This window comes from Saccostrea cucullata, unplaced genomic scaffold, assembly GCF_032062105.1.
Source record: "Saccostrea cucullata isolate Sc308-1 unplaced genomic scaffold, CSIRO_AGI_Scuc_v1 ctg843, whole genome shotgun sequence".
NCBI lineage: Eukaryota > Metazoa > Mollusca > Bivalvia > Ostreida > Ostreidae > Saccostrea > Saccostrea cuccullata.
This window is the reverse complement of record NW_026924530.1, coordinates 154,049-226,137: the sequence shown is the minus strand read 5'-3', so window position 1 is coordinate 226,137 and position 72,089 is coordinate 154,049. Positions and strand designations below refer to the sequence as shown.

Below are 72,089 nucleotides of genomic sequence, written 5' to 3'. Positions count from 1 at the left end.
AATATATACGTTTGACAAAATTTTCATTTTGCGGTGGACAAAAATTTGTGAGTTTCATCATACCTTGAAAAAAAAGAAAATAAACCCCCACGAAAAACAGTGATTTCACAGTATGAGAAATCGACATTCTGTATCAAATGTGTGAAGATACATTAATAATATATTAAATGTATATTTGGTATATTTGCTTCACTTACCAAAGATCAAAATATTCAATAATAGGTTGATCGTTGTATTTGCTGACAAGGTCATCGTAGTGACCAAAAACTTGCAAAATGATAAACTCATACAAGACTGTTGATATCATTGGTTCCTCAACTCTTTGTCAATAGTTTGCCTCGTTTAAAAAGTTATTCATACGCCGAGAATACTCTTGCGTATCGAAGTATAAACCCTATATGCAGGTGATGGTTTAAAAGTACATATGTAAGGGGCGTCTTTTTTCTAAATATTCCAAATATGAAACGTATGTATTAGAATCTTTGGTATCTTCTCTCATTGTGATGCGTCCATTTTTCGCATACTCGACATATGAATGGAGATAATGTAGTGTCACGTATTCAAATCTTTTAAAATATATTTTTCTTCAATTCACGAATTTCTGTGAGTTTGCAGTATTATCATTACATCAACTTAACATAAATGCATCATAAGATATTAGTAAACAATTTAAAAGGTTTTCAGCGATATACCATCGAATTTTTAACGATAAATATCATTGGCAATTTAATCCAAATTGTTTAAAACTTACTACTGACTTTCATACTAGTATTTCTATGTATGTGTTGTATTTAATATCTGGAACCGACAGGAAGTTTTTACATTTAACCCTTCTTTCTTTTTACAAAAACAGAGTGTTCACTCTGATAAACTTCCACATATGTACAGATAGCGGTTAAGCTGTTCCGTATAATCAATACAAAGCGATGCATATTAAATCATTCAGTTACATGCTTAGGATTAAAAAAAATTATTATAGGATTAAACGTTCTTTTTGAAAAATTTATCGATGTGTAAACTCTTGACATTTTACTCACAAACTAAATAAAAGTGCGAAGCACTTTTATGTTAAGTTTGTGAGTAAAATGTCAAGAGTTTACACATCGATAAATTTTTCAAAAAGAACGTTTAATTCTTATAATTCCAATATCGAATTTTAAAAAAATATTTAAATTATTTCTCTTTGAGGCCTCCATACAATCCGTTATTTCTGGACGGCGTAGGAATACATTTTATCGCAAAGGAACGTAATCGAGATGAATTTCGATAGAGTTCATCTTTAAGTTGTCAAAACAATCGATAAAGCAACTTATAAAGACTTATCGAATATTGTTTAAGTCAACAAATATCGTAATTACGAGTTTACTTCAGAATAGTTCGTCCTTGACCATGGCCATGTTGACATGAACGACAACTCTCATAGCGAAAGTTGCAGACCGACGACGCCTTCGATTTGCACTTGTTTGTTAAAAGATTGCGGAACAATATAGAAAGTAAATATGAATTTGATGCTAATATGGCAAGAGTTTGAGGTACGTTTCGTTTCCCTGTCAAAACGATACAAACTGAGCTAATTTTCTTCGTATTATGAACGTCGAGACAGCGGTTTTTTTTTTTACAATTCACACTGCATGGTGATCGGACAGTGACATAAACATTTTCATGGCGTCCGGCAGCTGGGCAATCCAGTTTGTCGCCAGTTTAGTTTTAATTAATTAAATTTGAAGTTTTTTGTATTCATAATTTAGCCAAAACAGACCAGAAATAACTGCTTTCATCCAATCATTGTTTATACGATAACCTAGAAGCTTTATCAAGAAAGTAGTTCTGATTGAAAAATTTTATCGATGTGTAAATTTTTTCTTAAACGTGTTCTCGTCCAATCAAAACACAGGAAATCAATACATAAAATGAAGATTGGAATTATTATGGTTTGTAACTCAGGTCTCAAGTATATTTTCCATTTATCGTCTATAGATTTTATTTATCCAATAATGCGTTTAATTTTTTACTTAATTATGTTTTAATTTCTTTTAATAATTGGTGATGGAAGATCAACATTTATTATACTAGTATTCTGCAGGTGTTGTATATACACAGTTCATTCAAAAAGCTCGTACGGTTTTGTCATATTATATCAAAATTTGGTAAAAATATTTTAACAACAAATTCGAATAGTTTAAGTAAAAAAAATGAAAGATATCTCCATATTAATGAGAATTTATTTAGAACAGCAAAAATGGGGTAAAGGAGCTACGTCAAAATTGAGAAATTTACTTATTTTCACTTTATAGTATATATAGCCATACCTTTAATAAATGAAGCTGAAATGAAATAGAATTTACATTTACAAGTCTTTCTGTATTCCTTATAATGCTATCAGGTAATGTGATATATCGCTCCGTTTAAAAGATACCAGTTTCTAAATACATAAATACTTGATTTAAAAAAGGCAAAACACCATGACGTTGGAAAACACCTCGGAGCAGCTTGTAGGAATAAAATTTGGCTTTGCATTCGGGAAATTTATTTAATAAACTTTTTAAAAATCTGTATGAACCAGGCAATTTATGAAAAATAGCCATGTATTTGTATAAAATAGAAAAAAAAATTGGAGTGGTAGCGAGTTTGAATCGGATGATGGAACAGATTATAGTTTCAAATCTTGTCAAAAGAGTAAAGAACGTTATTAAACGTGATGAGTGCATCACTGTTGCGGAACCAATAGAGTTACGCAGTAAAGAATTTAAAAAAACACTGACAATCTAATTTAAGCTATTTCATGTATTTGCAAATTGTTAGCAAACTAGGTTTTAAATGTTATGGATACGTTTTTATGAATAGAGAAGACGCTACAAACCATGTATGAATTTGAAAAGCAGAGCAAATTTGAGAAACTTTCTCAAGGTTGTTTTTGATGTTACAATGTTGGTTAACCGTGCTTCGTGGTAAAAAACATGTTGCTTTAGAACTTGGCTAACGTGAGTTCTATTTAATAAAATCAAATGAAACTTCACACTTTGACAAATGTTTCATTTACGAAAATGTGTTGATGTATAATCTTGTAATAATATGACGATGAGGAGCATTGTCCAGAAGTACTTTTCGAATTACCCTCGTATGTAAGGGTGTACACAAGGGTGCGAGTGTGTAAGGTGGTTAAGGAGTGTGTAAGGTGGTTAAGAGTGTGTTTTAGTGGTTCGTATTTTACGCCCCCGTTACTGATTTTTATTGTTAATAAATGTATTTAGATCGAACACTGCACAGAAGTTTGCCCTTTTCATGGGAAATCATGAAATAAAATCGTGAAATTATCTTATATTTGTCCGTTCGTCTGTTTGTCCTACAGTCTTACCCAATATATTGAGAATTTTAATTTAGAAAAATTAATGGATTTGATATTTGGTGTCAAAACTAGAGCTTTAAACAAACCAAAAAGAGAGGTTTTAAGATAAATGACCATCAAGATTTAAAATGCGCATTACTGGTAATCTGCCTTTTAAAAAAAAAAAAATACAAAATACAATTCATTATTTTGAAGATCAGTAAAAGCTTTTTTTCTCTTACCGGAAAATGCAGTAATCCATACAATACAAAATAACAGTGTTTTTAAGGCCAGTGCCATTGTCTTTACTATTGTTCTTGTTCTTTGATTTCTAATAAAAAGTTTTTAAAAAACATTTCCCTATAGCAATCATTGCTTGAGCATGTGAAACCTCTGAACGAGTGGAGATTACGAGGATTACTTTATCAATTTTTATCTCTGCATATGCATTTAAAGTGGTTGAGCATTTTTTGAAAACACCTGCATTCCAAAAGTTTAAAAGGTGAATACAATATCTGTAAATACTCATATCTTTTCTTAAAGGAGGTCTTAAAAAATTGAGAGATATGTGACAGCAGTTATAATTTCCTTAATATATGTTTTCATAAGATATCATTAAGGTGCATATACAACAAGCCTTGTTGTAAATTTTTACCACATTGAGCATCACAAAAATTCGAAACATGAAATAAATGCTCGATAGCAGTGTAAGCCTTCTTTAGTCAGCAGTAATCCAACCGGTTTCGAATGTTAAAAGCAAAAAATAAAAAAATTAATTTTAAAAACAATCCTGGAAATCATTGTCGCAAGACATTAGCTGCAGAACTGTCGCTCTCCAAAAGAAAATATTTTGACAGAACAGAGAGCTCTAGTTCTGCAACTGCAAGACATAAGCAGGGTCTTCTAGCTGCAAGACATAAGCAGGGTCTCCTAGGTAAATATTAATCTAAATATTAAAAATGTATGATATTACCTTTTTATAAAAGAAATATCAAATTCATGACATCAAATGACACCTAGTTCTATCAAAATTGTTTAATATATATATTATATATATATATATATATATATATATATATATATATATATATATATATATATATATATATATATATATATATATATATATATGTGTGTGTGTGTGTGTGTGTGTGTGTGTGTGTGTGTGTGTGTGTGTGTGTGTGTGTGTGTGTGTGTGTGTGTGTGTGTGTGTGTGTGTGTACAAGCATACAAAAGCATTCGATCAAAAAAGTCAACTTTAAAGTATTATTTTGGCTACAAATTAATTTGAACAAAATGAACATGTATTTCCAATCATTTTTTCTCTCTTTTAGTTGTATGTCGTTATCAATTCTGATACCTTAAATTCGGCGGGATTACTTTTGATGCACTAAATAAATATTTACTTTAGAACAAGAACTATTTCAGTATTGATTTTTTTTATCATTACTGAGCATACAATTCTGTTGTCAATCATTTTAAGGGAGATAAGAGTACTAAAGTGTTACTATACACCCCCCACTGTCTGTGTCCAAATTATATATATTACAGGGCATGAAGAAAAAAAAAGATCTTTTGTTTTAATGTTTGCTTTGTAACGAAGTAAAAAGATCATCCTCTCATTTTATTAAACACACAGAAGAGAGAGAGAGAGAGATTACGAGCTGCTGAAATAAATGTGACAACTTGGATTTAAAATGTATTGGTTTAAGTAAGATCAAGCGTCCCAAGTAAATTACATTTGTTTAGCGCACCTACAGAGAGAACAGAAAAAAAGATTGTCATCATTCATGATCAATTTTGAATATTTTAGAAAATGTGCAAGAAAATTTTTTTAAAGAAAGAAACAAGCTTGATGTGATGGAAGTCCATGTTTTCCCCGCTCCAATTTTGGGTTTTTGAGCTTGTTGAATATTGTTCGTTATCTCCACATATTTCATTCCCAATAACATAAAACCTATGATAAAGCACCTCCACCGTATAAAGCTAAAGGACGTGAGAATTCTGTCACTTGCAATCAGAGGATTAACATATTAAGACAGAACTGTGAAGGATATGTTTATAAAACGTGTCCAACGGAATAAAAAATAGCTTTTGGGAAGACTTAGTGATTATTGTTTCATCAATGGAACGTATAGAAAATAAACAGCTATCAAGCTCAATTTTCTTATAAAACAATACAAATCGTGAGCAGAGCAATACCGACCAATGAAATAAATAGGTGGTCACGTGACAAATACGTGAAAATCTATCAACATCTCATATGGTGTCTGTTCACATTCACTTTGAACACCTTTATTGTCTTATATTAGTCATAAGTTAGACGTTATCCTACAGAAGCTATATTTGATTTACAATGAAAGTTGTAAAGTGTATTACAAAGAAAAAACTCGAAGGTGATTAAGAAGAAGAGAGTTAAGGTGTAATACAAGCCCGAAGGCAAATAGAAATAAATCAATGTGAAGTAGGGAGATATAAAGTTGACATATAAAAATGCTTGAGTTTTTGATTAACAATATCAAAGTGGCTCTTGAAGACCAGGTCTTCCAACAATCTACTGGAATTCCTGGGTACAAATTGAGTTCATTTTTAGCAGACCTGGTTTAATATTCATATAAAGCAGAATTTGTTCAAAAACTAGAAAATAAACCGGCTGTAGCCTTCACTCGACATAAAAATATATCGACGGCATATTGTCATTTCACATAGGTGATTTCCCATTCTTATTTCAATACGATACAGTCATTCAGGTGAGCTTGAGATAAAAGATACCACAAAGAATTCTACCATATCTGTTTCACACTTAGATATTTTTTCATTTGTAGGAGACGTTAATGGTAATCAAACAACCAAACTCTATGATAAACAGGGTGACTTCTTTTCAATCGCAAATGTCACTTACTTATCCAGTAATACATCTTTATCACCTGCATACGGAGTTTATATCTCTCAGTTGATTCGATACACAATAGCATGCTATATATATGTACTATTTCTAAAACGGTAAATTATTGACAAACAAGGTAGTGAAACAAGAATATTAGCAGTCTCGTTTAAGGTCATAATATCGTAAGTTTTATAGTCGATACAATGACCTTGTCAGCAATTTGTATTTGAATCAAATGCTGACCGACGTTTTTCATACAAATTGTTGTCCATTATTTACATGACAGGGAGCACACGGCGGAGGTTGCGTTTAGCCGAGGATAATCCCTCCTACATGGCACCTGATCCTACCTGATGTGTTTGAGATGTGTTTGAGATCCGTGTTCGCAATGCTCCTATTTTGTACTGTGAAATGGGCTGTTGAGCTTGAATAATGTTCGTTATCTCTACATGTATCTATTTCTTTTTCAACTTATTTTGAAACAAAAGCACTTGATATAAAAACTTAACAGATCTGATTATAGATCGATTTCAGAGTTTGAAGTTCATAGTTGTTATGATGAAAAGAATGTTTGAAATCGTGATTTTTTTTCTATATGAAGTATTGTTTTTTTTTCTCAACATTTGATAAGCAAATCGATTAATCTTTCTTCAAAAATAAGTGGGTTCCAAAAAATGTTCCTCCAAGCCTCTTTTTTACTCCTTTCTAAATAATTAACAGATTAATGAAGGAGAACATTTAGGAAGTTTTTCATTCTTGCAATTGCGAGTAAAATGACGATACTTGTGAAGGGGATTTGCTTTCGAACATTTCTACTCTAGATATAATTATTTTTCTAGATTAAAGTTTTAATATTTTTCATTGATACACAATACACAAAAATATTGTCAATTGTCGTACGTATAAAGAATAAAAGTAAAAAAAAACTGGTGAAAAGTGTAAGAATCTGTCAATCAAACAATCCAAAACTTTGAAGTTTCAATAACTTAAAATGATATAAAATTTTCAATATATTTTTGTGTGAAATGCTATTAATATATAATATAAATCGTGATACGTGTATTATACAGAAAATATTAACTTCAAATCTGTGTCCATGCACCTTTAAAAACGTAGTGCTTATCAGATTTTGAAATTTAAAAATCGAAAGAACTTTAAAATTTGAAATGATTAAATTATACCAGAATTAATAACATCATTTCTACTTCTCAACATTTTATTAAAATCAATCTTTATGACATCATAGACCGAATTTTTTTTTCAAAGAGAATGGAAGTACAGCATATTTCATATCAATTGGTAGCTAGGCCTTTGTTTTAATACTGAATTCGACTATGGAATGTTCTGTTTACCTGATGAATTGATAAGGTTCATAACAAGTGTAATTATCCTCTGAGTGTTACTAAAAAATTAAAAGAACTCTTCTATTAGTCATCTGGTATCTGATTATCAACTTGTGCATGAAGTAAAGATCCTTAGTATAAATTAAATGAATTTTAGTTTGTAACTTGCATAAATTTTGACAAATCTAATCAAATTTTCACGCAGTTTATTGTAATAATATTATCACATACATTTGTAAGTGTAAAGGTAAGGAAAATAAATATATCGAAGAAACCAAATGATGCAAAACATGGGAATCGTGTTAAATAATTACATGAATAAAATTGAGGATTTTATAATCTTAAAAATAAATATACTTTTACCACAGCAAAGATAACTTGTTCATGTTCCAGCATGATACATGTATTATATGCATTCGGTCTTCAATGTTGAACATTACATGCGTGAAAGAATGAACAGTTTTATAAACATGTGACCATAATCTAAATCATTATGAAGCGGGATGTCAACCAATAATAATCATTTTTCTGTACATGAACAGCAAAAAAAAAAAAAAAAAAAAAAAAACAGTATAACATCAAAAACATCGTTTTTCTAGACTTCACTACGTTCATATCCTCTTCTTTAAAAGAGTCCAAAATCACATATTAATTGATGATAATGCAAAAAGAGTATCAAAATGCATTATAAGAAATTTTAACATGGCGTCGATTTTCCCCATCGAACAGGGGTCTATGGAGAAAAGAAAAAAATATATGAACATATACAATCAAACTTACTTTAATTAAAATTTTATTTAATATGTTCAATTTAGTTCAGCGATTAATTAAGATATTTTTTTTTTATTAAATTCAAATGGTATTTTACTATCCTATATAAATTTGCATTTTTTAAAAACAATTTTAATAATGAAAGGGTCTAATTTTCTTGTCCAATTTTTCACATTTTACATACCGGTAATTTTATCCTTGGTATAATGGATCCCTCTGAGTGTTTTCGTATCTCTGTTATTTAATAGAAAAAATTTAGCAACAACAGAATTAAGTATAAAAACCAGAAGTCTCTGTCGAGACTGAAGCTCTACTGGTTTGTACTTATAGCAAAGGAAGAGAAAAGTACTTTTCAATAAGCAGTTGGGAATTGAAACTTTTCTACAGCAATAAATAGAATAATGATCCTTGATTAAGTCTCTTTATGTTCTTAGTGTAGTCTACTTGCATGCCACATTATATTATAATCACACTAAAACTGTATTTGGAGTAGCATTTTGAGAGTATTTAACAGAAATTTCTATTTTTAGTAACCACGGCAACACCGTTCATCGAAATCAAAAACCGATATACAGAATTATGTATCTTAGTGTAGTCTACTTGTGTGCCAAGTTATATTGAAATCAGACCAAACCTGTAGGAGGAGTAGCATTTTGAAAGAATTTCACAGAAATTTCTATTTATAGTAACCACGTCAACACCATTCATCGAAATAGAAAACCAATACACAGAATTATGTATCTTAGTGTAGTCTACTTGTGTGCCATGTTATATTGAAATCAGACCAAAACTGTACGAGGAGTAGCATTTTGAAAGAATTTCACAGAAATTTCTATTTTTAGTAACCACGGCAACACCGTTCATCGAAATCAAAAACCGATACACAGAATTATGTATCTTAGTGTAGTCTACTTGTGTGCCAAGTTATATTGAAATCAGACCAAAACTGTAGGAGGAGTAGCATTTTGAAAGAATTTCACAGAAAATTCTATTTTTAGTAACCATGGCAACACCGTTCATCGAAATCAAAAACCGATACACAGAATTATGTATCTTAGTGTACTCTACTTGTGTGCCAAGTTATATTGAAATCAGACCAAAACTGTACGAGGAGTAGCATTTTGAAAAATTGTTTACAGACGGACAGACAGACAGACGGACGGACGACGGACGCATTACTATCGCATAAGCTCTTCTGGTCTCTGACCAGTAGAGCTAAAAAATACTCGAAGTAAAAAAAAGAAGATATTTACCTTTGAATTCCTCTTCACTGTATAAGTCTTTAGAACTCGATTTTGAAACCTATATCAAATAAAAAAAAATAATAAATTAAATTTCGTATCTAGTTTTGTTTTTAATAATTCATTTCAAGATTACCATTCCAAGTAGAGATGGTGATTGAGCAGGAACTATTGAAAATTTATTAATTACCACTCCGAATTTATTTAGTTAAAGGTTTTTATACTTACTAATTTGTTCTTGGACGTTCGAGTCGTTAATGTTCTTGATTCATATTTTCTAATTTTTCTTGACATGGCTTGCCGAACCTATATAATATACGTATATACATGTACAGTGATTCTCTACAAACTGAGTGCTGTTTAATAGATTATAAAGAAAATCTCGTATAGTTATTATTAGTACATTTAATATACCAGGTACAAATCAGAATTTAAACAAAAAAATCTTAACTTTTAATTTGAAAAAAAAAATCCCCTTTTACTGAGCAAAGTAGGAATGACACTTTACTGATCTGAAAATTGACTTATTTTATTTTTTGTATTATTTACCGTTATGCTTATACACATACATGAATGCATACATGTACTATACCTGATTGTTCATTAATACATGAAATAGGAAAATAAAAAGGCCCTGAAAATCAAAAATACAGAATACCTTTTACTTAATATTTGAATGAAACAAACAAGTTTTCAAGGACAACTACATTTTACTTAGACACATTTTTTATGCTTGCTTTAAAATAATAGTGTGTAGGTAAGCAAACCATAAGGAAGGCATCAACTACAAATCATAAAATTAACAAAGCAAGTACATAAAATATAAGATTGATTAGTCATTTATGCCAAGAATAATTAATAGTGTGGTGACTTTAAATAGGAAAAAGAGTTCTATTGGTCAACTCATTCATCAGAACACACTGGCAAGGAAAAATCAGAAATCCGAAATGATGATTTTAAACGAGATTGTTGAAATTCTTGTTTCATTGACTCGTTTGTACATAATTAACCTTGTTTTAGAAATTGTTTATTTGTAGAGCATAGTCTTGCGTATCGAATCAACTGAGAGATTAAAACCCCGTAAGCAGGGAATGAAGGTATATTGCTGCACAAGTAAGGGAAGTTGACGATTGAAATGTTAAAGGCATCACGTTCATCATAAAGCTTGGTTGTTGAATCACAATTACCATCTAGCTACTGAATGCCTTGCTTATCCTAATCTTTGTCTTATATGCCCTTTGACTAGTACATTTTAAGAGTTGTGAGGTCATTCTACTCTTTGAAGTCTTCAATACGTTTCACGCAAATGATCTTACCGGCAATCAATATACCTTTATATTCATATGTAAATCTTTTACCAACTGTCATGACCCCACCCTACTGCAGGAGTCATGATTTGAACATTTTGAATCTTTGCTATCAAAGGATTCTTCTGTATAATATGACTAAGAATGGCTTAGCTGTTCTTGAGAAGACTTTTGTAAAATACAGTTTATATATTCCTCTGGAAAACTTCTGACCCAGGGTTTGTTGCGCTCAGCCCCCAGAAATAATGATTTAACTACTAAAAAAATATTCCATACTTTTTCATTAACTTTTGTTAACTGTATCATTGACTCTTTGTTCATACGATAGAAAAATATTTCTACGTTCAGGAACCTATAAAACCATTACAATTAACCCTCTTTCATTTGCAACTGTTCCATTTAACCTTCTTTCACTTGAATTGGTGATGTCATGAAGAAAAAGGGCCATTGTAAAACACATATAAAAACAAAGTGTGAAAACATATCAATTTTTAGTTTTTGTTGAAAGAAAGGAATAGAAAGAAGACTTACTTGTAAAGAGTTAAATATGGCAAATAAATATTTGAAAACAATTGTACTGCTATCTATCGATAAAATTCCAAAAACCCAAGTCAACCCAAGTACAGGTAACAATGCACTCATTCCTCGAACCCCGCTTCTGCAACATATAACAATGAAAACAATTGTACAGACAAGGAGTTAGATATTTTTATGGGGATTGCATTGATGCTTTCTTTTACATTTTTTTTTATCATGAAATGAAAGGTACAAAATGTATAAATGGTTTTATACATTTGAATATTATGAAATATATATGGCACGCCAAATTCACAAAAATGAGATAAACCTAGTTTCACAATTGATAAACTAGGTTAATCGACTGTAAACTATAGTTTACAAACCGTAAACTATAGTTAACGATTCGTTAAGTATAGTTTTCATCTGTAAAACTATATTTAACGGTCGTTAACTATAGTTTACGAATGCTAATCTAAGTTTATCTGTCTGAATAAAGCGTTAACAATAGATTTTGTTGATAAACATAAATTTACGTTTGTAAACTATAGTTTACAATCGTAAACTATAGTTAAGAGTTGTTAATCATAGTTTCACAAATCGTGAAACTATATTTATCAGATCGTTAACTATAGTTAACGGTTTGTAAACTATAGTTTACAAATCGTGAAACTGTATTTATCAGATAATCTATGTTTTGCGATCGCAAATGATCGTTTTCGATGTTAAGTATAGTTTACGGTTGTGAAACATAGATTATCGCATTAACTATGGTTTACAGATGCAAAATATAGATTAACGTTGTTAACTATAGTTTACAGTCCGTAAACTATAGTTTACAACCGATAAACCTAGTTTATCGACTGTGAAACTATGTTTTGCTCATTTTTGTGGATTTGGCGTGCCATAAATATATGTATAGCGAACAGTAATCAAGCTCAAATCTTAATTGTAGTTTTACTGTATTATAAAGAAGAAAACCCGTGAATACTTTATTCTACAAGAGGCCCAGGGGCCACAGCGCTCATCTGAGCACATCAGCTAGGAAAAAAAACACATATCAGATCAGAACTGTAAGTTAACTTAAGTGGGGGGGGGGGGGGGGGCTTGAATTTTAACCCCCAAGGGGATCATAATTTGAACAAACTAGAATCTACATTACCTGAGGATGATTACATATAAATATTACTAATCATGGCTTTGAAGTGCTTGAAAAGAAGATTTAAAAAGGTTTCCATATAGTTCTATGTAAAACTTTGGTCGGCCATTTTGGCCACACCCTTACCCCCCGGGGTCATGACTTGAACAAACTTGAATCTACATTACCTGAGGATAATTTCACATTACTTTCATCCTTCCTGATTCAATGTTTCTTGAGAAGAAGATTTTTTAAGATTTTTCCTACATATTCCTATGTAAAACTTGATCGGCCATTTTGGCCCCGCCCTACCCCCGGGGGTCATGACTTGAACAAACTTGAATCTACACTACCTGAGGATGATTCCACATGAGTTTCATCTTTCCTGGCCCAGTGGTTCTTGAGAAGAAGATTTTTAAAGATTTTTCCTTTATATTCCTATGTAAAACTTTGATCGGCCATTTTGGCCCCGCCCTACCCCCGGGGGTCATGACTTGAACAACCTTGAATTTACACTACCTGAGGATGATTCCACATGAGTTTCATCTTTCCTGGCCCAGTGGTTCTTGAGAAGAAGATTTTTTAAAAATGCCAATAATTTTTCTCTTATTCATGATTATCTCCCCTTGGAAAAGGGCATGGCCCTTCATTTGAACAAACTTGAATCCCCTTTATCCAAGGATACTTTGTGGCAAGTTTGGTTGAAATTGGCCCAGTGGTTCTTGAGAAGAAGATGAAAATGTGAAAAGTTTACAACGACAACAACGACTACGACGACAACGACGACAACGACTACGACGACAGACAACGGACAAATTTTGATCAGAAAAGCTCACTTGAGCCTTCGGGTCAGGTGAGCTAATAATAGCATGTAGCTGTAAATAAATACTGTCTACAGCTTTTTTACCATACAAATAAAAGATTTTCTGATTGTTTAAATTTTTCAGTGCGAATTACTTGATACTAAAACTACAAAAATTCATATTACATTCGGATAGAAATATGTACACAAAACAAGTACTCACGAAATAAGACTTACATTGCCTTTTCTTTCACAGACTTTTTCACCATAAAAGAGGAGGAGAACATTGTTTTCATTACCATGACAACGATGACAAAATTTACCTGAAAAATTTCACGAACAGTGTGTTAGAATTTATCGATTAATGAAATTACAGGCCTAGGTCAGTCAAATTAAAAATTAAATGAAAATAACAAAACTTATGTGTAATTGAGATTTAAAAAATACTAAAATGATCCTCGAAACTCCTTATGCACCTATGGATTCATTTAGTAGTGATTATGGACAGGTACAGTAAAAATTTGCTTTAACGAAGTCAATAGGACCTATGAAATTACTTCACTATATCCGTACTTCTTTAATCCATATAAGGAATTCATAAATCTTGTATAGCTGGGGATATAAGAAAACTTCGTTATATTCTCAATATCCATGTTTGCACTAAACGAGTTTTACTGTATTTACAAGAAAAATGTCAGACCGAGGATCGAGCTCACTATATAGTGATATTATTCTCGCGAAAAACATTACAAAATAAAACATCCTCACAACAGAAAGAGTCCATGATTGCTTTAATTTATTATATTGTCAGGGTTTGAAGAAATAAAACATTGAAGGTTGCATGACTCTTAAATTTTCATTAGGTAGCAAACTTCTGTTGTAGAAAATAAAATATGTCTGGATTACAAGTTATAACCATCTGATTTCCTGTCGTGATGTGAACGATGTTTTGTGTTTGGAAAATAATCCCGGAATAAACTTATTTTATATCTATCCTTCCAATTTCAAGCATTGTTTTCAACCTTGTTTGTAGTATTGATTATGACGTCACAATGCCACTTCACGCGCTTCAAATCATGTGAGCGTATAAAATTATGACTTGCATTTGTACATGTATAAATTGTAAAAAGACTATTTATTATTATATATGAAAATGAACTGTAAATCAGAGTCAGATCCATAGCACTTTGTAATTTGAAAGGAATTAATACATGTAATCGGGTTTTTTCCTTAGCTAGTATTAGATGTGAAGGCATGATTTTCAGCACGTATTTAAATTATTTCTTAACTTCAATTAGAAAATAATACAAGTATAAAATGCATTATATTATTTTTTCATTACCAAAATAATTATCATGGCAGGGACAATAAATCCATAAAGAGCACTGTTCCTCAGCCAGCAACTAAAATAATTAAAGAAGGTTTGTTATACATATAATTTGACAATAAATAATATCAAAGACAATTGTGGCAAAATTAATTGAATAAAAGTAGTCTATAAAGGGGTATAATTGAGATTGTTCAAATCAAACATTTTAGGCCTTTATATTGTATTTTGTATATATATATGTATATAAATATGCTCCTAGTACCTCATATATCATTGTATGGACTTGTGAATAGATAAACAAACAATTTCAAACCATGAAATTATTGTATCTCAATCAATTAAGTGCATAAGATTCCTTAAAGGTACTTGTACACAGATTTGAAGTTAATATTTTCTGTATAATATCACGAATTATATATTTTAATAGCATTTCACACAAAAAATTATTAAAAATCTTATTTGATTTAAAAGTTATTAAAACTTTCAAAAAATTTTGCGGGTTTGATTGACACATCCTTACACATTCACAAATTTTAACTTTACTCTTAATCCTTAGGAAAAGTGGCTATCTTGTTGTGTTTTTATGAGAAATATTAAAACTTTTTAAAAAGTTTTAATAACTTTTAAATAAAATAAGATTTTAAATTAATTTTTGTGTGAAATGCTATTAAAATATTATATAAGTCGTAATATTATAGAGAAAATATTAACTTCAAATCTGTGTCCAAGTACCTTTAAAAACATTTGACAAATCCGGAACTTAAAAATAGTGAAAAAACGTGATATGCATATCAATGTTATGCATTAGAAATATCTTTCATTGTGATTTAATTAAAATAAAAACATGGACATTTCGTCTTCACGTCAATATAATTTCCCTTGAATTCACAATAAGGGACAGGAAGAATTACAACTTGGAAAGAACAATAATGGTAAGCTAATCATAAGACACATGATGTACTCACAACGTTTCATTTCCTATGTCATGTAGTTCTGTTGCTCCGAGAGTGATTCCCACGATAGCAGCTGGTAGTCCTAATGTAATGGAACAATTACAGTCACGTAAAAAAAAATAATAAACCTAATTGTTAGGATTCAAAAATTTACATTTGATCAATTTCTTACACAATTTTTATACCTAATCAAATGCTTAAAATTTATTAATTTAAAATTTGTTTTGATGGGAATAACATTACTCGAAATTTATACTCGTCAATGATTAAGAAATACTATGTCAGGGTGTTTAAAAAAACTTGGACTAATTTTTAAGTATATATATAACTATAAACTTCCTGTAATTAATTACCCCAGCCCAGTAGTAGTAAAAGAGCAGAACTAGATCTGCTACTGAAAACATCAAGTATGGCAACTGCCAGATCAATGCCCAGGGCAAACATCATACAAAACATGGCAAGGAAAAAGTACTGGAGAAGAGCCGCAATGATAGTACACACGGTCTGGAACGAAACGTAAACGTGTGTCTTAAGTTACAAATCATATCTTATTATCATTTAATTTGTCGAACAGAGGTTTTTACTGTACACATTTTAATTGTGCTTGTATCAAGAGAACACATTCATACTTTATTCATGAAAATAAAGGATCTGCAAAAATCAGAAGTGAAAAAAGAGTTCGCATTATGAGGTAATTTAAAATCATTTAATTTCTATGAAATACTTGCTTCTGATTGGTTGAAAAATTCTTTTGATACCTGCATCAATAAAATCTAGAGTTCGCTTGCACTAAGCAGCCGGAACTACTTGGCAGTCTCTGCATGTATATTTCCCGCTTCCAGGTTACTTACTTCTTGAAGGAATAATTAAATAATTTTACTTTAATAAATATTTTCCTGAATTTCGAAATCTGTCCGTTATGTTCCTGACTTATTTTCTACTTTCGTTTCTTGTTGAATTATCGCCCTTTGCTAAATAAATCAAATCGTCTGCATAACAACAGTACAGTTTTGGGAAAGAAGGAGAGAAATCGACATAATTTTGTTAAATGTTTGGCTTTGAGATGTCTGGTATGAACAATAGAATTCTGAATTAACGTTTTTTTATGCTACCAAAGTGAGGAAAACCGTTAATCTGTTAAATTTTGGGAAACGAATGATAGAGAAAAACGACACTGCATGAATGAGGACATATTCTTTTAATCTTACACAGTCGACAGCAGACTCTTTCAGGTTTTACAGCATTGACAGGTTGTGATACGTATTTATAATATATTCAGATGAAAAGATGTGCAAATAGAAATCCAAAATTTCTGTGACCTAACGTTAATGTTCGAACTGTTAGGATATTTGAGTAGCTTCCCTTTACATTTACGAACTTAGATAACTTACCGGGGAAAATATACCGATTGGGATAACACAACAGGTAAGTTTTTTGTGTTAAAGAACTGTAAATTGTTTCAGAGAATGTTGGTAATGCCACGACAATATTTGAGAACGTTTCCTCGTTTGAGCCATTTTGAATTTCAGCAACGTTAACGTTGTTGTGATGCATTCGTGCGCACTGTTTTTGATGCGTAAATTCAATAGAAAGGTGAAAGAAAGTTTCGTTTTATTTTTTTTAAATCATAATTAAATGATAAGAAATGAATGTAATATTTTTTCCTTTGATCGATGTATCAAAGAAAAATTTGGACGGAAAACTTTTTCATCAATGCGCTACGCGCATTGATGAAGTTTTCCGTCCAAATTTTTCTTTGATACATCGATCAAAGGAAAAAATATTACATTCATTTCTTAAAACTAAACGACACTAGTCATTTTATTAAAATGTTGTATCAACTATATTACATTAACTTTTATCAAATAGAAGTAAATTATAATTGTATAAGCATTTACCTCATTGTTAGTTTGGTTTCCAGCTGTTAGGAACAACAAGTAGGCAACGGACAAAGACACACAGAGGTTGATAATCAGTACAGATCGTCGTGATTTAATGTATCTGTAATGGCGGAGAGAAAATGAATAAATTGTAAAATCTTACTGGACAAAACATTATGTTTCATAAGGGCTATCAAATAAGCAGTGAAATCAGTAATTCACCTCCAGAAGTACAGATATATGACAATCGTTGCCATTGCTCCAACAATAGAAAAACTGCATCCAATAATGGAAATCATTGTCAACCATTTCTTATCCTCTTCTGATAGCTGATAAAATAGATAAATGTTGTAGTCAGAGGGATTACATGGTTTTATAACTGCATTATCATAAGAATGTAATAATTCTAGATGGTAGAATGCTTAAATTGACGTAATTTAAAATAATTGTTTTACCGAATAATCTGTTGCATAATTACAGCATTTTATCGAACTGTCTTCCAAGTAAAGTAATTACTTACTTTAGTATTCGGAAAAGTGTATGAAAAAAATAATGAGTTATAATTAGATAAATATTATCATGAATTATCAGATATTAGGCATAATTGTGCATAATTTATACCTTATTTTCCCCACTATCATCCAAACTCATCAATATAGCAAAGTTGGTCAAGTGATTACACTCACACACGGTCTGTGAACTATTGGAGAGGGAAGTGTTAACACTACAACCCGATTTCTTCCATAAGCTTCAAATAAAAAAAAATGTAGAATTAAATTTTTAACAAACAACAAAAATTTTTGAACACATATTTTTCTTTAAAAAGGACTAGTTTCTGAAAGTATGCAGTACAGTAATTGTCGATTTGTCTGTTTGTTTACGTATTTTCTTAATCTCTAAATCTGTTGTCAAATAAATTGCTTGGCACAAAAGTAAAAAAAAATTAAAGAAATTGGTTTTCGGCAGGAAAGGTAAATTAAACGTCTAATAGTACAATATTTTTAAAAAGATGCATGAAATTTAATCTTGAAATTATTTAATTTGGTTTGGCATATGTTAAAAATGACAGATGGTGTCATCGGGTTTATAGCGAAACCAATTGCATTAATTAATTAACTAAACTTTATATTCAGGTCTATTAAACTTATTGTCCTGCATCTTTTACATTTGCACCCATATATTGTGCTATAATGACTGCTTTCTCTTCCTTTGCAGAAATCTAATTTCAAAACAGAATTCATGGAAAATGATTTAAAACATAAGCCAGAAAGTTTCAAAAAGCACTTGCGGAAGTTTTCCTTTGTGCGGTTTTAAGATTTTTGTTTGCATCGATCATTTTGGCAAGTATTTTACATCGGTATATTTTCCACAATAAAATTATATAAAAGGTAAGTTTTAAGTAACACAACAACTTAAACACAACTTTTCCACAACAAAATTATATAAAAGGTAAGTTTTAAGGAACGCACAAGAACTTAAACACAGGCGACTAATTACCTTGCTTCATATAGAAAGACACATTCTGCATTGGTGTTGTTGGCTGAGACCTAAAAATAACAAGAGGCCCACGGGCCTTATAGGTCACCTGAGGATCATGTAACAACTTTTGACAATTGAACTGTTTCGTGTTTTAAACCACAGGCCATGAAATTCATAATTTTGAAAGAGGCAGTATTGCTTATCATAATTATACACTTAGCATGCTTACTCTAGATCTACCGGTAGTTACTTAATACCCAGAAGTAGATCAGAGTAACAAAGAGAAAATACACTTCCACTTTATAACCAGTTATGCACCTCACTCCAAAGGAACCACTAACCCTGGGGCCATTTATTTCAAAATTTTGGAAACTTTATCATAAATTTTATTTGATCATAAATGGTTGATTAATACCAAAATGAAGATTTCAAAGCATTAATTTATTTTCAGACTAAGTAACCCCCCACTCCTACCCCTGACCCAGGGGCATTAAAAATTCAACGTATATTGCTAGATGCACCTTTTTTCATCATAAATATATATAAACTTAGATAATTGGCATAAATACCCTGGAGCAAAGGAAAAGATTTTCAAAGAATTAATGTATTTTCACTAAATAATCAAAAGAGCCCCTCCTCCCTAAAGCAAATGGCAGAACCCCTGATACAGGGGACATAAAAAAACCACAAATTTGGTTAAGGTGTCATTCTTGATCATTAACTATTTACTTTGTTTATTTAATACCCAGAAGCAGAGAAGAAGATTTTTAAATAATAAATGCATTTTCACGATATAACCAATAGAGCCCAGCCTTAACACCAGAACCCCTGACCCTAGGGCCATAAAATTAAAAATTTTGAAAGAAGCACTCTTGGTCATGACATAACAATGTACTTAGTTTGTTTATTTGATACCCAGGAGCAGAGAAGAAGATTTTCAAAGAATTTATGCATTTTCACTATATAATCAATAGAGCCCCGCCCTTACACCAGAACCCCTGATCCTGGGGCCATAAAATTCACAAATCTGAATGAGGCAAACTTGCTCATCATAACTTTGTACTTAGTTTGTTTATTTGATACCCAGGAGCAGAGAAGAAGATTTTCAAAGAATTTATGCATTTTCACTATATAATCAATAGAGCCCCACCCTAGCACTTAAGAACCCCTGACCCTGGGGGCCAATGAATTTCACAATTTTGGTAGAGGACTCAATGCTGATTACCAACAGTTTGACTGCCTGATGTCCAGGAGAAAAGAAGAAGATTTTTAAAGATTGCACTAATTTTAGTGGTTTTGGCCCCACTCCCAAGGCCCCAGGGGGGCAGGGACCATGAAATTCACAATTTTTGTTCCCCTTCACCCATAGATGCTGTATGCCAAAATTGGTTGAAATTGGTTCAGTGGTTTCAGAGAAGAAGATGAAAATGTTCAAATGTTAGCACACGACGCACGACGCACGACACACGACGACGGACGAAACGGATAGCAATAGGTAACCTGAGTTTACTCAGGTGACCTAAAAAGATGATACTGAGTGATGAAAGATTTTATAACAAAAGGATCATGGGCTAAATTGCTCACTTGAATCAATAGGGACATTGTATTCCTTATTTGAATTTTAAAAGCTCATTTCCTTAGCCTCTTTGTTCGAATGATTGAATACCATTATAACTGGCGTACCCTTGGTTATGTTGTTGAAAAGAAATATTTTGTTCTTTAAAAATACTACAGTATATTAAACGCATTATATAAAATTTTATTTCCATTGTAATATTTCCTTCCAAAATAGTCACAAGTAAATTTTAAATCCAGAAAAAGTTCAGTGTCCTTTCTTTCTCATCCCTCTTCCCCACTCTTCTCCCCTTCTCCATCTTTCCTTAATTTCTTAAATATTCTATCACATATTTTTGCATTTATGTAACGAGATTGTTTGCATTCAAAATTTGATTGATTGAGGAATAAAAAAAAGTAAATCAATAATTCTGGCCTCATTATAGCCCCAAATTGTCATCACGAGTATGTGAGCAACATAACATATAAATATTTAATTCCTTATCATTTATTGTCCCCACCTTACCCTGGGAACTATTTAAGAAATAATATACACTTCTCCAATGGTTGTGAGTGGGATAGCTCTTTTATCAAACCCGCGACAGGGAACTATTCCCCGAGGGCTTGCCCGAGGGGAATAGTTCCTGTCAAGGGTTTGATAAAAGAGCTATCTCACTCACAGCCAGTGGATAAGTGTTTTATTATACTGATGTATATTATAATTTCTTAGGTTTGAATTTACTTTGGTGTTAGATAATACTGCGAGAATAAGCTGAAATCCTGATGACGTCACAATGCTACATAAGTCATTATGACATCATCAGGCTACGGATTTAACGCTGGAAATTAAACTTGGCGTCAAAAATTGCATGAAAATTTTCCGAGGTGTGGGTAGCAAAAACTATACCCCGGGGGTATAGCTTTCTATGGGGGAAAATTTTCAGACTATGAGGAATAGTTATTTTACCCTCTGAACTTTATATAGGAAACATTTTAACAGAAGTATAATAAACAACGTTATTCAGTGAACATGGCATTATGAATAGCAATTGCTCTGCTGGCATATTCCATGATGCGCGCTAGCGCATCATGGAAAATATGCCAGCAGAGCTATTGCTATTCATAATGCCATGTTCACTGAATAATCGTTGTTTATTACTTATATTTGCATTCTTTGATTTTTTTTTTCAAGAATATCAGAGGAAATCCTGACTTACATAAGGACGCGGCTTCTTGTCTTCGGTAAAGAAAAACATATGGCTTTAAATTCAGTACACCTGATCAATGCTCCTTTTATCTAATAAATCACAAATAATTTATAAAGTATTTCCCTCTCAAACACAGTTATCTGGATACAAGCAGCGCCATCATCACATTCCCTTAATTTTTGTTTTGATGCGTGACGTCATCGATCAACGTTATTAAAAACCGCTGACAAAAATCAATAATTTAACACTATGATTAAAAATGAGAATGCTTTTATAATGTTTATAACTCCAGAATGCTTTTCTATGATTTTTTTTTAGTTTTTCTATTTATTTTTAATAGCTGAAATCGTTCTTGAAATAAGATATACTAGTAATTTTTTTTCTTTCTGAATGTTAGTACCCAAGTGTGAAGAGTTATCGTTCTTTGTACAAATATGCATGAAACGAAAAAATAAAAATATGCAGTTTTTTTTACAATTTTTTAAAAGTTTTATTATACAATTAAATACATTGACCAAAATTGAATTTTTAAGGATATAAATCAGCAATTTTAAATATTCTGAATTTCTTTTTTTTCCAACGAATATTATTACAAACTTATTTTAATTCCTCTTTCGAAACATTTCATATATATACTTCTCAACACGGAATATAAGTGTAGTGGAGCTTGTTCTAGACGAGTGAAATAGAGCACTTGCACTCATAGCAGAAGCAGTTGCGTCTATAGTGCTATGAATGCAGTTAATGTCTACATGTTCATAGTGGGAGAGAGCAGTGGATATGCAAATATAACATATATATGTAAACAATTAACAATCTAAGGCATATCAGAAAGATTACATGCCGGTGGTTATAAAGAAGGAGATTTTGAGAGATAATTCCTATAAATTCTCATTTAAAACTCTTTCGTCACCCTAACAACATGTTTTAACTTTTCTGGCAGTGTTTTCTTGAAAGATTTTAGAATTTTACCTGCTCTTAGTAATCCCTTTGTCAAAAGTCCTTTAATTGATTCTTTTTTTGCATTCAAATGATGCTTTAGTTAGACTTACCTGTCAGTGAGTGGTTTTTGAGTCAAAAATTTTTGTATATCTTACACACAGACGGACAGAATAGACAGACGGAAAAAAGATCGGAAAAGCTCAGCTACGATAAGCGTGTATTTTTAAAATGGTGATAACTATATCTTCGGACGTACGTTTCTTGAATTTCGTTGGAAGGTAAGTGTGATGTTACCCGTTAGGTTTCCATTCAAATTGTCCACTGTAAGCGATAATACACTGGAGTCGATTGTTGAGGTCCTTCATGAAAAAAAATCAGAGTCGTGTTATTAAATTTCATAGATTTAAAATACCACATTATCAAACATAACTACATGTACACAGAACTGCATTACTATGTTATGATGATGTTTGTGGAAAAGGAGCATTCTGATATTTTCCCATCTAATTGTCTTTACCTGGAAATACGTATTACTAGTATACTAAGTGTATAAAAGAATAACAAAAAAATTAATCCGTTCCTTCGGATGAGACAGTATAAACCGAGGTCCCGAGTCACAGTAGATGCTTGCACTAAAGAGATCCCTCACTGCTTAATGGCCTTGCGTGTGGAGCATTGTTCAACATTTTCAGCTCTCCACCGGCAAGTGGTGACAACCCAATATGAGTGAAAAATTCTCTGGAGGAACGTTAAACAAAAAAAACCCCAAACAAACAAAGTTTTTTTGCTATTAATTTTACATACAACTCATGAATCAACAAATAATGTGCTGTTTATAAACAAATTTGTCTTTATTGATTGTCTTCTATGTTTAAAATGAAACATATGGCGATAACGAACAGCATTTAAAAGTCCTTTAAACAATACAGAATAGGAACATCACTAAAAATGAAGATAAGGAACAGAAATAATACACGAAAGTCTATAAATTTATAGCAACAATACAAATCAGGATCAGAGTAACAGGAACCTCAAAGCCATCAGTGATTGGATATTGGATATTGTCGTCATGCAAAGGCAAGCATCGCCTGTCGACAGGGAATATCCGCTATTTGTGCTTCTTGTCAAAATGAGTTGACGAAAAACTCGATTCAGTTTAAAAGTAATGGTCTAACAATTTGAACATGCACGTAGCAACAGGCGGGGGGGGGGGGGGGCGGGAGGGCCTAGCCCCCCCCCCCCCCCCCCCCACTTTTTTTTTCAATTGATGTAAGGGAAATGTAGTATTGAGTGCAGAAAAATAGGTACTGAAAGCAGTTGGCATTGCAAAAAAGTTGTCCTCTAACCCACCCACCCCCACCCCCCGGCCACGGAATAGGATTTTCGAGTTTGGGCAATTTTCTCCTTTTTCTTCCTTTTTTTTTTTTTTTTTTTTTTTTTGCTTGTCAACTTTTAAGTAAGTAAAAAACTATCAGACAATATTTAACAAAATGAAAGATTGTATATGGTGCAAATATCTTATATAACAAAATGTTCACCATAGATAGAGTATAGTTAAATTATATTCTTTTTTCATAAACTTAATTTTAAGTAACATTTTTTAGAATAATTAAGGAGGTTTTTCTAATAAGTCGATGACATACTTGATGGTGTTTTCGGTATCAAAGTTCGACCTAAGATTATCGTATTTTACTGCTGTAAATGCAACATCACTACCTGAAATTCAAAAAAAAGTGACTATATAATAAACATATTAAAAATGAAGTAATTAGCACCTATTTAAAAATAGAAGTAAAATCATCTCATAATTTTGATACCTGCAATACTTTGTAATGCTGATTCGGGTAACTTGAACCCTGTTATAGAGTCATTTAAATTTTCGATCTCCTTTGGGAAAACAATCTCCTGTTTTGGAATTTTCTCAATACTCAATACTGCAATTGTAAATTAAAACTCAATCATTAAATTTAAAAAAAGTGATAGTTCTCTTTATCCCCAGTTAGATAAAATAGTCTTACAGATATGTTGTTTCTTAACTGTGACTGTCTCGTTGACTTCTAGAGATTTCGTTACAGATTTTGCAAATCCGTCCACAGAGGCTAATATTGTACCAGTGACCTTTTATGAAAATAAGAAAATTGTATTTCTGGACGTTCAATCATTCTGGTTCTTTAAAAAAGGATAATATTAGTTGAAAATATGGTTTCAAATCATCTATTTCCTATCACTTCTCTTTTCTTTGTCTGTCCGTCAAGCTGGTAACTTTAAAAAAATATTTTCCCTCTTTTTATAAGAATTTCAGGCAAATTTAAACTAAACTTGCAACAAAATATCGTTGGGTAAAGGGATAACAGGTTTTTAAAAGAAAGACAGTACTGTCATTCATAGGGAGATAAAACAAGAAAAACACAAAAAAGATTGGGTGTCATCTTCTCCTGAACCATATGGGTAGAAAAGAAGACTGAACTTATTACTTGAAAGCTTCCTGAAATTGCTTGGGTTCTTCTCAAATCTCAACACCCCCCCCCCCAAGGTAAAAAGGAGGGAACATACTCGTATATAGAAATAAAATTTTAAATTATTTTCTTAAAATCAAGAAGGTCATGATGTGTGATGTTATTATGTACGTATCCTAAAGTCCTGTAAAATTATGTTTTCATGACCCCAGACTTATGAAAATCAAAGAAAAACTTAAAATGTTTTTTTTTTCTGTTAAAGACATTGCGGTCATTCTTTGTCATATTCATAGCTGAGTTGAGCAGTTGAGCATTATGACCACGAGCCTCTTGTTAAATATAATTATACCAAACATATTAGAAGGGAAAAATATACCTCTTTTTCATCAGTAGTATTTTTCACGTGTTCTGTTCCCGTGTCCAAAAGATTACTGACAACTCCCATGAATGTCTGAATGATAAAGGTTCTATTTCAATTTTCCATATTATTTTACAAGCATTGCACATTATGAACAGTGGTATGCTTCACAGTCAAACGATATACAATGTATTAACATAAAAATGTTCTGAAAATGTTAAGTTAATTTGAACGTATCTTATTATGTAATAATATTTAAACGGGTTGCGCAAAAGGCATATCCTATATCAGCATTCTCCACAAAATGTTAATTAGTAAGTGCAAATGATGCATTCGTTAACAAAATGATTTGAATTGTTAAACAGTAAAGATTAATGTCAAAAATACAAATTCGTACTTCTGTTGTTTTCTCTGCAGCTTTTTGATCCGTGAAACTAATATTTTTATTAGATATCTTCGATATGAGCTGGACACTGTGTATGATGTTCACGTGAGCTATACTGGCCTCTTTATCTGCGGTTGGAGTTTCGCTAACAATGGTGGATATAGCAGATAATGATGACTCAATAATATCTCCAGAAATCTCCTCTGTGTCATTTATTGTGTTGAGCACCTAAGAAAATCAGAGTGGGAAATTTTTACTGAGTATATATTATACATGTAGCATTTTCGAAGACTATAGATGTATATATAATAACAAAGAAGTCCTTACTGAAAATGAAAAGAACAAAACTTTACAATATTATATAATGAAATTTTCCAACGTCCAATTAAACAATAAAATTATGAACAGAGTTTGCACATATCTCTGAAAACAAAGATTTGATAAGATTTCATAGAAGAGAGAGAGCATCTCCTGTCATATGCCCGGACAAACGAAATCAGTGAGTAAATATTTGCTAAATAATTAATCTGAAAAATATCAAAAAAGATTCAACCGAACAAAAACTGGCCATATTTTAATGTTCGTATCATTAAATTGGTTTCATTGTCTCATCAACTTATTTGTCAAAAGTATATTTTGATTTACATAGGATGAAACATGTGTAGATAACAATTGAAACAGTATTCAACATTAAAAATCCATAAAACAAAACAAAATAGGAGCAGAGCAAGCAGGACCTCCAAAACATCAGAGGTGTCTTCCTCTAATAAAACACAAATAAGAAACAAATGTGTTAAAATCAGACTATGTGATGCTTTTTATTTTGAGTGCAAAAGGATATACTAGTATCAAATCGAACTTAAAACTACATGTATAATGAAACAAAGAAAGAAACGGATATCATAAAATCGAGTCAACAAATTATTGTTAATTGTCATTTCAATTTTGAACCCAGCTTAAATTTTGAAAAATCTTTTGATACCTTGGTAATTCGCAAAAAGTCGTTCGTGTTTCCTTAAAAGTTTTTTTTTTTTTTTTGAAAAAAAAAGAAAGAAACGAGGTATCTAATTCCTTACATTTTCAACTTTCTCTAGTTCTGCCCGCTTACATTCATCTACATTTGGTTCTTCCCACTGACCAGCGCTGTTACATTTCCTTTTTTGGGTACCTAAAGATAAAAACTCTTAAATCTATTTCAATTGTACGTTGAACAGATATTCCTTATAAATTTGAGGAAATTATAATCATCAGAGTAAATACCGGTGTAGTTTTGTGGACAAGGAGCTGTGGCATTATTTCCTGCCTTTGTGGTAGGCCATTCTTCCTCACTTTCGCAAATGATAACATCTGTAATTCAAAGGGACACATTTTTACAATTATTCACGTAGACATGTTTACTTATATAAAAAATTTCCTCGGAACAAGGCATTCACGTGCTGAGCGGGGGTGAGGAGTATTTTTATGAAGTTTAATAATTTACAAAATGTGCTGTTTTCTTGAGTCTAGTGCCTAATATTCGCAGATGGCAATTAAATTTCAAAATTATACTTCCTACGAAATTGCAAAAAAAATAATTAAAGAAAATATCACAGAAGGCCATAAGACCGGGAAGATTTTAAAAACTAATTCGTTTAAAGAAAAACTGACAGTATAATTTTATTTTCCACGCTCCAGGAACATGAAACAGACTTGAACTTAAGTCAAATTTTCAACCACCTGTAAAATGTTAATCAATTCTTGGATTTGTCTCTAAATTTGCAAATAATAACACTTAAAAAAACAACCCTGTTGAGAAATATTTTGATTAATGGTGCATAGCTTCTACATCGATTAAATGCAACATAAAAACTTTGCCTTAATCTTAAGATATTTTACGATCCCAGGGCCAGATATGATGATATTGATATAATTTTGAAATCAGTATCAAATTGATTTATAATGATCAATACCTAGTGCTCGAATTTAACGAAATAATGTCATAATTAATTATTATAGGTAATTTTTATACTATCCGATCAGTGAGATATATATTAAAGCAAAAAAAAAGTGTTTTACAATTGGATTAAATATAAGCAATGAATTAATTCTCTCGACTTAACCTTACCTGGCTTTACAACTGTAATTGAAGATTTTTTCCCTAAATATGTACAGTTTCCGAGTCCACAGGTTATAATGTACTCTGTTGAATGTCTAAAAGCAGTTAATACGTAAGTTTGGTTGTATTCGTTTCCGGTAGAATTAGTGATTTCAGTATTGTTTAAACACATCGTTAAGCTGACATTTGATTCAATGAATGCTTTGTCTTTGTTTCTTATATAGCAATCAATATCAATAACGTGATGTTCCTTAATCGAAGATCGAATTGGGCGCATCACTAAGAAAGGTATTTGCTTCATTTCTATATTTGTTTTCGCTGTTCCGTTTAAGTATCCTCCTGTTCCATTTACTCCTACCTGGCAAGTATACAGTCCTAAAAAGAAATTCAATTTTTAAGACGTCTCAGTGCCTGTACTGGAAGCTTCAAGTGAAATCTAATTTTAGTTTTGTTACTACGTCTACTTTTAACTAGTCAATTGAAATAACAGTTAAAAGGAATGATTTACATACCTTCTACTAGAATGCTTATTTGGAGAAAAATAAGTCTTGAATAACAGGTATAATAATAACAATAGATATCAACCCTGATAAATGTTGAACTTTGAATTATTAATCCGTTTTTCAGCCAAGTGACTTTTACATCGTCGCTCATATTATACACCGGAAAAATACATTCAATCAAAGGACTATTCTCTTTTCCCTCAATGACGTCAAATGAACGTATTAAAACCGTCAGATTTGTTATATCTGTGAGGAAAAAGATATTTTTTAAATATGATTCTTCGAAGTTTTCTCATACAAATAAAAGTTGTATAAAACTTTTCACTGTTAAAAAAAAGAAAAAGATATAACGAAATATAGAATTAAAAAAATATTAAAAAAACTTTCAAAAATTGGGATTTATAAAATGGATTTTTTTCAGCTATCCTAGTTTGAGCAAATCCATCAAGCCAAATTTTGTCATTTCCAAATAATTACAGTTCATAAATTTCTAATAATAGGATGAATTTTTTTATCCTGTTTATTACAAAATTACCTGGCAGCGTTGATAGTAATTGTGTTGTTGCTGCTTCAGATATTGTTGTTGGTACCATCGTTGAGGTCATTTCTGTTGATGTTCTTAGAATTGCTGTTACAATCTCCATTGTTTCCGTTGTTTCCTCTGTAGATGTTGTTATATCTTGTGCTGTTGATGCTGACTCAGAACTTATTGGTGGTGTTAGTGTTGATGTCGTTTCTGTCGATGTTGGGAGTTCGGTTGTTGTTGTTTTAACTGTTGTACTTATTGGTGCGTATGAGGATGGCTCTTCTTCAGATGATACATGTAATGAACTTGATGTTTCTGCTTGTGTCGTTGATGTCATTGATGTTGAATATTCTTGCGTTGATGATTGAGTAGTTGGAAATGCTGTGCTTTGTGTTGTTGTTGTTGTTGTTGTCGTCGTCGTCGTTGTTGGCAATAATGTTGGAGTCATTGTAGTTGTTGATTTCATAGTCGTTGTCGTTTGTAATGTTGGTGTTGATGTTGAACCTCTTAGTGAGGTTGTCGGTGTTGAAGATTCAGCACTAGTCGTTGGTTCTGTATTTGTAGTTATAGGAGTTGACGCCTCCGTTGTTTGTGTGTCTGATGTTTGTGTTTTATACGTAGATGTCCGAGAAACCGTTGTTTCTGAAGTTGTCTGTTCTTTGGTTTCTACTGATACAGCAGCAGTCGATGATTCTTCTGAAAATGTTGTAGTAACTGGTACAATGGGAGTTGCATTTTCCAGTGTTGTGGTGTCTGTTGTCGTAGTTGTCAATTCTGTAACTTGTTCCGTTGATTTTATACTTGTTTCTATTTCAGATATAGTGGCGTCGCTTGTCGATATCACAGCTGTATTGGTTGTTACGGTTGTTGGTGTTTCAGTATCATTTCTCATTATTGCTGTCGTTGGTGAAGTTGTTGATCCTGTCGTTAATGTTTCTGTTGATATGTTCTCTTGTGTTGGCATTGTGGTATCTGATGTAATTGTGGACATCGTAGTCGGTTCCAGTGTTCCTGACAAATCTGTTGTTGTTATGGTTGATTGTTGTGGGGACGATATACTTTGTGTTGAGTTTGATGAAGATTCAAACGTAGATGTTTCTGCGTTTGTTGATTCAATCACTATCGTTGTGTCCCGTTTTGTCGTTAAGTGTGAAGTTGATGGAGATGTTATATTAATCGGGGATAAAGAAGGAAGTGTTGCAGTATTTGGCTCTGATGAAATTGTCTCGGTTATTGTTTCGTTCGGGGTAGAAAATGATGCTGTTGATATTATTGTAGAATGTGACGTTGGAATTACAGATGTTTTTAAAGTTGTTTCTCTATCTAAAGAAACAGTACTTGTTTCTGCTTCTACAGTACTTGTTTCTACTTCTACTGATGCTATAATCGATGTAACTGAATGCGGTGTTATCGACTGTGATACTGTTGAATTTATTGATGTTCTGGAAAGTGTTGAATATGTCGATTCTATCACTGTTGATGCGTTTTGTGATGTTATAGTATTCATAAGAGTTACCGACGAATTTGATGTAGTTGAAGATATTTGTGTGGTAGTTGACGTTACTTCACTTATTGCTAAAACAAAAAAAGTGTAATTACATCTACTCCTTTATCGCTATATTTTGAGATATCTTAAGGTTCTATGATTTGTTCCCTTGAGGAGAGGGGCCGGTCTTGTTATGTTGTCGAATTCATCTTAGTTATTCAGACAAAACTAATCTCATCTTGTATCCCATAGTTGTATTACAAATGGAATTTTATATATACATCTCTTAAGGTCTTAACTTTGATAACTCTTGCAATATATAATACCAGGTATCAATCTAGTTTATGATGCTAAATTTAACCCCGTCCCTATTTTTGCTTTTCTGCTCTAGGTCAAAACTAGAATTTCAGCTTTAACGAGTCTTTCGTTTTCTGAAGTACTACAGCACGCGACTATTATGTCCGTTCAAGTGAAGATGTCACATGTCTCAAACGACTAAAGGGTCTGTTGTCCTTCTTTTAAAGTAAACAGAACATTTTAGAATATTCTCTGATTGCTACTCAAATGATTAAAGTATACCTTAGAGAACAGGGCAAATTTTAAGTGAGTATGTTTTGAAATGACCAAACTCGTATACACAATCTACTTGTAATTAAACTCAGACTTCTAAGATCCGCGCGGTATAAAATTCTGTGGAAGCACCTGTGGATTCCCTTTTTTCTTTCAAATTAGGACCCCAATTGGTAGGTTTGGACTTCAATGTGTGATCAAAGTTTTATATAACTAAACATAGAAACATAGGGAATCTTTAAAAAATTAATAATTTCTCAGGAACAGCAAAGCCATGATTTGCCATATTTATGTGGAGCATCCTCAGGTAGTGTAAACTCATATTTGTTCAAATCCAGATGGGAAGGAAGGGGTCGCGATTGGCGATCAATGTTTTACAAGGCACTCATGAAAACCAGACTGGTTTGTTTAATCACCAACCCACCCACCCCTTTTCGGTGGGAGAAGGCTGCGCCACAAAGGTCCATCAAAGTTATACAAAGATAAATATTTGTGAAAAAATATTAAACATATTTTTATGAACAGCAAGGACGTACATATACATATACTGGTATAGCATGTTCAATGAAGAAATACCGGTATTGTCAACAATTCATATTTTTCTGTCAAGAATGAACTATCCTGAATGTTAATTTGTTTTTATTTGTTTTTTATGTAATATTCTATATGATTATTATTTTTCATCATTCATCATTCAAGCTTATAAATTTTCGAATCAAAGTCTTTTTTGGGTGAAAATTCCCGAAAGTCACATTCTTTAATAAAGATGCACAAATATGAAATAGCTATAACACAGTTTTTTTCTTTTCTTTTATATTCCATTGAGGATAGAAACGGTGATATCGTAGAAATTTAATGATTTGGTTCATCAATGGAATCGAATTTCATTTATTTTTATGTGTCCAATTTAACCTTCAAACTTGATATTTGAATCCTACACATTACGACAAAGTGAATTCTTAAGCATATGATTACAAGTATATATGAATTTTGTTATAGCTAAACCTGTAAATGGTGAAATAAATATTCAATTTTTTCGCTAAACAAAGGTTTCTTCGTGATCTGCGACTCTTCTCAAAAACCCTCATAAACCAGAAAAAAATTCTGTAAATTAATTGATACAAAATTACCTTGATTTTTTCAAATATTATATCATTTTTTTATATTGTTAAAAGCTTGCAGTCTTTTTTCTCCTAATCAAAGACGTAAATACAAATCAAAGACGTGAATGTACAAGCCAAATCTAGGTTGCAAATTTAAAGGGTGTTTAATAAAAGGAGTATCTTATTTTATACATGAACATTTAGATAGTATTGCAATAAATCACTGTCTTTTTTTCTAATTTGAACAATCGATTTCTTTTTAATCAATATAATATTATTATCTTTCTAAAACATTGTAAAGTCTGTTTTTTTTCCAGATTTCTACCTATACAGCAAGAACGCGCGCGGCACATTTTTCACTACTTGACATAAAGGTCATTTATAGGGGTAATAGTCTTCAGGACTGTCTGTTATTTGGATATTTACAGTTAGATTTTTCTTCCTGTGTTCTTATCTTTTATACATTCACTGCGCAACAAATCTTTCGATCAATATTTCCTGAATATTTGTTTTTCTTTCCCAATGACATTTTTTAGGAATTTAATCTCAACACTTTAAAAAAAATCAATAGTCCTCTTAGAACTAGATGAAGTACTGTAGAGTAAGGGGGTGAAATTCAGTTTTTGTGTAAACTTAGAGTGAAAAAAATACCCCCCCTTCCCCTTTCCCGCGCAATAGCACAAGAAAATGGAATATCTTGATAAACTAGTACAAACAATCATTTTTTTTTTGTACAGGATTCTAAAAAATTATAATTATAATCTCCTTATGTTATTTTGAGGTTATAACCGGTTTTTTTAAACTTTAACTGTATCTTATGCGGCGGAATGTGCCTTTAGATTTAAACAATTTTTTAGTCTTTCTTAAAACTTTCAGATTTCATGCTTGTCCGCCGTTTACTTTCAAAGCATATTCTTTTAAGACACATATTGACTAATTCTCTGATATATAGAAGCATTTTTACTGGGAAGGGGGTGTGACTCTGTGACAATTTCAGACTGACTTGTACATATAACTAGTATACATCTGTACATCTTCCAGATACACCCGGTTCTTTCTCTTTAATTTATAATTTCCTTTCTTTAAACATTTATACCAGATTGAAGATTTGTTGTGAGTGAGAAATTGACTATAATTGCATTTACCTCTCAAGAAGCAGAGAATATATCCCAGAGCAAACATTTTTTGTACAAAATTCCCTGATTACTCCAAAGGTGTAAACCATTAACTCAATGGTATTGCAAGCCACATGACATCACGTGATATTTATCGTTTACCACAGCCGGGCTTTTAATATACAGTATACCTTAAAATGTTTAAATCAAAGTAACCAAGCCAGGTGCTGCTTAATATTTTTCGTTAAAATATGTTTGCTTTACATATATATTTTATACAGAATATATCAGTATTTTCTTAAGTTTTGTAACATTTTACTGGTTAACACAATTATGTGCATACTTTATTTATAAACAGAGAGAGAGAGAGAGAGAGAGAGAGAGAGAGAGAGAGAGAGAGGCTTGGAGTATAAAACCCCATATGCAGGTTAAACTGTGTGCCCTCAAGGATTACATGATTCAAGTTATATAATGGCCCTGTATCCAGGATAATTTAAATAACTTTCACAATTTATCATTTTACTGCTCGGAAGCTAAACGGTATTATCGTGTTTGCAGGATTTTTAAAGTTTACATTAAATACAAGACTGTATGATAGTGGCTCTCAATGATGTCATCAGATTTTATAAATCACCTACTCCAGGGCTTCATTGCTATATTTTTTCTTCAAGTATCAAAAACTACATAAACGTCGGAACGGGTTGGGGGGGGGGGGGGGTTAAGCTAAGTTAAGTAATTTTTTGTTTTGTTTTTAAATGAACCGCCTAGTGTCAGCACCTCTAACCATATAAAGGCCCTAGCTTGTGTTAGTAATTGTTGATTATATCTCAAATATTAACAGTTAGGGCGTTTCCATTCGTTTTATAAATTTAAACGATTTTAGGTGTCGAGAGCTTTTCATCATTTATTTTTTTAAAATAATTTTATTCATTAATTCATTTATTATTATTATTTTTTTTTTTTTTTTAGTTTTGTTAAATGTCTTTAATTTTGTATTTTTCTATTAACTAATTAATTGATTTATTTACTTGTCTATCTATCTATATATCTATTTATAAAATATAGTTATTTTATTTTATTTTATTCATTTATTTAAAATATCTTATACTTTGACCACGAGTTATCTCCCTCACGTTGGAGCTCTTTAGTGTCTAAGAGGTCACAATGGCCGCTGTAGGCCTTGGACGAGTTTTTCGTCGATTTCAGCCTCTTTCTGTTATTAACAGATGTATTTCCACCACTCCTAAGGTTCGAGGTAATTGTTGTTGTTTTTTTTCCTGTGTTAATTTTCCAGCCGTGGTATGAAAAGTCTTCTCCATCTAATTTACAGTTCGAGTTTTCTCTGCTGATATCATATTGATTCAACAAATTTATTAGCTACAGAACTGTATTGTTGTGGTTTTATTTAATTTTAAACATTATTCCTTGACAATATGTAGTGCACAGATCCCGTAATGCAAAAAATGTGCAATTTACGGCGCAAAATTTATTGTGCACTGTTCAGGTCCAGGAAAATCACTATATTTAGCTATATAGGTAGATCTACCTATATAGCTTTATTTACTCATAAAATATAGCTATGTTTAGCTATTTTGGAATAAGTTTCTGTTTTATGAAAAGCAGACAAAAAGTCGCATGTAAATTATGGCTGATATATTTTTTAAAAGGTTTGATAAAAACAACCTAGGGCATAGACAGCAAAAACATTGCCTCTTATAAACACTTTTTAACCAAAAAATGTATCTCTATTGTTTGGATAGCTGAAGTGCGGTGAGGCATGACTAAGTGTGATTGCCTTGCATTGTGCTCAATTATTACCAATCAATTATCTTGTTGACCAAAACTGCTTTTCTTTGTTAAAGTAGCTGCTTACTCACAGATTAACTGTTATACATAGCCCCAAAACTTTAAGATCTTTGATTGCAATTACACAAAAGGAGAAACATTCTTGTAAGTGGGTTTTTGGTGAATTGTTTTCAGTCCATTTCAAAGTTGAAAACTAATACTGCTTCATTATGCGACTTTTTGTCTGCTTTTCATAAAACAGAAATTTACTCTGAAATAGCTAAATATAGTATATTATAGTGTAAAGCTATATAGTATTTTATATAGCTAAATATAGTGATTTTCCTGGACCTGCTGTTGGGGAGAATTTCTCCACTTTCCAATCAACTATCTATCACTCTTTATACCTGGACAAATTCTTGACTAATGTGTATAGTTTATCCACCTTCCAACATTTTATACATGTTGTCATCAAACTTGCATGATTTGAATTTTCTGCAATCCAACAGACAATTCAAATCAAATGAGTTTATCGCTTGTAGAGACCATAGGCACTTGGTTTCAGGATGGTGTATTTTGTGCATTATGTATTTTTCTATATGTGTCTGAATACTCACATTAAAATAATATGTTTTACGGTGTGACCGTTGGGGTGAGCACAGTTGTACCTTCAAAAATACAACTGAAACGTTGATCCGCACGAGACGTCTAGACTGTGACGTCACACAAGAGCTCTTCAGGGTTTACAGAATCAGCTGAGCATCTAGTTGAAACTATAGACCTAGTACAATTTTTGTCCAAAGATATTGCAGAGTTATTTTTTTGTTTCTTTTAAAGATTTATACAAACTGAAAGCCTTTTTTGCTCTACGTTATTATTTATTTATTTATTCGCGCAAAGGGTATTGGGTAGCAAAGGAATTCTGGGAAGGTTTCACACAAATATTTGCATGACATATGTACAGATTTAATTCCCAATTTCCTCTGTTCTTACACGTTGGTCTATTGAGCTAGCTTCACGAGCAGTGCTCTGTGCACACTTTTTTAATTTATTATTTACGTAGATATAATTTCCTGAAACTTGTGATACACAGTAATACATGTGAAAGAAAATGTTTTCTAGACTGTAGTGGTGTATAATTTTGACACTTATTAGTTAATCATGTTACAAAATTAAACACTGTATAAAATATCCTTTACCATTTAAATAGTAAGATACTGTAAAACTGACATTAAGAAAATGTCTTTATCCTGTTAAATTTCTTTTTTTTATAGCTGTCCATTGGGAGAAGGACTTCTTGCCTGGTCCCTACCCTAAAACAGAGGAGGAGAGGAGAGCCGCTGCTAAGAAGTATGGTATGCAGCCCGAGGATTATGAACCATATGACCCAGAACTAGGGTGGGGAACGGGGGATTACCCCAATGTTGAACCAATAGGAAAAGATCTGAGGTCGGACTATGATCAATACGATAATTACAGATTAAAGAAGAACTTCAATGAACCGGTAATGATATATGCCAACTGCTATAATGGGTATACTATGTTGATGGCACAAATGTTGAGGAGAACGCAGTTGCCTCTTGCTTATTATTTAATGCAGGACACCTTTATAATTTTAAGTTTTGATCCACTTAGCACTTCACACTATACTAGATATATTGCATGTTTTGAAGGTTTTCACTGTAACTTCACATATGCAAGTGTCTGTTACTGTTAGATGCATTTCAATAATGTAGCCTAATTTTTTTTTTATAACCAAGAGCATTTAATCCGCTATATGTGTGCAATCTTCATTAAAGCAAAGGGTTTTTCTTTTATATCACTGAACTTTGTTTGGTATTGCAAGTGACTGAGCAAATGATTATGAGCAGTCCATTGTTTATGGTATCACTGGGTTCACAGGTGCATGTAAGTCAGTCAATATGTCGGGTCTCAATGGCTCAGTGGTTAGAGCACTGGCACAGTATGCCAGAGGCCCTGGGTTCGAGTCCTGGTTGAGGCTTGACTTTTCACCACCTGTGACAATGATAAAATGTGTATTTGTGTTACATTATTAGTACTTACTTGTAGTCAGATAGGTTTACTGCAGAAAAAATAATTATTTATTATGCCCCCCTTCGAAGAAGGGAGGGCATATTGCTTTGCTGCTGTCTGTAGGTCGGTCTGTCGCTATGTCTGTCTGTCGGTCCATTTAGTTTCCGTTCATTTTCTTCACAACCGTTGCACAAACTGAAATGAAATTTGTTATATAAGATACATCAGGTGAATATCTAAGCTAAGTTCTGTTTTGGGTACGATCGCGCCATATTTGACAGAGTTATGCCCCTTGGACTTGGAAAAATTCCACTTATTTGCAGTTTCCGTTCATTTTCTTCACAGAGATTGCACATACTGAAATGAAATTTGGTATACAGATTTATCAGCTGAATATCTTGGTCAAGTTCTGTTTTGGGTATGATCACTCCGTTGTTGTCAGAGTTATGCCCCTTGTACTTAGAAAAATTCCACTTATTTGCAGTTTCCGTTCATTTTCTTTGCAGAAGTTGCACGTATTGAAATGAAATTTAGTAGGCCTGTACAGATTTATCAGCTGAATATCTAGGTCAAGTTCTGTTTTGGGTATGATCGTGCCATTTTTTATTGCTATTACTTTTCGTCCTTCGTCGTTCGTCGTGCGTCGTGCGTTAACATTTGACTATTTTCAGCTTCTTCTCTGAAACCACTGAACCAATTTCAACCAAATTTGGCATAAAGCATCTATGGGTAAAGGGGAACAAAAATTGTGAATTTCATGGTCCCTGCCCCCCTGGGGCCTGGAGGGTGGGGCAAAAACCACTAAAATTAGTGCAATCTTTAAAAATCTTCTTCTTTACTCCTGGACATCAAGCAGTCAAACTGTTTGCATGATTGTAATCAGCATTGAGTCCTCTACCAAAATTGTGAAATTCATGGCCCCAGGGTCAGGGGTTCTAGTGCTAGGGCTGGCCTAAATAAGTAGGTAGTGAAAATGCATTATTTCTTTGTAAATCTTCTTCTCTGCTCCTGGGTATTAAATAAACTAACTAAGTGCATAGTTATGATGAGCAAGAGTGCCTCTACCAAAATTTTGAATTTTATGGCCCCAGGGTCAGGGGTTCTGGTGTTAGGGTGGGGCTCTATAGATTATATAGTGAAATTACATGAATTCTTTGAAAATTTTCTTCTCTGCTCCTGGGTATTAAATAAACTAACTAAGTGCATAGTTATGATGAGCAAGAGTGCCTCTACCAAAATTGTGAATTTTATGGCCCCAGGGTCAGGGATTCTGGTGTAAGGGGGGGGGGGGGGGCTCAATAGATTATATAGTGAAAATACATGAATTCTTTGAAAATCTTCTTCTCTGCTCCTGGGTATTAAATAAACTAACTAAGTGCATAGTTATGATGAGCAAGAGTGCCTCTACCAAAATTGTGAATTTTATGGCCCCAGGGTTAGGGGTTCTGGTGTTAGGGTGGGGCTCTATAGATTATAATAGTGAAATTACATGAATTCTTTGAAAATCTTCTTCTCTGCTCCTGGGTATTAAATAAACTAACTAAGTGTATAGTTATGATGCACAAGAGTGCCTCTACCAAAATTGTGAATTTTATGGCCCCAGGGTCAGGGGTTCTGGTGTTGGGTAGGTCTCTATAGATTATATAGTGAAATTACATGAATTCTTTGAAAATCTTCTTCTCTGCTCCTGGGTATTAAATATACTAACTAAGTGCATAGTTATGATGAGCAAGAGTGCCTCTACCAAAATTGTGAATTTTATGGCCCCAGGGTCAGGGGTTCTGGTGTAAGGGGGGGGGGCTCTATCGATTATATAGTGAAATTACATGAATTCTTTGAAAATCTTCTTCTCTGCTCCTGGGTTTTAAATAAACTAACTAAGTGCATAGTTATGATGAGCAAGAGTGCCTCTACCAAAATTGTGAATTTTATGGCCCCAGGGTCAGGGGTTCTGGTGTTAGGGCAGGGCTCTATTGATTATATATTGAAAATACATGAATTCTTTGAAAAAAATTCTTTTCTGCTCCTAGGAATGAAATAAACTAATTACATAGTTATGATGAGCAAGAATACCTCTTCCAAAATTTTGAATTTTATGGCCCTAGGGTCAGGGGTTCTAGAGATAGGGCGGGGCTCTATTGATTATATAGTGAAAATACATTAAATCTTTGAAAGTTTTCTTCTCTGCTCCTTGGTATTAAGCAGATGAACTACCTATATAGTTATGATGAGCAAGGGTCATAATCTTCCAGAATTGTGAATTTCAAGGCCCCAGGGTCAGGGGTACCATAAAGAATGGGGGGGGGCTGTACTTATATACTGAAACTGGATGAATTGTTTGAAATCTGCTCCTTGGTATTAATCAAATATTTTTGAAAAGCAAGGGTGCCTTTTCAAAAATTGTGCAATGTGTGGATCTAGGCCTAAGAGTCAGGGGTTCATGTGTGATTGGGGCATTACTGATCATGCTGAATATTACTGATTACTTGAAATGCATTTTTTCCCCCTACCCTGCCTGAGGATATTAAGTAAACAAACTAAGCAACTGCTAAGTGTATTGTTATGATGATCAATGGTGCCTCTTTCAAAATTGTGAATGCCATAGTATCTGGATTAAAACATGAATCAAATTCAATCACTGGAAAGTTGTTGCATAATGCTCAGGTGACCTATAAGGCCCATGGGCCTCTTGTTGATAGAGTTATGCCCCTTGGACTTGGAAAAATTCCAATTTGGGGGAGGGGGGCATAAGTGTTTTACAAACAGCTCTTGTTCCTACAAAGTGTTGTCAGTAGAGCTTGCAGTGTGAACTGTTCTTCACATCTCTTGCTGAGTCACTGTTCTTTCTTTTCTATAGCCACTTAAACTGCTCATAATATATCAAACTGTTCAATTTCTAAAACTTTTTTATCATAAAATGCTTCATTGAAACAAATATTGCTATAGCTAAATTGAACATGTAATGAATATGTATGTGCATCTTAAATCCCCATTTAAGTAATAATAAATATTCCATTTTCTTTTAGTGTAAATGATTTTAATAATGGTTGCATTATTAGCCTTACAATATAATACATCTAAGTAATTTTGATGTCAGTCTGTCAATTTTTACATTCTCTTTGTTTCAGCTCCCTTATGACTTTGACTGGGTGGATAAAGTAGACTATGGCTGTAGTTATCATCCTCACACAGAGTAAGAGAGGTTTTTATTCAGGAAATAAGGGTAGATATGATAAGCATGTATAAGATATAAAATAAATTCTGCAATGCCCATCAAGGTAGGCGGAGGTATGCAGTAATCAAGGTACCATGGATAGCTCAGTTTGTAGAGGACTTGACTAGTGATGCTGGGGTCCTAGTTACATTTCCCTCCTCTGAGAAGTGGAGTCTTGTTTTTTTAAGTAAAAGTCTAACTGAAGTGGTTAAATGTAGATTTGAAGGGAATAACAGTTAATACTTTCTCCTGGTGGGGATTCTTAGGAAAGGTTTAAAATCCCTTCATGTGTGGATATTGACAGTTCAGTATGAGTGAGAAATTCTTGTTGTATATTTCAAATTTTATTGATTTTCATGATTTTGATTTGATTCCTTAGATCATTTATATTCAAATACAGTAAGACATGCTTATTGCAAACACCCTCATAACACATTTGCCCTTAGTGAGGTAATTGTCATTCTCCATAAGTTGAAATTTAAACTTATCGGATATAATGCATAAAGCTTTAAAGTAGTGAATTCTTTTGTCGCATTATAAGAGTTTTTACTGCTTTACTGTATACTAATATTTACATTTTTGTTTCTAGGCGTGAAATTGTCATGTTCCTGTTCTCTTTGGTGGGATTTTTTATTCTTGGAGAGTATCTATGTAACAAATATTTACCACGGCACGTTGAGGCGGTATGTATGATAAATCTGTAGATTCTTAATATGGCACAATGAAAGAAAATACTGGTACAATATTCATCTCAACTTAAAAGTTGCGATGAGTTTATCATTGAACTCTAGCATTCACGTTGGTGTAATTTTTGCAAGTAATAGATCATTCCTTAGTAGCTGATGTGTTAAATTTGGGACCAAGTTAACGCACTTTGAAAAAATAATTTTTATTTTCTACTTCACTCTGTTCATCCGCAAATAAAACATTTCTTTTCTAATCCATAATAAAATTCAAGAACATTTTATACTTTACAGTGTTTATTAGATATGAGTCGGGTACTCAGCTGGATTAACATAATAGTTCTCGTAATCTTCCCTCTGATTTACAATACTCAAGTATTTAAATAAAGTCTTCTTGGTCTCTCCGCATTATAAAGTTATTTCTCTTTAATATCGATATACATGAAAAGTATTGTTACAAATTTAGTTACCTATAATATACAATGCAATCGTTTTATGCCCTTAGAATTTCTTTAAAACAAATTGTACTGCAAAATCTGGACATTCAAAAACTGCAATAGAAAATATATTGTAAACGACTTAAAAATAAACTCCCTTAAACAAAAAATTGTGTTCGACATCAATATTCATGGTATTATATGCTATTTATAGCTGAGTACAAACTCGAATGACCAAAACGGCCTGAGACCGGATTTAAATACCTTGACCAAATCACGCAAAAATAAATGCGCAAAACTTTACGCTTAACATAAGCAATATTATGAAAACGAAAAGAAATTTAAATATTTTCAAAGTGTCTTAATATCGATCATATTGATGCACTTTGAAAAAATGTGCACAACTTAAAGTAGTCATTATACATGTAGAAAAAATTTTTAGATATGATAAAAAATTATTTGAACCCTGTTGAATAACTTTTTATTAATGACGTCACTTCAGGATCTGAGATATAGACACTTTACATATGACCCTTAGGGGTACAGGAAATGCAACAAAATGGAGTCTCAGTTTGTATCCTGATTAAAAATAAATTTCCAACACAACATAATGGTCTTTTTATAGTTATTTGATAAGTTTTTAGAAGTATTTTTTTTTTCTAATTTCTTTGCAAGATGATGGCCTTTATTTTACACTAATTACAGTCATTTAAATAGATTAATCTGAAGTTGTATGAAAAAAAAATTATATTTATGCATTTTATATTTATATTTTTGATTTGTATTAGAATATGTAATTACTTTGGCCAAAGTTTAGTCAATTGGCTATTATTGCTTAGATCAGCAATATTGCTCCTGAGCCTCTCTTTTGCAGAACAAAAGCTTAGTGTGATATATGTACATGTATTACCAGTATTATATTTTAAAGAAAATAATATCAATTATTTCATTTTATACTTTAGCTCAAATTTATGGAGAGAATTATGTATACATATATTTGGTAAGGAAAGATAAAGAAATTGCTTGAGGGTCCTTCTACCTTCGTTTTCCTCTTTCTTGATGAGAATAGATCAATTCATCTGGTTTTTGAATGAAATATAAGGAAAAAAATTTGTCTATTACTAAAGTCTAAGTCTGGAAATTTTATTTTTTCAAAGTGCGTTAACGTTGTCTCAAATTTGACACACTTTGAAAATTTTTTTCAAAGTGCGTTGATTTTGTCCAAATTTTAACGCACCATGAAAATTTTTTTTCAAAGTACATTGCCACAAAGCACACTCTGGACAAAAGTTCAAGTAATTTTAAAAATTGACATGGAAAGGAAGTCTTGTTTATGTTTAGGTACTTTTTTTTTATCAGATAAACAAAACTTCCTTCCTAGGAATATGAAATGTTTAGATTTATATCTTTATAATGACTCACATGGAATTTTTTTTTTTCATCTAGAAATAGAAATTAGACAAATTAAGCACAAGTCATGTATATGTAAACCAAAAGAATAGATCATTGTTGTTTTTATTTGCAATGCGTAAGTGTATCAACTAAGTCACTACATTACATATACGTGTATGTTCATGTTGACAAAATATCATCCCTTGTTGAATTGCTACATTTAATATTTTTCTGAAGTACTTTAAGTGACATGTATATCTATATCAGTAACCACTATTTGGAAATGAATTATTCCACATCAGATGCAACAGTCAAGCAAAAATTTAGGCTTTAGTATTGTAGTTTACATATTAGATAGTAAGCATAGAAGCAAATATTTTTTATAAAAGGATGGATCAAGCACAGGAAACCACAGGCATAGTGCACTTATTACTGAAATAATTTTATTGATAACATGTCATAATAATACTTTGGGTTAAAAAAAATTGTTACAGAAACAAGTGCTTGTGCAGGAAAGAAAGGCTTTATTCATATCTCCTTGAATCAGAACTGGAGGGGATACAGTACTTTGTGTTTGTGTGTGTGTGTGAATCAGTGTGATATATATATATAAAATACATGGTTACTATTTTGAAAGAGAAACAAGCCCTCGATCACATTTTCAACCTTAGCCCAAATATTGCTTATACTTCAAGGCAGAACTTTACCATTATGTTTGTCATGTGAAATAATTTTACATCTGACCCCAAAACAAGCTAAGCAACTGAATTCAGGCACAACTTTGCAGTTGAAACTTAAACACCCTAAAATAAACATTGCAATATACATGACATCACTATGCTTTAAGAACGTCATAATACATGCACAAGGCTTTATTAGTGCATAGAGCAAATTAAGCTTTGATGTATTAGGTTACCTGTTAAAGCAAGGGGTAGTTGCAGGATATATTGGGATTCGTGTTGAACTCTCTTTTTTAAGGGAATGCTTGGCTAATATATGATGCCTTTCTTTTGATTAATTAAGATTATAAGTGCAAATACATTAACTTCTAGATAAATTAAAACCTATTTTTAAGTCACGATTTGAAGTCCTCTTATAGCTTCCTCCTCCAGAATGGGAGAGGATCGTACATTTTGGCCGTGGTTTGCAACGATGAGATAAAGAGAACACCCCATATTCTGTACTTAAATTTTTTAGCCCTATGCATCCAACACTTAAACATTTTGTACAAGTTATATAGTTTGATTTATTTAAGAAATGAATTTAATTTTTGAAGATTCATGAGGTTATGAACTACAACGCTTCACGCCGGAATATTTCATGAAGCACGTTAGCGCTTCATGATAAATATGCCGGCGTGAAGTGTTGTAGTTCATATACCTCATGAATCTTCAAAAATTAAATTAATTTTTTATATTTACATTATTTTTCTGATGACTTGCTATAAATTTACGCCATTCAACTGTCATTTTTAAAGCAAAACAGTTTGCACTATATTTTTTGACGTCAAGTGACTTAACAATGGAGATACATGTATTCACGCTTATTCGTGGTACATATGTAATATAGTTCATGAGAAATTGAACTGTATTTTATTTTGTAAAGAATCATAGGGAAAATTTATTGGAAATGTAAATGTTGTCTTTTGTAGCTGCCTAAACAATTCCCCTACACCTACTCTCAGGTGGTGATGTACAGAGATCCATCAGAGATACAGAGGACTGTCCATTACACGTTTGAACCAGCAGATAGTAAGGAGTGAAGAAATGTGACAAAAATAGACACTAATATGGCTTAATGTGAAGATTTGAACATGTGTAAAAGTTATGTGTTACTAAATAATAAATTAAGAAAAGTTAAATTTTTTTATGTCTTATTATTTGCAGTAAATCCCATTCAAAAGAACATAATTGTGCAACACTGATGCTCCCATGGGGCAGCTTAATGCCAAGCCTGAGGATTCTCAAATGCTAGTCAAACTCCATGGTTAGGGCCAATAGATCAAAAATGATCGATATAACTTAAAGAAGGGACTTGTTTTCTAAAATATGCAAGTGAAATATGAAAGCCCAAGAACCATTGAGTCAAATACAGGAAAGATTAATTTTATAACTAGATGCTGTCATGAGACAGTAATACCCGCACTAAGGTGTTTGCCTCTAAATGCACACTCCTTCATATTGGGCTTTACCAAGGAAAAAGTCAATATAATTCAATAATTTACATAATACATGTTTTATCAAATTGAGCATAATATGCTCAGGTGACCATGTGACCCATGGGCCTCCATCTAATAGGTATTTCATATCCTTAATTCATTACCAGTCTGAGATTAAACAACAGAATTAAATTAATGATGTAAATTAGGTTTGATTAAAGGGGGGGGGGTTATAAATTTTTGACACATAATTGGAACTTTTTAAATCTATTTTCTCATATCTATAGATCAACAACAAATAATATTATTCAAATTAGTGTAAAGAGTTTTTGATGAATTTTTCAAAATGTGCAAAGTTTATTTATATTTGATAAGGCGGTTCTAAACTTTTTTAAAGCTGCCATATACACAATTTAGTCAACCCCCACCCCTCTTCCATCAACACACACACACAAACACACCTTATTTGCCTGTTTTTGGAAATAGGCCTAGATGGCAAAGTTAAGATAAAACATCTTTCGTAAATGATAATTTTCAATTTGTTCTTGCACTATACATGTATTTGAACACCTGCATCACATTGGGCTTGCGTCACGTACCCAACTAAGTACTAGTTTTACCATTGGCACTATCATTTTTAGCTCTACTGGTCAGAGACCAGAAGAGCTTATGCGATAGTAATGCGTCCGTCGTCCGTCTGTCTGTCTGTCTGTCTGTAAACAATTTTTCAAAATGCTACTCCTCCTACAGTTTTGGTCTGATTTCAATATAACTTGGCACACAAGTAGACTACACTAAGATACATAATTCTGTGTATCGGTTTTTGATTTCGATGAACGGTGTTGCCGTGGTTACTAAAAATAGAAATTTCTGTGAAATTCTTTCAAAATGCTACTCCTCCTACAGTTTTAGTCTGATTTCAATATAACTTGGCACAAAAGCAGACTACACTAAGATACATAATTCTGTTTATCGGTTTTTGATTTCGATGAACGGTGTTGCCGTGGTTACTAAAAATAGAAATTTCTGTGAAATTCGTTCAAAATGCTACTCCTCCTACAGTTTTAGTCTGATTTCAGTATAACTTGGCACACAAGTAGACTACACTAAGATACACAATTCTGTGTATCGGTTTTTGATTTCGTTGAACGGTGTTGCCGTGGTTACTAAAAATAGAAATTTCTGTGAAATTCTTTCAAAATGCTACTCCTCCTACAGTTTTAGTCTGATTTCAATATAAATTGGCACACAAGTAGACTACACTAAGATACGTAATTCTGCGTATCGGTTTTTGATTTCGATGAACGGTGTTGCCGTGGTTACTAAAAATAGAAATTTCTGTGAAATTCTTTCAAAATGCTACTCCTCCTACAGTTTTAGTCTGATTTCAATATAACTTGGCACAAAAGTAGACTACACTAAGATACACAATTCTGTGTATCGGTTTTTGATTTCATTGAACGGTGTTGCAGTGGTTACTAAAAATAGAAATTTCTGTGAAATTCGTTCAAAATGCTACTCCTCCTACAGTTTTAGTCTGATTTCAATATAACTTGGCACACAAGTAGACTACACTAAGATACACAATTCTGTGTATCGGTTTTTGATTTCGTTGAACGGTGTTGCAGTGGTTACTAAAAATAGAAATTACTGTGAAATTCGTTCAAAATGCTACTCCTCCTACAGTTTTAGTCTGATTTCAATATAACTTGGCACAAAAGTAGACTACACTAAGATACATAATTCTGTGTATCGGTTTTTGATTTTGATGAACGGTGTTGCCGTGGTTACTAAAAATAGAAATTTCTGTGAAATTCTTTCAAAATGCTACTCCTCCTACAGTTTTAGTCTGATTTCAATATAACTTGGCACACAAGTAGACTACACTAAGATACATAATTCTGTGTATCGGTTTTTGATTTCGATGAACGGTGTTGCCGTGGTTACTAAAAATAGAAATTTCTGTGAAATTCTTTCAAAATGCTACTCCAAATACAATTTTAGTTTGATTATAATATAAATGCGGCATGCAAGTAGACTGCACTAAGAACATAAAGAGACTTAATCAAGGATCATTATTCTATTTATTGCTGTTGAAAAGTTTCAATTTCCAACTGCTTAAGTACTTTTCTCTTCCTTTGCTATAAGTACAAACCAGTAGAGTTTCAGTCTCGACAGAGACTTCTGGTTAGATTTCACTGCACGTGCAGTAGGCTACTAGTGTGATATACACATCATTGCATATATGTCAGTAGGAATTATTTCATTTTGTGTTTTAATTGGATTATATTTCATGAAGATTACAGGACCTAAATAATGACAATCGGTAAGTACAAAGTTTTGGTATAGATTTGGGTAAAATACTAGTAGTCTGAAATGCAAACGGTTGGGTTAAAGTTTAAAGGATCAAAGGTCATCCGATGCTTTGACATTCTGAAGAGTTATCCCCCGTTATCAACGTTAGATCCAGAATTTTTTTCTGGGACTGGGAGGGAGGGGGGTTTCCAGACCAGAATTTCCTGAGAAGCAAAAAAAAAAAGAAGTTATGTTTGGGTCCGTTTTCTAAGGTGGAGGGACACTTAGGGCACCGAAAATCATTTTTATTTCCTCCAGTATATATTATAGTCCTGCAGATTCGAGGTTGGGGGGGTGGGGGGGTTGAGAGGGTGATCACCCAATCCACTCCCTGTCCCTGTAATGACAAATGATCATGTGACTCCTAAATAGTTGGAAAGTTTTTCCATTTGACTCTCCATAATTTTATTTCTTGTGTTATTATGTTATGTAAATTTAATGGTATAAAGGTTATGAACCCCTGGAGGTCATTCCCACTCTCCTAATGAGCTGGAAATGTTCACAATATGACTGTATTAAATTAAATAAAAGTGCATTAATGATGAGATTACATGACATTTTATTCATGAATTTGTGTCAACCTATCTTCCTAGAATTAGGAATGAAAATCATTCAGAGATGGACCACATTAAACTATTTGTATAATTTTTTTTTAATGTAATACAAGTACATGTAGTAGTTAGCATACATAAACAAACAGGGGTCTGGGAAGGGGTGAGGGGAAGGATTGAGTTAATATTTCTTTACGTCTTAATGGTCGAAAACTCCTAAAATGAATGTTGACCTCAAATCTAACTTGTCCTCATTATTTTTCAAGTGGTGGTGTCTCCATATGAGTGAAAAATTCCTGAGAGGGATGTTTAACAACAAACAAAATGACATAAAAACACAATATTGATTTGCGTTAAGAAATATGCAGGGGATTTTTTCCATCATAAATCTTCTTCTCAAGAACAGCAAGGGCATTATTGTCTCCCGTTATGGGAAAAGGGAGGGGATGTTAAATCTCATTTGTCTGTCAGTTTGTCCATCTTATTGACAGCTAGTATGTGCATCTGTCACAATAAATTAAACCTTGGTCATAACTTTTGAATAATAAGAGATAGTGCTTTCATATTTCACATGTACATTACCATAAAACTTTCTAAATATACTATGATTTTTTAACCCAAGTGAGACCTTGACCTTAAAGTTTTACCTACTTTCCAAAAAATAACATTTTTTAAATTGATCAATTTGAAAGAGAAAAGAAAGGGCATTCAAATTATACATGTTTATTACATGTGAAAAGACTTTTCAAAGTATATCATGACTTTTGACTCTGTGACCTTGACCTAGAAGTTTAACCTACTTTTCAAAAATATTATATTGTATCTATAAATTTGGATCCAAAAGAGATAGGACTTTCATATTTGACCATGTTGACATGTACATTACCTGCAACAAAATGTTTCAGAGCATGCTATGATTTTTCCCCTTTGACCTAATTTTCAAAAATTGATGTATGATATGGATGCATATTTGACACATAATCTGCCATAAATTTTGGCATCCCATTCACTAAAACACAGAAAGCAGAGGACCACAATTCTTTGAATTTGCTTGTATAATCTTGATAGATGGAAACATCCTCATATAATGTAGATTCAAGTTTTTTATGCCGCACCATGATTAGGAATACATGTATAGTTTTTGTCATGTCCGTCCTCCACCCTTTCATCTGTCTTTCCATCGGGCTCAAAGAAACTTTCTAGATATTTTTATCAAAGTTCATATGTTGATGCATACTGATGTAAATATCCAACTGCAGCAATATTTTTTGACTTTGACTTTTACTTTGACCTTCACTTAAGTTTTCTTTAAAGAGGCCCATTTTTAGACTATTTTGATCTCCTTTAGAAGAAGAGCTCCATATAAAGATATAATAAAATGATCAAATTTTAAAACTAAAATTTATGAAATTTTTCTTTGCCAAATGATAGTTGACAGCTTAAGATATCATATCCCCAAATTTATGTTATAACTGCATGGTGGTTAATAAAAAAATAATTTGTTGACCCCCTAGCCTCCTTAAATTACTGTTTAGCTTTATCTTAAAGAAACCATTCAAGTTGTGTAATGAAACTTCACATGATGATTCATACTTATGTAAGCTTTACAATGCTTCACTCTTTTTTACCTTGACCTATCCTGTGATCTTGTCCTCACTTTTCTAAAATTAATGTCTAGATCAGTTTTGAGTAAACAATTCAAAATATATTTATCAAACTTCATATGCTGATACATACTGCTGAGAGCTATTAATACATCAACTTATTTTGACCTTGAATTTTCCTTTGACCTTGACCTCACGTTTTAAAATATGTGTTTATATAAGTTTTTAAATAAACCATTAATTATAGTTTTATCAAACTTCATATGCTAATAGTAAATTCATACTGATGTAAGCTTTTCAACTGCAACAATTAACATTTTGGCCCTAACCTTTCCTTTGACCTCTCTTTTCTTAGAAAAAGTGTTAAGGTCAGTTTCATTAAATCATTCAAGATATTTTTATCAAACATAATATGCTGATAACTTCATCAAAAACTTCACCTTGCACATTCCTCTGACCTTGACCTCCATCCTTTTTAATTTGTATTTCGCTTAGTTTAAAAGAAATAATTTAAGACATTTTTATGTTTAGTATGCACTTATACATAATTTGGTGAGGATTTATAATCTATATCCAATTTATTTAGATTTTAGTTTCAATTCTAAAGAAACTGTTCAAGATATTTTCAACAAACTTAATACGCTAATACAAATTTTCCTGTAGCATGAGTAATATACATCCAGTGGGACATTCATGTCCTATAGACATATTTCTAGTTTTTCAAATCATAACCTCAAAGGCTAGGTCAGGCCACAATTAGGGATCAAAGTTTTATTTAGGAATAAAAGGAAACAAATCTTCAAAATTCTCCTTTTCAAGAACAACAAGAGCATGATTAATATGGAAAAATTCTTAAGGTGTAGATTCTAGTTTGTACAAATCATGACCCCCTGGGTTAGGCAGGGGCCATTTTTTTCCGGCCCCTTTTTGCCATCCACATGAAAATGCAAAGTTTGAAACCATTTTACACATACACAAAACAAACCAATCATTTTCCAAATGATCATGGTTTAAAGCTAATAAATCAAATATTAGGGAAGTTCTAGAATGCAGGGTGATTAAAAATATCAAATATTTAAAAGAAAAAAAAATATATCCCCATTTGACCCCCTGGGGCAAAATCAACATTCCAAAACCTTACTGCACATGCATGACACCACCAACCATCTCCCCAAAGATGATTAGACTACTGTTTAAAATGTAAGAGGAGTTCAGGGAAGACGGGACTTTTTGCATAAAAAACTTCATTTTTCGACACTCATTTGACCCCTGGGGGCAAAATCAACATTCCAAAACCTTACTGCACATCTACATGACACCACCAACCATCTCCCCAAAGATGATTAGACTACTGTGTAAAATGTAAGAAAAGTTCTGGGAAGATAGGGTTTTTTGCATTAAAAAAACATCATTTTTTCGACCCCCATTTGACCCCCTGGGGCAAAATCAAAATTCCAAAAGTTTATTGCACATCTACATGACACAACCAACCACCTCCCCAAAGATGATTAGGCTACTGTGTAAAATGTAAGAGGAGTTCAGGGAAGACTGGGCTTTTTGCATAAAAAACATCATTTTTCGACCCCCATTTGACCCCCCGGGGCAAAATCAAAATTCCGAAACCTTACTGCACATCTACATGACACCACCAACCATCTCCCCAAAGATGATTAGGCTACTGTGTAAAATGTAAGAGGAGTTCAGGGAAGACGGGGCTTTTTGCATAAAAAACATCATTTTTCGACCCCCATTTGACCCCCCGGGGCAAAATCAAAATTCCGAAACCTTACTGCACATCTACATGACACCACCAACCATCTCCCCAAAGATGATTAGGCTACTGTGTAAAATGTAAGAGGAGTTCAGGGAAGACGGGGCTTTTTGCATAAAAAACGTCATTTTTCGACACCCATTTGACCCCCTGGGGCAAAATCAAAATTCCGAAACCTTACTGCACACCTACATGACACCACCAACCATCTCCCCAAAGATGAATAGGCTACTGTGTAAAGTATAGGAGGAGTTCAGGGAAGAAAAGTGTGACAGACGGACGGACGGACGGACATGAGTAACAACAATATACCCGAACTTTCTTTAGAAAGTGCGGGTATAAAAATGTAGATCAAACTCCAAGGTCAAAGGTAAACATTTTAGTAGCTGCAATAATGTAGCCCTCTCCGATTTTTTTTAATCTGATGTTTTCTGGATTCTCTCAAAAAAAAAAAAAGAAAAAAAGAAAAAGGGAGAGGGCTACATTATTGCAGCTAACATTTTAGGTACTACCTGGAGGTAGCCATGTCTCAAGAAATATAAAAGCCCTAGGACCAATTGTTCTAAAGTTATGGCCAAATTAGAAATTTTCCAAAACAGGTAGAACTCAATGGTTAAGGTCAAAAGTCTAAAAGTGTTAAAATCAAAAGAAAGTTTCTATAACAAGGAATACGTCTGTAAAACATGAAAGTCCTATTACCAACCGTTCAAAAGCTATGACCAGTGTTTGATATTTTATAAAATGGGTCAAATTTAAAAAAAAGAAACAATAGATACTGTGAGCAATGAGCTCACTAAGTGATACACCCGCATCTTACATGGTTATAATGGGAAAGTTCAAGTTTGCTCTGGGAAACCAGACATAAAAGTCAGTTGAAAAACTAAAATAAGAGATGTACAATGGCATTTTTTTTTTAAAGAAGCTACGAAAGTACCATTAAATTTTATTCAGTAGTATAGGAGGATTTGCGGATAAGAGATGGGTACCCTTCAATATTTAAAGGTGCATGGACACAGATTTGAATTTAATATTTTCTGTGTATTTCAACTCATATGTTTGAATAGCATTTCACACAAAAATATAATAAAAATCTTTTCATCTAAGAGTTATTAAATATTATTTTTAGACGGATTTGCTTTCTAACATTTCTAATCTGAATATAATTATTTTTCTGGATTAAAGTTTTAATATTTTTCATTAATACACAACAAGATTGCCACTTTTCCTAAGTATTAAGAATAAAAGTAAAATTTGTAAGAGTGCAAGGATGTGTCAAACCCATCCAAAAATTTGAAGTTTCAATGACTTCAAGATGAAATAATACGCAAGTTTCGAGATTACTTCCCTTGATGCGCTCTTTTGTCGCGGAGGTGAGTTTCGTTTCCGCGTAAACCGGAAGGTGGGACAGTTTACATTGGATACATCGCTGTGAATATCGCAATGCCCGTTTACCACTGTTGTGTGCCGGGATGCACGTCATCTACACGAAAACAGTTAAATTTATCAAAGTACCCTCATCTTCAGAATGTAAAATTTTTCTCTCTACCAAAAAAATCGGACAAAATTAAACGAAATAAATGGATAAATATGATTCGACGAGAAAGAGGATGGAGGCCCAACAAATATACTAGAATATGTTCACTTCATTTTGATAGCGGCTGTGACACGCCAACGCTTTTTCCGTACAACAACTTTAAAGAGACGTCTAAGAAAAGGTTTGTACAATCATCAAATCTTCTTTTTACAATTGAAAGTATTTATAAAAATTTGACAAACCTACTTGAATCGATCATGATCCATTTCTAGATTTCAATACAAGGGTCCTACTTGAAAGGTATTGTTAACAAACATATACTGTATGATACTCATGCGCAATAAAATCATAGACAAACTAGATGCTGTCATGAGACAGTAATACCCGCACTAAGGTGTTTGCCTCTAAATGCACACTTCTTCATATTGGGCTTTACCACGGAAAAAGTCAATATAATTCAATAATTTACAAAATACATGTATTCTTCAAATTGAGCATAATATGCTCAGGTGACCATGTAGCTGCAGATCTGCAGCGTTATGGTTTTATATATTTGTCTTTGACCATAACGCTACAGATCCCCATATGCAAAAAAGGTGCAATTTACAGCGCAATATTTTTTTGCGCACTTTTGGGCAGAATTTCTCCATTTTCTAGCATTGGTCAATCAACTACCTTTCATTCCCTAATTTTAGACACATTCTGTAGTCAAAATGTATATTTTGTCCACCTCTCAGCCATTTATAGTCATCTCTACAGGCAATAAACCCGCTTGATTTGAATTTTATGCAATCTAACAAATAATTTTAATCAAGCGAGTTTATCTCGTGTAGAGACGAATATAAAACGTTTGGAGATGGATAAAATATACAGATTAGTTAAATAATGTGCCTAGAATTAGGGGGTGAAAGGTAGTAAATTGACCGATGCTGGAAAGTGAAGAAATTCTCCCCAGAAGTGCGCAAAAAAATATTGCACCGTAAATTGCACCTTTTTTGCATTACAGGATCTGTAGCTTTATGGTCAAAGACTAATATATAAAACCATAACGCTATACAGATCTGCAGCTAGTGACCATGTTACCCATGGGCCTCCATCTTATAGGTATTTCATATTCTTTATTCATTACCAGTCGGAAATTAGACAACAGAATTAAATTAATGATGTAAATTAGGTTTGATAAGGGGGGGGGGGGGGGGCGGCACATAATTGGAACTTTTAAATATATTTTCTCATATAGATTAACAACAAATAATATTATTCAAATTAGTGTAAAGCGTTTTTGATGAATTTTTCAAAATGTGCAAAGTTTATTTATATTTGATTAGGCAGAAACTTCTTGAAAGCTGCCATATACACAATCAATTTAGTCAACCCCGACCCCTCTCCCATCAACACACACACACAAACACACCTTATTTGCCTGTTTTTGGAAATAGGCCTAGATGGCAAAGTTAAAATAAAACATGTTTTGTAAATGATAATTTTCAATTTGTTCTTGCACTATACATGTATCTGAACACCTGCATCACACTGGGCTTGCGTCACGTACCCAACTTAAGTACTAGTTTTACCACTGGCATTATCATTTTAGATTTCACTGCACGTGCAGTAGGCTACTAGTGTGCATCATTGCATATAGGCTATGTCAGTAGGAATTATTTTATTTTGTGTTTTAACTGGATTATATTTCATGAAGATAACAGTGCCTAAATAATGACAATCGGTAAGTACAAGTTTTGGTATAGATTTGGGTAAAATAGTCTGAAATGCAAACGGTTAGGTTCAGCATCGGATGACCTTTGATCCTTTAAACTTACAATAGACGAATTTCACAATCTGAAGAGTTATCCCCCGTTATCAACGTTACATTCAGTTACAAGATCAGAATTTTTTTTCTGGGAGGGAGGTGGGGGAGGGGGGGTTTCCAGACCAGAATTAGCCTGGTTCCCTGTCCCTGTTTTGCTTTATATACTCCGCGTCACTAGGGCCAGGTGGAGTACAATGGAATCCACCTGGCTCTCCTGCCTTGGCAAGGATGAGACAGGGGACCAGGCTAGACCAGAATTTCCCGAGAAGCAAAAAAAAAGAAGTTATGGTTGGGTCTGTTTTCTAGGGTGGAGGGACACTTAGGGCATCCAAAGTCATTTTTATTTCCTCCAGTATATATTATAGTCCTGCAAATTCCAAGGGGGGGGGGTGGGTGTTGAGGGGGGGATCTCCCAATCCACTTCCCTGTCCCTGTAATGACAAATGATCATGTGACTCCTAAATAGTAGGAAACTTTTTCCATTTCACTATATATAATTTTGTTTCTTGTGTTATTATGTTATGTAAATTTAATGGTATAAAGGTTATGAACCCCTAGAGGTCATCCCCACTTTCCTAATGAGCTGAAATGTTCACAATATGACTGCATTAAATTGAATAAAAGTGCATCAATGATAAGATTACTTGACATTTTATTCATGATTTTGTTTCAACCTATCTTCCTAGAATTAGGAATGAAAATCATTCAGAGACGGACCACATTAAACTATTTGTATAAACATTTTTTTTAAATGTAAAAACAAGTAGTAGTTTGCATACATGAACATTGAACAGGGGTCTGGGAAGGGGTGAGGGGAAGGATCGAGTTAATATTTCTTTATATACGTCTTAATGGTTGAAAACTCCTAAAATGAATGTTGACCTCAAATCTAACTTGTCCTCATTATTTTTCAAGTGGTGGTGTCTCCATATGAGTGAAAAATACCTGAGAGGGATGTTTAACAACAAACAAAATGACATAAAAACACAATATTGATTTGCGTTAAGAAATATGCAGGGGATTTTTTCCATCATAAATCTTCTTCTCAAGAACAGCAAGGGCATTATTGTCCCCCATTTTGGGGAAAGGGAGGGGACATTAAATCTCATTTGTCTGTCAGTCTGTCCATCTTATTTACAGCTAGTATGTGCATCTGTCACAACAAATTTAACCTTGGTCATAACTTTTGAATAATAAGAGATTGTGCTTTCATATTTGACATGTGCATTACCACAAAACTTTCTAAATACACTATGATTTTTTAACCGAAGTGAGACCTTGACCTTAAAGTTTTACCTACTTTCCAAAAAATAACATTTTAAATTGATCATTTTGAAAGAGAAAAGAAAGGGCATTCAAATTATACATGTTTATTACATGTGAAAAGACTTTTCAAAATATATCATGACTTTTGACTCTGTAACCTTGACCTAGAAGTTTAACCTACTTTTCAAAAATATTATATTGTATATATAACTTTTGATTCAAAAGAGATAGGACTTTCATATTTGACATGTACATTACCTGCAACAAAATGTTTCAGAGCATGCTATGATTTTTCCCCTTTGACCCAATTTTCAAAAATTGATATATGATAGGGGGTGCATATTTGACACACAATCTGCCATAAATTATGGCATCCCATTCACTAAAACACAGAAAGCAGAGGACTACAATTCTTTGAATTTGCTTGTATAATCTTGATAGATGGAAACATCCTCATATAATGTAGATTCAAGTTTTTTATGCCACACCATGATTAGGAATACATACATGTATAGTTTTTGTCATGTCTGTCCTCCACCCTTCCATCTGTCTTTCCATCGGGCTCAAAGAAACTTTCTAGATATTTTTATCAAAGTTCATATGTTGATGCATACTGATGTAAATATCCACCGGCAGCAATATTTTTTGACTTTGACTTTTCCTTTGACCTTCACATAACTTTTCTTTAAATTAGTGTTTAGCTTTATTTTAAAGAAACCGTTCAAGTTGTGTAATGAAACTGCACATGATGATACATACTGATGTAAGCTTTACAATGCTTCACTCTTTTTTACCTTGACCATTCCTGTGACCTTGACCTCTCTTTTCTAAAATTAATGTCTAGAGCAGTTTTGAATAAACAATTCAAGATATATTTATCAAACTTCATATGCTGATACATACTGCTGAGAGCTATTAATACATCAACTCATTTTGACCTTGTATTTTCCTTTGACCTTGACCTCACTTTTTAAATTATGTGTTTATCTAAGTTTTAAATAAACCATTAATTATAGTTTTATCAAACTTCATATGCTAATAGTAAATTCATACTGATGTAAGCTTTTCAACTGCAACAACATTTTGGCCCAAACCTTTCCTTTGACCTCTCTTTTTTTTTAGAAAAGGTGTTAAGCTCAGCTTCATTAAATCATTCAAGATATTTTTATCAAACATAATATGCTGATATGTATTAGTGAAGCTACTCACCTGCATCAAAAACTTCACCTTGCACATTCCTGTGACCTTGACCTCCATCCTTTTTAATTTGTATTTCGCTTAGTTTTAAAGAAATGATTTAAGACATTTTTAAAACGTCATATTTCGACCCCCATTTGACTCCCCAGGGCAAAATCAAAATTCCAAAACCCTGCTGTACATCAACATGACACTACCAACCATCTCCTAAAAGTTGATTAGGCTACTGTGTAAAATGTAAGAGGAGTTCAGGGAAGACGGGGCTTTTTGCATAAAAAACGTCATATTTCGACCCCCATTTGACTCCCCAGGGCAAAATCAAAATTCCAAAACCCTGCTGTTCATCAACATGACACTACCAACCATCTCCTAAAAGTTGATTAGGCTACTGTGTAAAATGTAAGAGGAGTTCAGGGAAGACGGGGCTTTTTGCATAAAAAACGTCATTTTTCGACCCCCATTTGACCCCCCGGGGCAAAATCAAAATTCCGAAACCTTACTGCACATCTACATGACACCACCAAATATCTCCCAAAAGATGATTAGCCTACTGTGTAAAATGTAAGAGGAGTTCAGGGAAGACGGGGTTTTTTGCATAAAAAACGTCATTTTTTGACCCCCATTTGACCCCCGGGGCAAAATCAAAATTCCGAAACCTTACTGCACATCTACATGACACTACCAACCATCTCCCAAAAGATGATTAGCCTACTGTGTAAAATGTTAGAGGAGTTCAGGGAAGACGGGGCTTTTTGCATTAAAAACATCATTTTTTGACCCCCATTTGACCCCCCGGGGCAAAATCAAAATTCTGAAACCTTACTGCACATCTACATGACACCACCAACCATCTCCCAAAAGATGATTAGCCTACTGTGTAAAATGTAAGAGGAGTTCAAGGAAGACGGGGCTTTTTGCATAAAAAACATCATTTTTCGACCCCCATTTGACCCCCCGGGGCAAAATCAAAATTCCGAAACCTTACTGCACATCTACATGACACCACCAACCATCTCCCAAAAGATGATTAGCCTACTGTGTAAAATGTAAGAGGAGTTCTGGGAAGACGGGGCTTTATGCATAAAAAACGTCATTTTTCGACCCCCATTTGACCCCCCGGGGCAAAATCAAAATTCCGAAACCTTACTGCACATCTACATGACACCACCAACCATCTCCCAAAAGATGATTAGCCTACTGTGTAAAATGTAAGAGGAGTTCAGGGAAGACGGGGCTTTTTGCATAAAAAAGTCATTTTTCGACCCCCATTTGACCCCCCGGGGCAAAATCAAAATTTCGAAACCTTACTGCACATCTACATGACACCACCAACCATCTCCCAAAAGATGATTAGCCTACTGTGTAAAATGTAAGAGGAGTTCAGGGAAGACGGAGCTTTTTGCATAAAAAACATCATTTTTCGACCCCCATTTGACCCCCCGGGGCAAAATCAAAATTCCGAAACTTTACTGCACATCTACATGACACCACAAACCATCTCCAAAAAGATGATTAGCCTACTGTGTAAAATGTAAGAGGAGTTCAGGGAAGAAAAGTGTGACAGACGGACGGACGGACATGAGTAACAACAATATACCCGAACTTTCTTTAGAAAGTGCGGGTATAAAAAGTCAATCTTTTATGTAAAAAATTAAGTGTAAAAAATTAAGTAAATAAATTTTTGTTTCAATCCTCATCTAATCCATGCATGTAAGTTCATATGATTTATAATATACATGGATTTTTCTTAAAAAGCAAGGTCCACACTTATCCAGTATAGTCTAGTCTATAAATTTATTTTATTTAGAATAATAAAATTTATATTACAGAACAACTTGTAACTCCAGCAACACAGCCCAGCCTGTTAATGATAGATTTGCACCAGAGAGGGAACATTGTGACATATCCACAGAAACTTCAGATGACTTCTGTATATATGAAGATAACTCAATTCCATACATTGGTGAAATAGAGGTGTCTGAAGCAAACTCTAATGGTACAAATTTATTCTGATCAGATATTATTAAGATAGATATCAAAATTTTTAATATATTTTTGTGTGAAATGCTATTAACATATGTAAGTCGTGATATCATACAGAAAATACTAACTTTAAATCTGTGTCCATGCACCTTTAAGAAAGAATGGCCGTGTCCTTGTTTTGCTCTAGGCTGGGAAACCCAAAACAGGTGTCGGATCAGATGCAAAATGGCAATATGTTATAAAGATCCTGTGAGAGGCTTATGAGGAGAGTAGCGTATCAGAAACCCTTGGTTAGTGATGATGTGAGAGTCTCATTAAATTTCATTCGATCAGTGGTAAAAAAAAAATGTGCATGGAGATGGATTAAGACACGGGTATTCCAAAGCGTAACAAAAGTACAGCTAGACGCACGGACAGACGGACATCTCCAATCACAATATACCCTCCCGCTTTTTAGGCGGGGTATAATTATACCCAAGAAAACGTCTTGTTACAATGAATACATGTACATTTGTAAAGTGCAGTAGTATATGAAAGATATGACCATAGTGTTTTTTGCAAAAGTGGGTCAAGGTCAAGAGGTCAAATATGTTGGTATCCAAAGAAAGGTCCCTTCACAAGTAATACACAAAGCCTATCTCAGTCAGAAGTTATAGGCTACATGTATGTTAAAGTTTTTTGGGATGGATAGACGGACAGGACAAGATTATATACCCCACATCTCTTATTACTGGGCCATAAGAAACTAGTTTTAATTGTAACGGGGACTGTTACAGATGTTCCCAAAATGCTCCCGAACTCCCTTTTTTGTGCCATATTCCTGTAAGACTTTTTTTAATATGCTCTGTATCGAAGGATTTAATTAAATAATTATAAAAGCTACAATGATATCAACTATATGTCATTTAACGCATTGCACGCGGACGCACGTGCATGCACGATGATCATGGCATGTGGTCTAAACTCTAAATCATTAACATATCTTTATATCCTGGGAATCAATAAAAAATCAAAGAAATATAAATGTTACATTTTAAAAAAAATGGTAATTTTACGGATTGCACGCGCGCGCACGTGCACGCATGCATGTCTTTGCATTCAATTTTGAATTAGTATAATATATATGAATTCATTACACTTATTCATATTGTCTTTCTGATAGTTTTCTATTCATCAATAAAAATATGCATTATTTTAAAGAATGGGGTCGCTGTTGATTGGCATTCAATAGGAATCTGGGCGTACTTGAAAAATGAACATTTTATCGACATGTCACATGTGTTTATTAAATATGTTTTTATTAATTGGGTTCCTGTCCATATGGAAAGGAATACCCCGGTATATTTTCCCGATAGTGAATTTTGATTTGCTAAAAAAATAACTTGAAAATTGGCAAGATCAGACATTTGGTACAAAATGGTACTCTTTTAACAAGTTTTTTCTAGATTTTTTTCTATCTCTGGGTTTTCTCTCCATGATTTTGAAACGTTATTTGTGTGCATTTTAATTCAAAGAAACGAATATACATTTGTAAAATATGAAGAGAAGACCCAGAGACCATAAAAAGTAACTCCCCCCCCCCCCCCCCCAAAAAAAAAAATCCAACTGTTTAAATGTGGTGCTTCTTCGTTTCAGTGTACCAAATCAGTTTAAGTTTTTGAAATTTAGATATTTGAACTAATATATCAACATTCTAAAACTCAAAATCATTTTAGAAATTTGAATTGCTAAGTGTTACACGGACCATTGTTGTTGATGAAAATCAATGTTTGGAATTTAAAAAAAAAAGGTGGTGAAACGGTGAAATTTGGAGCAGAGGGATCTTTCAACTTAAAAGCTAACATTATTGTACTTTTTAAAGAAAATCATTATTATTTAATGTACTGATTATATTAAAATTTAGTCCGTTATTAATTAAATTTTACATTTGAAAATTTCTTCAAGTCATTGATTGATAACTAAATTCATTGTTCTAAAATTATTTAGAGAAGAAGATATTTTCATACGCTGCCATTCCGCACGTAGTTCATGTTAGATTTCAAGTTCAAATTTTCTATTTAAAGTTGTACAACTGTGAGGAGAAAAGAAAAATATGATATTTTAAATTTCTTACATTAAAAATGAGGAATTGTACTTTGAATAGTTCATCGATAATCCCTCCTTAAAATTATAACTTCCTTGTTCATGCATTGAGATATAAAGTATGTCAGCAATGTCTCGGATGGCGGTCATTGCTCTAACCTGTACACTAGTTCTGTTGGATGTTCATGGGCAATATTGGAGCCGGAGTTGTAGGCTATAAAATCAAGCTTTCCTTCAAATAGTAATATATTCATCTGTAGTTAGAAATGATTCAGATATCGTTGATAATGTTTTCGTTTACAGATCAAGTGAGCTTCAGTGATAATCGACGAGTTTATTACCATGGGGATATAATACAGTGCACTGGTAAACGACGGATTTGGCACCCATTTTATCGGTTTTCTGATAGGTATGAAATAGCTGATATTGATATTGTTATCCAACAATATCTGACAAACGGAACACGTGTGGAATTAACGTCATGTCCATTTAGTGACGGTTACCGATGTTCGGCCCATCTCATCGACGACGGATGTAGAGAAGTGAATGTAGCATGTTCAGTTACAAAAAATGAGACGGAGTTTGATAAAATATCAAGGGAGATTGTTATGACCAGTAAATATCATATTTGTATCATCTTTGTCAAATCTTCAATGCTTATATTAATGCACACGTCTCTTTCTCTAAAAAATGACATCTGATTTTTTTTTATGTAGGCAGACCATCCATTAAAGCTTTTCACATTCACTATAAAAATGTGAGTAGTGACAATTACACACAAGTTTTCCCAACGGGAAGTTTAATAGAGTTGATTTGCAGTGGAGATTGATTGATTGATTGTATACTGTTTTACGTCCCTCTCCAGAATATTTCACTGATATGGAGACGTCACCATTGCCGGTGAAGGGCTGCAAATTTGGGCCTATGCTCGGCACTCAGGGCCACTGAGCAGGGAGGGATCTTTATCGTGCCACACCTGCTGTTACACGGGGCCTCGGTTTATACGGTCTCATCCGAAGGACCGCCCCATTTAGTCGCCTTTTACGACAAGCAAGGGGGTACTGAGGACCTATTCTAACCCGGATCCCCACAATTGTAAAAAGAAAAGTTTATGAGGTAAGAAATACAAATACCTTAATTATCATAGATACTGTATAAGTACTTTGACTGGTATCAAAGATTTGTGATTATAAAGGCAAAAATGGAAGTCTTAGTAGACTTGATTTAATGATTAAAGAAGAAACTGCAGCCTTCATTTTCAACCCTTTTTTGGGATGTCAAGTGTTTGAATTTACTAGGTAGAGGTAAATGCTAAATTTAAAACATGATTAGTTATCATGTTGTAAATTACAATCAAACGATTAGTCATCTTATTGTAAATAACGATCCAGTGATTAGTTATCATGTTGTAAATTACAAAACGATTAGTCTTATTATTGTAAATAACGATCAAGTGATTAGTTATCATGTTGTAAATTACAATCAAACGATTAGTCATCTTATTTTAAATAACGATCCAGTGATTAGTTATCATATGTTGTAAATAATGATCTAATGTTTAGTTATCATATGTTGTAAATAATGATCTTATAATTAGTTATCATATATTGTAAATAATGATCCAATGATTAGTTATATCATATGTTGTACATAATGATCCAATAATTAGTAATCAAATGTTGTAAATATTAAATAACTATTCAATGATTAGCCATCATGTTGTAAATAACAATCCAATGTTAAGTAATAATGTTGTAAATAACGATCGAATGGTTAGTCATCATATTGTAAATAATGATCATTATTTATGTTGTAAATAAAAATCCAATGATTAGTTATCATGTGTTGTAAATAACTATCCAATGATTGGTTATCAAGTTGTTGTAACTAACTATCCCATGTTAAGTTATTTTGTTGTAAATAACCATCCAATGTTTACCTTTTATATTGTAAATAACGATCGAATGGTTAGTCATCATGTTGTAAATAGCGATTTAATGATTAGTTATCTTGTAAATAATGATCTAATGATTAGTTATCAGATGTTGTAAATAGCGATCCAATGAATAGTTATCATGTTGCAAATAACGACGCAATGATAAATAATCATGTTGTAAATAGCGATCCAATTTTTGCTTATCTTGTTGTAAATAAAAATCCAATGTTTACCTTTCTTGTTTTAAATATCGATCCATGTTTAGTTATCATGTTGTAAATAACGATCCTATGTTTACCTATCTTTTTAGCAAATAACGATCCAATGTTAAGCTATCTTGTTGTAAATAACGATTCAATGTTTACATTATGTTGTAAATAACTATCCAATGCCAAGTTATCATGTTGTAAATTTTGCCTTTCAGACCTCTCCATCTAGTGCATTCAATATGTGCAATATTAAAGGAACCATCTCACGAAAACAATAAATCATACCCCTCCACGAAAATAAATATTTTAATGTTCGATTTCCTCATTTTTTTGTAACAAAAATTTGTTGTTATATGTTCATATTAATGTTACACGTACATGATATGTTAGGTTCAAAATATGGGTGGGTATAGGCTTATAGGGAATCACAAAAAGTAAAATAACCAAATCTGCAATGCCCTTCAGACCATGTTTGATAAACTGAAATTCATTCATCGTCGTATTTTAGCCAAGGTTAACATTCCAAAGCCTGTATTGCAATTTTCCTTTCTTTATATGAAAAGTACTACTAGGGTAATTACTTAATTGAAAGTATCTCATCCACAAGGTTAAATAATTTATAGTAGGTGGAAATATTATTCATAGATTTATGATTTGATGAATTAAAATGCCTAATGGTGATGTCCGATACTTGTATATAGAACTTTTTTTCAAAATAAATGTGAACACTTGAAAGCATATTTATATTCAGTACGCTGGTATTTGAAGATTAGATGAATTTTGTCTCTAAAGTTTTCTTTTCGTGGTTGTAGAATTTAACATTTCGCTGGAAGAATGGTTTTATGAAAATGCAAAATCCGCCTACAATAAAAACAACCAGTATTTCCAATGAAAAATGCAAAACCGAGCAAACAGTATCTGCCTTTTTGTACTTGAAAGATGAACAATTGGACAAAGAAATAAATTGTCAAACTACTTATTGGCGATTGTTTTGGAAAGGAACAACTCGGAAATCTATAAATATAAAAACAAAACCAGGTAATAGAATAATTACAATGCTACATGTATTTTTGTATTTGTATATAATATGTAAGACACACGACATTGAAACCTGCCGATTTGGATTGTGCTACATGTATGCATGAGAGTCAGTAGACTGATTTTACATTTTCAATATCATTTAAGAGATGCTTAATAAAACTTTCGCCATTCATTGTTTAATACAGATGATCTTAACACTTCACGTAGGTGGATGTGCTTAATATAATAAGACAATATAAATTATTGACTCTGCTCTTATAAGCTTGCCTAAGCTGAAAGCCCTAGTGATTTTACCTATTACTTTTTGTTCATATATCGTTAAGTTTTCAGATTTTTGAATTTTTCTACATAGAACACGTTCGGCATTTATCATTAAAACTTGCCACTACGTATCCTTTGATACGTTTTAAAAAGATGATTTAATTTGAATCATGGTTTTAAAAAGTTAGAATACATGTGATAACCTGCCCTGAGAAAATAGATTTTCAATGTTTTTATTTTGTATTTTTAATTCCTGGAAAAAAATCTCTTTTATCAAAGGGTACGTTGTCAGTAATATTTTTTCTTACACATTCGATAAAATTAAGTTATTGAATAAATTTGACTTATTAATTGTTTTAGGTCACCTTAGCTGAAAGCTAAAGTTAGCTTTCCTGATAACCTTTTGTACTTTGTCTGTCCGTCTGTAAATTTTTCACGATTTCGTCTTTTTCTCAAGAACCATCGGACCAATTTTAACTAATGTCGGTACAAAGCATTTTTGGGTTAACGGAAATTTGATTTGTTAAAATGAAGGCCGTGTCTTCTTCCGAGGGGAGATTATTGAGAAAAGACAAAAATAGGAAGGGGTCATTCATAAGTCTTCTTCTCAATAACCACTGGGCAAAAAGAGTTAAACTTACAAGGAAGCATCCATGGTTATTGTAGATTTTAAATTGTTTAAATCATACCCCAGGAACAGAATGGAATCACAAAAGGGAATCCAAGTTTCATTTTGAAATATGTTGCTTTAAAAAACTCATTTCAAGATCCACTGGTCCAGGTAAGCATAATTTTATGTGAAAGCGTAAAAATGATGTCGCGCTTGGTGCTGGATTAAGTCTTCGAAATTCTTACCTGAATTGCAAAAAGTCTAGATTTCAAAAATACCTTACTTCTCTATCAAGTACATGTGCTCAAGTAGTTGACATCTATATATTTTTTTATATTGAGGTCAAAAGGTCATAGGCCAATGTCGTCAAATTATACATTCTACCTGTGTGTAAAACTTTCATACCTCAGGCTCAGCAATATGTCAAGACTGAGGGTTTTGAGCATTTGCAATAAAAATGACATGACTCCCTATGGCCCTGCCCAACATTCTCAAAGTGTCCCTCACCACCTTTGGCCCCCTCTGGATCCGCTCTTCTTTCTCTGAATTAGCTTGTATTTCTTTCTTCTGGCAAGAGAGAAACCAAATCCTGGGTCCTGTGGTTGTTATAACAGATGAGTTGGAGGATAGATCACTCCAATCTTTGACATGCAAGACTACAACTGATATCCTTAACTCAACAGAGGTAAACTTGACATCACTAAATGAATCAAGTCAGATATCAAAAGAATTTTAAAAAAACTATATTGCAAGATATGGTAGTAATCTTTACCAAAAAAATATCGATACTTCTTCTATGATCTTAAATTTCATATATGTATGTATTTATTTTTCATACATTTTAAGTTATTTATTATTCTAATTTTAGATATTACCATTTGTTACAGGACATTCAGTGGTGCATCAGAAAAGAAAATAACACGCGGTATGTCCCTCTTCCACTTCAAGAAGATCCAAACATTGAAATATTTAATAGATCAACCGAAAAGACAATTAAAAGCAGTGTTCTTTATCAGTTACTGAAAAGCGATGAAAATGTGGAAATTATCTGTGAAACTAACCATTCCAGAACCTGTGGATCAGGCACATTAAGAGGCACGGTTCTTCTAAACTCAGAACCGATCAAAGCACGAAATTTACTTCAAAGTAAGAATTTCGCTGTTCAAATACATAAAATTGCAAGTAATAACTTTGTCATGTTTCAAAAATTAAAAATTCAGTCCATGATACAAAATAACATTTGTTTTTATCGTTTTTTAAATGTCTTTCATTCTGATTTTGGAAATCGTAAAACATATCAAACATCTTATCTGCCAATCAATCAGGGGACTACTAGTAATATAAAATTAAATTTAAATCAGATGATTCACATTTTGTGACTGATATATACTTCACATTGATTATTCATTATAGTTATTTTGAATTACAGATAATACAAATGTTACTTTGGAGCAATCAGATCAGTTAGATAATACATGTCCTACTACAGATGAAACAAACACTATGCTCTATGCCTCAGCTGGTGTGATGACTGCTGGTATAATTATCCTTGTATCAGGAGTCTTTGCTTTTTGCAAAGCGAAGAAAAGAGGTAAATGGACAACACTATAATTTGTCCTGTATGATAATGAAAATAAAAAGCAATGTTCACTTAATGCATAAAATGGCCCTTTGCTTACATCAGTAATTTGACTGTCACCATCTTTCCCATTTCATATATCAAAATAAAGTTGAGACTTAGTGCTTTCATTTCTTACAATAAAATTTCTTATTGAGAATCCACGAATTGGAAAGCAGGCTTTGAGAAAATGCAATGTTCTTAAATTTTGCAAAACGTGCATAGTTGGCTACCTTTAGCAAAGAATTAAAATATGAGCACAACCCATGATACAAAAAAAAAACAAAAAAAAAAAAACAAAAAAAAACGTTTTTTGATCTACAGAAACAGATCTTTTATTATGTATTTGCATATTTTGAATCAGAGGTTGTTCTGTATATAAATATTGAAAAAAAAATACTTCGATTTTAGGCCATTTTGGGAAAATGACGCAATTTATGATGTCATAATGCATTGACTATAGGGAAAATTACGTCATGTTTAATAGATTCACATTCACCGAGAGTCCAAGTGATAAATAATGCATTTTTGGCCTATACTGAGCCATTTTGATATTTAAGAAATTTTCAGAACCAAAAAAGGCCCAAAGTGGATCATGCTATTTTGCTATCTGAATATTATATTTTAATAAGGTTATCGTTAAAGAGAAAAAAGGATAAGACCATTTTTTAAATAAGCAATACAAACGTTGAAAAGGGCTTACACACGAATCCCTGGAAAATCTAGAGGTTGGTTCAGGTGCCTCGGGGGGAGTTAGCATTTTCTGTTGACCGGTCACATCCGCCTTGAACACTTTCTATTGATCAGATAGACAGAACATTTTGTAGTCGAATTGAGTATATAAACAAAGGCCTAACAATTTGTAAGAACATGTGAGCAAAATATGGCCTAATGATGGGATATATTTGTAACAAGGTCAGTAAAACGACAATAGAATCTACAAAAGGTTTTTAAACGAGTTTGCTGAAATCTCTATAACAGAGAGATGACAAAAACCTTTTTAGGATGGAATAGGTTGGGAGATTGCTTGATTGTACGTGTATGTTGTTTTACATCTTGTTCGAAAATTTATCACTTTTATAGAGACGTCACTACATGTATAGACCAGCGAAGGGCTTTTAATTAAAACCTTTAAACAGCACTCCAGCCCATAGAGCAGTGAAGGTTTTTTATTGTGTAAACGTCTATCGTGACAACGGGTATCAGTTTTTAAGAGTAATCCGAAGAACCCGCAACTTTCACTTCAAAGATCCAAGCACTTGGTGAAAGAGCAGTTGCATAAAGCAATATGAGCTGCATTTTTGAGAATTTTATTTTAAAATTGTGTTATTATGATTAATTTGGATGTGATTTAAACCCTTATGATCAATAAAAACACAATAAAGTTTAAACATGTTTCAGAAGAAATTTTTATGTACAATCGAATATACAGTATTATATAAGAAATCATTTATTGTACAACACGACAATAATGCAATTTTGCTTCAATAAAAGCTGATAAAGAGTTCTTCTATCGCAAATATGAACAGCAGAAGTTTATCAATGTTTCACTTTTCTGTCATTGAAATAGTTAATTACAATTTTGCAACAAAATTTTCCGATGTCATACATCCAGCTCATATTGCTTTAAATTTTTTATCGACTTAGTTCAGTTGCGGCCTTGATACGAACACGCGAGTTTCCCATCACGAAACGAGCGCTCTACCGAATGAGCCACCGTGACGGCAATTGTTTGGGAGACGTAAACATCAAATGTGATAACGAAAAAAATAAAGAAAGTGGGGATGGAAAAAGTTGTCCGACTTGCTAAAATTAACCCAGTTACATTTTTTTAAATACTAATTGTGTAGGTAATGATGGTATTCTTTTTTTATTTGTACCGGTATTTCTTATCCTGTCAAAACTTTCTCAAATATCATATAATACTTTCAATATATTTTTTTGATAACTCAATATTGATTTTAAAAATTTTAGTGAAATTCTTTTTACATACCTTTCAAAAGAAGTCACGGTTAAACATTTTCATTAATTTTTGCTTATCAGTAAGAGAATGTAAAAATTTTGTGTTGATATTTTTTTTATCAAAAATAATTCATTTGAAAAATACATTTTAAAAGCTAATATACTTCGAGAGCATAAGCAGGTACATATTTTACTATATTTTTTATTTGGTAGGATTTGTCTTAGAGTGCATATAAAGAATAAACAGTGTAGTAAAGATAAACCAAATTTTAATGAGTTTATGTTTTAGTTACGCTGTCTTTTATTTTTTTTTTTGGGGGGGGGGCGTTCTTAGCTGCTTGGGGGGGGGGGGGGGGGGGCAGAAATTGTTCACATTAAAATGTACTTATTATAAAACTCTGATAAATGTATCTTTGACTGCACATGTACACTTATGAATATTTCATTATCATTTTTAGTGAAAAATGAAACCAGTACTTCATCGTAAGTATTTTTGTTTCCTACCTATACTAGACAAACAATACTTAGCGCCACATAATATGCTTATATTTGTTTGACGAATCAGCTCATGTTAATCTAATTTGTATTTTGTCAAGTGTAGTCAAATAAGCAAATGGACGATCTTGCAAATGAACTGTCATTTACTGAACGTTTTTATTATCTTGGGTAAAAAATTATATTTTTATCGCTTTGCAGGATTTTTTCACTCTGATATATTATTAGAGTTTTTTTCTTGGAAAATATCCCCCTACTGAAGCAAGTTCTAAATTTAAAAAAAAATGATAATAAAATTTCATCTCATTTTTAAATTAATACAAGCTAAGGAAACATGAAAATAAGAAAGTTTTAATTCATTTCCATAAAAAAAGCTTCAGCATTTTTTTTTTTACTTTTTCCATAAAAAGTTGACGCTTTAGTCAATTTATTTTTCAGGTTTTACCTTTAAATTACTTCTTTTTTACTCTGATTAAAGATATCAACTTTATTTCATGAATTACCTTATCAACATAAATATACCCTCTTGATGCCTTACATTTCAGTTTGAATGCTGCTGCGGATAAATCTAACATGCCAAAAGCAAATGCATACAGTTCTGTCGGAAACAATCCAGTCTCACACGAGCATCAGAATCAAATATCATCTGGCGGCCAAACCTATTCGAATGCCCCAGTTCACACAAGGGGAGCAACTATCGGTGTTTATGAATTAACTGATGGCAGTAATGATGGGGAAATGTATGAACCAGTAGTATTACATGATTATGATCCACATGTTTATGAAGGAAAACTCCAAACTGATGAAGTTTATGAAGATGTGTAAACATGAGGAAAATATAAAGAAGCATACATTAAAAGCACAAAAATCAGTTCAATTCTTCTCAAAATAATTTATTAAAGCGAGTGACTGCTTTTCGAAACATAAATTTGACATACATATGTATATACTTCTTAGTCATTTACAAACCATATGTCGAATCCTTTTTTTATTTGAACTTTGCTTTAATCAGTTTAAAAACTTTTGCTTACTCTAATACTATTTTCATATTTCATTTAATATAATACTGATTTTTTTAATCAGGCTAATTTTTGTGCTCGATACAAAGTTAATATTTTTATAACACAAGGTGTCACTTGAACAGATGGGATACAGATATTTCACGCCTTTAAAAGTGTTGCCCTGATAATCCTTTATGTATTCCTTTGATTTAAGCAAAGAATTTTATTGTTGGTAAGTTTTAACCTCAATTACGTATATAATTTGGCATGCATATGCAAGGGGTCTTTGTTTTTTTTTTAATACTGCATTAGACGCCATGATTGACTTTATAGAAAAATTATTACCTTTTAAGAATTTAATGCCAAAACAGAGAGAAATTGAGTAACTGTAGTTGGAATAAAGCATCTGTTGAAAAATTCATAAAAAACAATTGAGTAATTTTCATTTATATCGATACACAATCACTTAACGTAGGAGGGTTACACATTTAGACCTATTCTCTGCATTCAAGACTATTAAGCAGTGAGTGATATTTTTTGTGCCAGAAACCTACCAGTACTGCGAATCGGGACCTCGATGTATACGGCCTCATCCACAGGCCCTTTTCTCATTAAGAGCAATTTAACTTTTTCATGGTTATGATAAATATACCGATATTCCATTTTTTTTACATTACAGATTGTGTTCGTTTTAAATTTATCATTTTTTATTTGTAAATCACATGTGCCAACGGCTGGCTCATATGAGTCTTTCGAATCTGTTGTTCAAAAGAATGATATTGTTAAAGATTTTTTCTTCAAAAAAATCATTTGTGAGCAACAGGTATATTAAGCTTTTTTGTTCATTTGTAATTTTTGTTTGCTTGTATAGTATTCTTCAATCATTTTTTGGATCATACATCATATTTTACGTTATAAATCACCAGTTATGAGTCTTCGTCATTTCTTATATTTAAAGTTGTTTACTTAATGGATAACTTTTAAAAATAAATTATACGTTGTAATTTTATTTTAGCGTTTAAGTCAATTTGAACGCGTTGAGTAGAGCCTTCTTTGCATTGAAAGACATTACAAAGTAATTAATTTCTTTTTACAACAGTACTTAATGTATCAGTTTGTTATATATGTAGACTGAACTCATCAAAAGATGAATTATTTAATGTATTTTTAAATTTTGTACTTTCTGTGAAATTATTGGTCAAACGCACAGTCTTTAGCATACAATATTTGCTAGTCACTTGTGGAATTGGATTTGATCACGAAATTGATTTTAGCCGGTCAGTTTTCCAATCTGATTACAGTAAATAAGAGGTACGTTCAGGTTTAAAAACTATAATACCTCATTTTAGTTTTACTTTGGCGAAAACTCATACTTAAATTTTACTATTTTTTGCTATTTTTTCTGAAGAAAGTTGATTTTTTTCATTTTATTTACATGTATTATGTTCACATTATTTTCAGAATCAAACCATATCTGCATGAAGTGAATACCTGTAAATCTAATTCAGCCCTATGGCTTAAATTGCTAATTAAAACAAATTTTTACCATAATTTTCTTCAGAATACATGAAGCTGCTTGTGAAATAGGAATGCTTTTAATGTTTAGTCATTTAAAACAGTGCTAAAAAAATTAATTTGTTACAAACAAAAGAAATGAAATAGAATAATGATCCCTTTCGAGTCATTAAATCATAAATTACGTAATGTATTGTGCATTGGAGATTTGGAAAAGAATTAAGATTTTTCTTAGCATACCTTTATATTACTTTCGTATATCAGCATGCAAGTAGAAAAAGGATCGTGCACTTTTCATATTATTAAGGTTGA

At 32.6% G+C, this 72,089-nt stretch overlaps 5 protein-coding genes across 5 annotated transcripts; 3 read left to right on the top strand and 2 right to left on the bottom strand.

Moving 5' to 3' along the window:
• Positions 1-8,156: 8,156 nt before the first annotated feature.
• LOC134266641 (adhesion G-protein coupled receptor D1-like) lies at positions 8,157-17,677 on the bottom strand. Its single transcript, XM_062748859.1, has 11 exons — positions 17,512-17,677; positions 15,967-16,117; positions 15,626-15,695; positions 14,673-14,733; positions 13,568-13,653; positions 11,406-11,532; positions 10,160-10,201; positions 9,796-9,873; positions 9,580-9,628; positions 8,511-8,560; positions 8,157-8,288 (listed from the first exon to the last, which is right to left on the bottom strand). Exons 2-11 carry the CDS (start codon positions 16,067-16,069, stop codon positions 8,253-8,255), a joined length of 702 nt encoding a protein of 233 aa, XP_062604843.1. The 5' UTR covers positions 16,070-16,117; positions 17,512-17,677; the 3' UTR covers positions 8,157-8,252.
• Positions 17,678-17,679: 2 nt separating this feature from the next.
• On the bottom strand, positions 17,680-29,990 carry LOC134266649 (uncharacterized). The gene is made up of 13 exons (XM_062748865.1): positions 29,009-29,990; positions 27,980-28,345; positions 27,136-27,222; positions 26,952-27,043; positions 25,888-26,103; positions 25,509-25,583; positions 24,695-24,794; positions 24,494-24,610; positions 24,320-24,392; positions 22,933-23,035; positions 18,991-19,040; positions 18,115-18,241; positions 17,680-17,822 (listed from the first exon to the last, which is right to left on the bottom strand). The coding sequence occupies exons 1-13, from the start codon at positions 29,988-29,990 to the stop codon at positions 17,712-17,714; spliced, it is 2,499 nt and encodes an 832-aa protein (XP_062604849.1). The 3' UTR covers positions 17,680-17,711.
• Positions 29,991-34,403: 4,413 nt separating this feature from the next.
• Positions 34,404-44,647, top strand: LOC134266653 (NADH dehydrogenase [ubiquinone] 1 beta subcomplex subunit 8, mitochondrial-like). Its single transcript, XM_062748871.1, has 5 exons — positions 34,404-34,528; positions 36,333-36,562; positions 40,221-40,285; positions 40,896-40,989; positions 44,470-44,647. Exons 1-5 carry the CDS (start codon positions 34,438-34,440, stop codon positions 44,578-44,580), a joined length of 591 nt encoding a protein of 196 aa, XP_062604855.1. The 5' UTR covers positions 34,404-34,437; the 3' UTR covers positions 44,581-44,647.
• A 16,603-nt stretch (positions 44,648-61,250) lies between these two features.
• On the top strand, positions 61,251-61,958 carry LOC134266647 (uncharacterized). The gene is made up of 3 exons (XM_062748864.1): positions 61,251-61,338; positions 61,433-61,744; positions 61,846-61,958. Exons 1-3 carry the CDS (start codon positions 61,251-61,253, stop codon positions 61,956-61,958), a joined length of 513 nt encoding a protein of 170 aa, XP_062604848.1.
• Positions 61,959-62,225: 267 nt separating this feature from the next.
• On the top strand, positions 62,226-70,664 carry LOC134266640 (uncharacterized). Its single transcript, XM_062748857.1, has 7 exons — positions 62,226-62,245; positions 64,087-64,312; positions 65,762-65,871; positions 66,074-66,332; positions 66,616-66,777; positions 69,225-69,249; positions 69,807-70,664. The coding sequence occupies exons 2-7, from the start codon at positions 64,117-64,119 to the stop codon at positions 70,084-70,086; spliced, it is 1,032 nt and encodes a 343-aa protein (XP_062604841.1). The 5' UTR covers positions 62,226-62,245; positions 64,087-64,116; the 3' UTR covers positions 70,087-70,664.
• The last annotated feature ends 1,425 nt before the right edge of the window (positions 70,665-72,089 follow it).

What these genes read in the sequence shown, in the direction of transcription:
- LOC134266653 (XM_062748871.1), top strand. Translation starts at nt 34,438, where the DNA reads ATGGCCGCTGTAGGCCTTGGACGAGTTTTTCGTCGATTTCAGCCTCTT. An exon ending in CACCACTCCTAAGGTTCGAG is followed by an intron (nt 34,529 to 36,332) that starts GTAATTGTTGTT and finishes TTTTTTTTATAG; the next exon opens with CTGTCCATTGGGAGAAGGAC. An exon ending in TACCACGGCACGTTGAGGCG is followed by an intron (nt 40,990 to 44,469) that starts GTATGTATGATA and finishes TGTCTTTTGTAG; the next exon opens with CTGCCTAAACAATTCCCCTA.
- LOC134266640 (XM_062748857.1), top strand. Translation starts at nt 64,117, where the DNA reads ATGAAAATGCAAAATCCGCCTACAATAAAAACAACCAGTATTTCCAAT. An exon ending in AAATATAAAAACAAAACCAG is followed by an intron (nt 64,313 to 65,761) that starts GTAATAGAATAA and finishes TCTTCTGGCAAG; the next exon opens with AGAGAAACCAAATCCTGGGT. An exon ending in TTGCAAAGCGAAGAAAAGAG is followed by an intron (nt 66,778 to 69,224) that starts GTAAATGGACAA and finishes TATCATTTTTAG; the next exon opens with TGAAAAATGAAACCAGTACT.
- LOC134266647 (XM_062748864.1), top strand. Translation starts at nt 61,251, where the DNA reads ATGTCAGCAATGTCTCGGATGGCGGTCATTGCTCTAACCTGTACACTA. An exon ending in GCAATATTGGAGCCGGAGTT is followed by an intron (nt 61,339 to 61,432) that starts GTAGGCTATAAA and finishes TTTCGTTTACAG; the next exon opens with ATCAAGTGAGCTTCAGTGAT. An exon ending in AAGGGAGATTGTTATGACCA is followed by an intron (nt 61,745 to 61,845) that starts GTAAATATCATA and finishes TTTTTTATGTAG; the next exon opens with GCAGACCATCCATTAAAGCT.
- LOC134266649 (XM_062748865.1), bottom strand. Translation starts at nt 29,990, where the DNA reads ATGTCCACAATTACATCAGATACCACAATGCCAACACAAGAGAACATA. An exon ending in TTGTCCACAAAACTACACCG is followed by an intron (nt 27,044 to 27,135) that starts GTATTTACTCTG and finishes TTTTATCTTTAG; the next exon opens with GTACCCAAAAAAGGAAATGT. An exon ending in AACTAGAGAAAGTTGAAAAT is followed by an intron (nt 26,104 to 26,951) that starts GTAAGGAATTAG and finishes TGATTTTCTTAG; the next exon opens with GTGCTCAACACAATAAATGA.
- LOC134266641 (XM_062748859.1), bottom strand. Translation starts at nt 16,069, where the DNA reads ATGTTTTGTATGATGTTTGCCCTGGGCATTGATCTGGCAGTTGCCATA. An exon ending in CTGCCATGATAATTATTTTG is followed by an intron (nt 13,654 to 14,672) that starts GTAATGAAAAAA and finishes GAAATTTTTCAG; the next exon opens with GTAAATTTTGTCATCGTTGT. An exon ending in ATGTATTAATGAACAATCAG is followed by an intron (nt 9,874 to 10,159) that starts GTATAGTACATG and finishes TATATTATATAG; the next exon opens with GTTCGGCAAGCCATGTCAAG.